Below are 70,614 nucleotides of genomic sequence, written 5' to 3' on the forward strand. Positions count from 1 at the left end.
TATTCCTAGTTTGCTAAGAATTTTCATTGTGAATAAATGTTGAATTTTTATCAAATGCTTTTCCACATCTATTGAAATCTGGCTTTGCTTCTTTATAAGTCTAATGTGGTGATTTGCATAATTGGTTTTCAAATGTGAAGCCAACCTCACATTCCTGAAATGAACTCAAATTTGTCATGATGTGTTATCATCTTTATATAACACTGGATTTGATTGCTATTATTTTGTTTAGGATTTATCTCTATGTTTTTACAGGAATTATTCTATAATTATCCTTTCTTTTAATATCGTAGTTCAGTTCTAATATCAAGGTTATGCTGCCCTCATCCAAAAAGTTAGGAAGTGTTCTTTTTCTCTCTCTTTCTATTCTCCGTATGAGTTTGTATAAAACTGGTGTTATTTCTTTCTTTAATGTTTGGAAGAATTCGTCAGTGAAGCCATCTGGACTTGAAATTTCCTTTGTGGGAAGATGTTTAATTACTGACAAATTTTTCTAATAGACATGGAACTGTTCTCTATATTGTCTTCTGTAAGATTTGCTAAGTTGTGTTTTTCAAGGAATTTGCTCATTTCATCAAAAACTTCAAATTTATTGGCAGAGAGTCATAATAATATCCTCATAATATTTTAATTGCCTGTAGGAATTATAGCAATGACATCTTTTTCATTTTCTTTTTTTTTTGTAAAGATTGGCACCTCAGCTAACATCTGTAGCCAATCTTTTTTTCTTCTTCTTCTCCCCAAAGCCCCCCAGTATACAGTCATATATTTTATTTTATCTTATTTTATTTATTTATTTTTTGAGGAAGACTAGCCCTGAGCTAACATCTGTGCCCATCTTCCTCTACTTTCTATGTGGGACGCCTACCATAGCATGGCTTGTCAAGCGATGCCATGTCTGCACCTGGGATCCGAACTGGTGAACCCTGGGCCACTGAAGCGGAACGTATACACTTAACTGCTGTACCACCGGGCCAGCCCCCCATAGTTGTACATTTTAGTTGTAGGTCCTTCTGGTTGTGTTATGTGGGATGCCACCTCAGCGTGGCTTGATGAACAGTGCCATGACCCCACCCAGGATCTGAACCAGCGAAACCCTGGGACACCCAAGCAGAGTGCACAACCTTAACCACTAGGCCACAGGGCCAGCCCGTCTTTTCCACTTCTGATGTTGGAAATTGGTGCCATTTCTTCATTCCTTCCTTCCTTCCTTCCTTCCTTCCTTCCTTCCTTCCTTCCCTCCTTTCTTGATCACTCTTGATCTTTATTATTTCTCCCTTATATTTTATTGGGTTTGTTTGGCTATGAGGTTTATTTTACTATTCTTTATAATTTTCAGGTTTTCTTTTCTAATGTATGTATATATGTTCATAAATTTCCCTCTAAGCACTGTTTCAGCTACATACCAATGTTTTAATATATTTCATTATAATTCATCTATTTTCTGATATCCAGTGTGATTTCTTCTTCAAACAATGGGTTATTTAGAAGGGTATTACTTAATGCTGAAACATTTGGAGATTTTCAAGTTATCCTTTTGTTACTTATTTCTAGCCTAATTCCATGGCTCTCAGAGAATACACTTTGTATGATGCATGATTTCCATTTTTTGACATTTCTCAAGGTTTGCTTTATGACACAGTATAAGGTCAGTTTCGGTAATTATTCCATGCGCATGGAAAGAATGTGCATTCTGAAGATGTTGGGTATGCTGGTGTGTATATATATATATATCAATAAGATCATATTGGTTTAAATTCTCTATATGCTGGAGCCAGCCCGGTGGCGCAGTGGTTAAGTTCACACGTTCCGCTTTGGCGGCCTGGGGGTCATTGGTTCAGATCCGGGGTGTAGACATGGCACCACTTGGCAAGCCATGCTGTGGTAGGCATCCCACATATAAAGTAGAGGAAGATGGGCATGGATGTTAGCTCAGGGCCAGTCTTCCTCAGCAAAAAAGAGGAGGATTGGCAGCAGATGTAACCTCAGGGCTAATCTTCCTCAAAAAAAATTCTCTATATGCTTACAGGTTTTTGTCTGCTTTTCCAACAAGTGCTGAGAGAGGAATCTCCCTTCTATTCCTAGTTTGCTGCAAGTATCTATCATGAATTGCTGTTGGATTTTGTCAAATGCTTTTTCTGCATCTATTGATACTATGTGTGATTTTTATTGTTTAGTCTGTTGATGTGATGGATTACATTAATTGATTTTTCAGTGTTGAACCAGCCTTGCTCACGTGCAATAAATCCCACTTTATCGTAGTGTATAATTCTTTTCATACATTGATACATTCTTGGATTTGATTTGCTAATATTTTGTTGAGGACTTTTGTATCTATGTACATGAGTGATATTGGTCTGTAGGGTTTTTTTTCTTGTAATGTCTTTGTCTGGCTTTGCTATTAGGTTAATGTTGGCCTCATAGAATGAGATAGAAAGTATTCCCTCTGCTTCTATCTTCTGGAAGAGGCTGTAGAGAATAAGTATAATTTCTTCCTTAAATTCTTAGTAGCTTCACCAGTGAACCCATCTGGGCCTGGTGCCTTTTGTTTGGGAAGGTTATTAGTTATCAGTGAAATTTGTTTCATAGATATAGGCCTATTCAAATAGTCTATTTTTCATTGTGTAAGTTTTGGCAGATTGTGTCTTTCAAAGAAGTAGTTTATTTAATCTAGGTTATCAAATTTGTGGGCACACAGTTGTTCATCATTTTCCTTTATTATCCTTTTAACGTACATCGAATCTATAGAGACGCTCCCTCTTTCATTTCTGATATTAGCAATTTGTGTCTTCTCTCTATTTTCTTAGTTAGCCTGGCTAGAAGTTTGTTTGATTTAATCAATCTTTTCAAAGAACTAGCTTTTGATTTTGTTGAATTTCTCTGTTGATTTCCTATTTTCCATTTTATTGATTTCTGCTCTAATTTTTTATTATTTAATTTATATTTTATTATTTAATAATTATTTTATTATAAATAATTTTTGTTATTTATAACATATTTATTATAGTAATTATTTCTTTTTTTATGAGGAAGATTGGCCCTGAGCTAACATCTGTTGCCAATCTTCCTCTTTTTACTTGAGGAAGATGGTCACTGAGCTAACATCTCTGCCAGTCTTCCTCTATTTTATGTGGGATGCTGCCACAGTGTGTCTTGATGAGCAGTGCTAGGTCTGCACCCAGGATCCGAACCTGTGAACCCCAGGCTGCCAAAGCAGAGCATGTGAACTTAACCACTATGCTACCGGGCCAGCCCCTTATTTCTTTTCTTTTGCTTACTTTGGAATTAATTTGTTCTTCTTTTTCTAGTTTCTTAAGGTGGAAGCTTAGATTACTGAATTTATAACCTTCTTCTTTTCTGATATATGCATTCAATGTTATAAACTTCCCTCTAAACACTGATTTCTCTGCATTCCACAAAGTCTTATAAGTTATGTTTCCATCTTCACTTAGTTTAAAATATTTTTTTAATTCTCTTGAGATTTCTTCTTTGACTCATGTGTTATTTAGAAGTATGTTATTTAGTTTGGGATTTTCCAGCTTTCTTTTTTTTTTCTGCTTTTTATCCCCAAATCTCCCCAGTACATAATCGTATATTTTAGTTGTGGGTCCTTCTAGTTGTGGGACGCCACCTCAGCATGGCCTGATGAGCAGTGCCACGTCCGCGCCCAGGATCCGAACCAGCGAAACCCTGGAACGCTGAAGTGAAGTGCACGAACTTAACCGCTCAGCCACGGGGCCAGCCCCTCCAGCTATCTTTGTGACTGATTTCTGACTTAGTTTCATTGTGATCTGAGAGCAGACGTTTTATGACTTCCGTTCTTTTAAATGTGTTAAGGTGTATTTTATCACCCAGAATGTGGTCTATCTTGATGAATGCTCCATGTGACCTTGAGAAGAATGTGTATTATGCTGTTATTGGATGAAGCAGTCTATAGATGTCAGTTGTATCCAGTGGATTGATATTGCTCTTGAATTCAGCTATGTCCTTGTTGCGTTTTTGCCTGCTGGATCTGTCCATTTCCTTTAGAGGGGTGTTGAAGTCTCCAACTATGATATAATATTATAGTGGCTACCCTAGTGTTTGCAATATGCATTTATAACTGATTTCAAATAACATTATACAACTTCATGAGTAGTGTAAGTATCTTATAATAACAAAATAATCCAAATTCCTCCCTCTAGTCCCTTGTGTTAATGCTGTCATTCATTTCACTTATACATAAGCATGTTTACAAGGTGTATATATATATACACACACACACATTAGCATGCATAATCAAATACATTACTGCTATTAGTATTTTAACAAAACGTCAGATCAATCAAGAATAAGAAAAATAAAAATTTTTTTTTGAGGGAGATTAGCCCTGAATTAACATCCATGCCCATCTTCCTCTACTTTAGGTGTGAGACGCCTGCCACAGCATGTCTTGAGCAGCAATGCTTAGGTCCACACCTGGGATCCGAACCAGCAAACCTCCAGCTGCCAAAGCAGATTGTGCGAACTTAACTACCGCGCCACTGGGCCAGCCTCCAAAAATAAAAGTTTTCATTTTATCTTCACTTATTCCTTCTCCAGCGCTCTTCCTTTCTTTATATAGATTTCAGTTTCTAAGCTATATAATTTTCCTTCTCTCTGAAGTACTTCTTTCAACATTTCTTGCAAGGCAGACCTACTGGCAATAAATTTCCTCAATTTTTGTTTGTCTGAGAAAGTCTTTATTTCCTGTGCACTTTTAAAGGATAATTTTGCAGGCTACAGAATTCTAGGTTGGTGAGGGTTTTTTCTCAACACTTTAAATATTTCACTGCACTCTTTTCTTTCTTGCATGGTTTCTGAGAAGTTAGATATAATTCTTAGCTTTGCTCCTCTACAGGCTAGGTGTTTTTTTCCTTTGACGTATTTCAAGATTTTCTCTTTATTTCTGATTTTCTGTAGTTTGAATATGATATGCCTAGGTGTATTTTTTCCTCTGGTATGTATTCTTCTTAGTGTTTTCTGAGCTTCCTGGATGGGTAACTTGGTGTCTGACATTAATGTAGGGAAATCCTCCATCATCATTGCTTCAAATATTTCTTCTGTTCCTTTCTCTCTTTCTTACCCTTCTAGTATTCCCACTACATGTATGTTAAACCCTTTGTAGTTGTCCTACAGTTCTGGGATATTCTATTCTAGGGGTTTTCTTTTCAATTTTCTTCTCTTGCTTTCTTATTTTGGAAGGTCCTAGTGACATCCTCAAGCTTAGAGATTCTTTCCTCAGCCGTGGCCAGCCTATTAATGAGATCATCAAAAAGGCATTCTTCATTTCTCTTTCAATGATTTTGATCTCTGGCATTTCTTTTTGATTCTCTCTTAGAATTTCCATCTCTCTGCTTATATTGTCCATCTGTTATTGCACGTGTCTACGTTATCCATTACAATCCTCAGCATATGTATTAGTCAGGCTTCTCTGCAGAAACAGAACCAGTAGGAAATATATAGATATATATATGAGGAGATCTATTATAGGTATTGGCTCACATGGTTATGGTGGCAGAGAAGTCCTACAGTCTTCTGTCTGCAAGGTGGAGAACCAGGAAGACTGGTGGTATAATTCCATTCAAGTTCGAAGTCTGGAGAACCTGGGGAGCCATTGCTATAACTTCCTGTCTGAGGCCCAAATCCTGAGAACTGGGGGGCCATTGGTGTGAGTCTTGCAGCCCAAAGGTCTGAGAACCAGGCCAGACAGAATTTTCCCTTCCTGCCCCTTTTTGTTCTGTTTGGTCCCTCAAAAGAGTGGCGGAAGCTTGCCTACATTGGTGAGGGCAAATCTCCTTTACACAGCCTACTGATCCAATGCTCATCTCTTCTAGAAACACCCTCAGACACACCACCAAATAATGTTTTACCAACTTTCTGGTCGACCCTTAGCCCAGTCAAGTTGACATAAAATTAACCATCACAGCATACTAATTATAGTTGTTTTAAATTCTCCTTCTGATCATTCTAAAATCCTGACCATAGCTGAGTCTGGTTCTGATGCTCGCTCTGTCTCTTCAAACTGTGCTTTCTGCCTTTTAGTTTGCCTTGGAATTTTGTCCTGATAGCTGGACGTGATGTACTGGGTAAAAGGAAGTGCAGTGAATGGACCTTCGGCAATGTGGTGGTGAGGAGTGGGGGAGGGGAAGCATTCTGTGGTCCGATGATTAGGTCTCAGCCTTTTCATGAGCCTGTCTCTGGACTGTGAACTCCACAAGTGCTTCTCAGTCCCCCCACTTAGGTGGGACAGGATGGCTAGAGCGGGCTGGAGTTAGGTACTTCCCTTCCTTAAGTCTGTTAAACTCTCAAAAAACTGTAATTGTTTAGGCTCTGGCAGAACAGTTTCTCATGAGGGCAGGTCTTGTTAAGAACAGAAAGCACCGGCCATTTCAAAATGATTACTTTTCTCTTCCCCCTGATGGAAGCATGAGGGGATTTTTCCCTGATATTTCCTGTGAGAACCTTGTGGAGCTCCTGGAAGTGAAATTCACAGAAGTGCGGGGGCGCCCCTCCATGACTGGGTCACCCTGAAGTTTTTACCTCTCAGGCTGTCCACCCTGGACCTCCCGAAACTCATCACTTACGGTTTAAATTCTCCTACCTCGGCACTGGTGCCCGCAGAGGTTTCTGCTCAGGTAAGTTGTGATTCTCTGCATCTGTCTGTCTGTCTGTCCGATTCTGGGGGCAGCAGGTTGCCCTGTGATTGATTCAAGAAGAGTCGTTGCTTCTTCAGCTTGCTCAGCTTTTTAGGTGTTGTTAGGGTAGAGCTATGACTTCCGAGCTTCTTATGTGCTAGAATGGAATCATCATTTTTTAAAAAATATTTTCACTTATTTGCCAGTTTGACAGTTATTTTACAGCACCTTAGATATGCCATTTCATTGTCTTCTGGTTTCCACCATATCTGTGGAAATATTAGATGTCAGTCGTCAGTCATATGTCTTAAAGATAGCAGATAATTGGGTCTTGCTTTTTTTAAAATCCAGTCTGATAATCTCTATCTTAGAGTATTTAGATCATTTACATTTGATGTAACGATGAGTACGGTTGGATCTAAGTGTACCATCTTTTTCTTTGGTTTCTATTGGTACCATGTGTTCTTTATTTCTTTTTTCCTCTTTTCTTGCCTTGTTTTGAATTAATTGACTGTTTTTAAATATTCCTGTTATCTCTATTAATGTCTCAATATCTATACTTCTTTTAAATATTTTTAGTGGTTGCTTTGGGGCAGGGGTCAGCATAGGGCCCATGGCCTGTTTTTTATGGCCCATGAAATTAGAAAAAAAAATTTAACAGCAAACTTTATTTCTTAGGACAGTTTTAAATTTACAGAAAATTGTAAGGCTAGTACAAAGTTTCATATATCTTATGCCCAGTTTTCCTATTTTTAGCATCTTATATTATAGTATGGTCCATTTGTTATGATTAATGAAACAACACTGATATATTATTATTGACTAAGGTCCTTACTTTATTGAGATGTCTTTAGTTTTTTAAAAAATTGTGGTAGTATATACATAGCATGAAATTTACCATCTTACCCATTTTTAAGTGTTCAGTTCAGTAGGATGAAGTATATTCACATCGCTGTGCAACTCATCTCCAGAACTCTTTTCATGTTGCAAAACTGAAACTTGGTACCCATTAAACAATTCCCCATTTTCCTTTCCCCCAGCCTCTGGTGGCCACATTTTACTTTCTGTTTGCATGAACTTGACTGCCCTAGAGAGCTCACGTAAGTGGAACAATATGGTATTTGCCTTTTTGTGACTGGTTTATTTCACTTAGAATAATGCCTTCCAGGTTCATCCATGTTATAGCATGCGTCAGAATGTCCTTTCTTTTTAAGGCTGAATAATATTCCATTGTATGTATATACTACATTTTGCTTATCCATCAATGGTCACTTAGGAGATTTCCTCAGTTTTTACCTAATGTCCTTTTTCTGTCCCGAGCTCCCATCCATGGTACCACATTACACTTCATCATCATGCTTCCTTGGGCTCCTCTGGGCTATGACCGTTTCTCAGGCTTTGCTTTTTTTTTTTTTTTTTAATGATCTTGACAATTTTGAGGAGTACTAGGCAGATATTTTGCATAATGTCCCTCTATTGGGATTTGCCTGATGTTTTCTGCATGCTTTGACTGAAGTTATGGGGTTTTTGAAGGAAGACCACACAGGTAAAGCACCAGTTTCATCACGTCATATCAAGAGTATATACTGTTAACATGACTTATCAGTGTTGATATTGACCTTGATCTCCTGGCTGAGGTAGTGACTGTCAGGTTTCTCTAAAGTTATCCTTTTCCTCCCTTCCCATATTGTTCTGTTCAGAAGGAAGTCACTATACCCAGCCCACACATAAGGAGTGTGGAGTTATGCTCCATCTCCTCAAGAGCAGAGAATCTACAGAAATCATCTGCGATTCTTCTGCCTGGGAGATTTGTTAAGAATGATTTTTACATTATTAAAGGGTTGAAAAAACTCAAGAAGAAGAATATTTTGAGAGATATGAAAATGGTTTGAAATTCAAATTTCAGAGTCTACAAATAAAGTTTTATTGGCACACAGCCGTGCTCACTCATTTGCACACGTCTATGGCTGCTTTCCTGCTACAACCGCAGAGTTGGTTCATTGCAATAGAGACTGTACGGCCCCCAACATCTGAAATATTTACTATCTGGCCCTCTACAGAAAAATGTTGCTGACCCTTGCTCTAAGGTTTATAATATGCATCTTTAACTTAGCACAGTTTTCCTTCAAGTAACATGATATCATTTTGTGTAAAAGTTAAAAACTTAAAATAGGGGCTGGCCCCTTGGCTGAGTGGTTAAGTTTGCACGCTCCACTGCAGGCGGCCCAGTGTTTCATTGGTTCGAATCCTGGGCACGGACATGGCACTGCTCATCAAACCACGCTGAGGCAGCGTCCCACATGCCACAACTAGAAGGACCCACCATATAACTATAACTATATAGAATATATATATTCTATATAGTTAGAATATATAACTATGTACTGGGGGGCTTTGGGGAGAAAAAGGAAAAAATAAAATCTTAAAAAAAAGACTTAAAATAGTATAGTTCCATCTTCCCCTTCAATACTTTGTGCCATCGTTGTCATACATTTTATTTCTACATATGTTATAAACCCGACAGTAGTTTGTTATTCTTTTGGCTTTAAAAGTCAGTTATCTTTTAAACAAATATATATATATTTTAAGGTATGCTTTTTTTTGATGAGGAGAATTGGCCCTGGGCTAATATCTGTTGCCAATCTTCCTCCTTTTTTCTTTCCTCCCCACAGCCCCCCAGTACATAGCTGTATATCCTAGTTGTAAGTCCTTCTAGTTCTCCTGTGTGGGATGCTGCTACAGCATGGCTTGATGAGCAGTGTGTAGGTTTGCAGCCAGGATCCAAACTGGCAAACGCCGGGCTGCCAAAGCAGAGCATGCAAACTTAATCACTAGGCAACAGGGCTGCCCCTGTCGCTTTATTTTCCCTGAGGAAGATTTGCCCTGAGCTAACATCTGTTGTCAATCTTACTCTATTTGGTATGTGGGTCACTGCCACAGCATGGCCACAGATGAGTAATGTAGGTCTGCACCTGGGAACCGACCCCAGGCTACTGTAGTAAAGCATGCTGAACTTAACCCCCAGGCCACCAGGCTGGCCCCTAAACATATTTCTAAATGAGAAAAAATATACTTTATATTTATCCATGTATTTTCCATGTCTAGCTCTATTCATTCCTTTGTGTAGATCCAAATTTCCATCTGGTATCATGTTCCTTCTGCCTGAAGAACTTTCTTTAACATTTTTTATGGTGCAGGTGGACTGATGATGAAGTCTCACTTTTTTGTGTTTGTGAAAGTCTTTCTTTCATCTTCATTTTTAAGATATTTTCACTGGGTTTAGAGATCTATGTTGATAGTACCTTTTTTTCCCCGTAACTTAAAAAATTCTACTCTATTGTCTTCTGGCTTGTACAGTCTCTGATGATAAGTCTATGATAATTTTATCTCTGTCTCTCTATATGTAATGTCCCTTTTTCCCTCTGGCTTCTTTTAAGATTTCTTCATTGTCACAGATTTTCAGCAACTTGATTATAATCGACCTCACCATCATTTTGTGTCTTTTATGGGTGGTGTTGAGATCCTTTGATCTTTGGGTTTCTAGTTTCTGTCAAATTTGGAAAAATTTGGCCATTTATCCATTTTCCCGTCTTTCTGCATTTCAGCTGCAAGCATGTTAGAGCATTCAATATCCTCTGATAGGTCACTGTGCTTCTCTTACATTTTCAGAGTGCTTCCCTTGTTTCTCTTCATGTTTCCTTCCAGAAACTTCCTGCTGATATGTCTTCATGTATCTTCAAGTTTACTGATCTCTTCCTCTGCAATATCTAACCTGCTCTTAATCCCATCCATTCAAAACACATTTAGATTTCGTACTTTGGAACTCTAGACTTTCTCTAGAACCTCAACTTGTCAGTCTTATGATTGTTTCTTTGAAGTGATGTGCCTTTACATTTTTTCTTTGTTTTTAATTTTCAGCAGTTTAACTACAATGTGCCTAAGTATGGTTTCTTTGTATTTACCCTGTTTAGCTTGATTCTTGGGTCAATTATAGAACAATTTTGGCCAGTAATATTGCTTCTGCCCCATTCTCTGTCTCCTCTCTTTTTTGGACCCCAGAAACCTGTATGTTAGAACTTTTCATTGTGTCTCATATAACATCAGTGCTATTTTCTGTGTTCTTTTTTTCTGTCTGTGCTTCAATCTAGGTATTTTCTACTGACCTATCTTCCAATTCACTAATCTTCTCTTTGGCTCCATCTAATCTGTCTTTAGATCTATGTAATAAATTCTTAATTTCAGTTATTGTATTTTTTCCATTCAAGGATTCCACCTGAGTTTTTATTTTTTATTAATCCCAATTCTCTCAAGAAACTCCCTAGTTTTTAAATCTGTTTTATTATACAGAGTAATCATGGTTATTTTTAAACTGTGTTAATGAAAATAGCCAAATATGAGCATCAGAAGACCTTCCAGTCTACTCAATTCATGATCTCTGTAGTTCTGAGAAGCAAATGTACAAAGTAATTTAGAATAATGAGGGCTTATGTCTGGTGTGTGAGTGTGTCTGTGGCTGTGTTTACAAAGGTGACAGTTGATAACTGAGGACTTGCTGATGCATGAATGAGATTGAAGGAGATATGTGTATATGAAATGCATTCAAGTTTCACTGGTGGTCCCAATGATGTCCTTCTAGCAAAAGGATCCAGTACAGAGTGAGGTGTCTCCAGTCTCTTTCAATATGGATCAGTTCTCCAGTGTTTTCTTAACTTTAACAACAATTTTGTAGATTATAGACCAATTATTTTGTAGACTGTCTCTTAATTTGGGCTTGTCCAATGATTCCTCATGTTGAGATTCAGGTTATGCATTTTGGCAGGAATATCAGAGGAGTGATGCTGTGTCTCTCCCATTGCATCCTGTCAGATGGTGCATGATTTTAATCTGTCCCATCACGGTTGATGTTCACTCTGATCACTTGATTAAGTCAGTGCCCGCCAGGTTTCTCCACTGTACCACTGTAAAGTTACTCTTTTCCCCTTCGCAATTAACAAGTATTTTGTGGAGAAGCACTTTGAGAATATGTGACGATCCAATTCCTCAACAAACTTTCCACTTTTCGTTTATTTATATTAGTGTGGAATCACGGGTTCCTATTTTATTCATTATGTTTAATTCATTAATATCATTATTTCCTTTGATGCTCAAATTATCCAGATCCAGCCAACAGAAGTCCCTTCCAACTGGCTTCTGTATACTTTTGACATGTCTCCGTAATTCTTTGAGTATTTTTTTTAAAAAATAGCTTTATTGAGGCATAATTTACACACCATACAATTAACCCATTTAAAGTATATGATTCAATGGTTTTTAGTACATTCACAGATACATGCCGCTATCATACAGTCAGTTTTAGAACATTTTCATCGTCTTAAAGTAAACTTTGTAACCCTTAGTTATCACCCCCTATCCTCCAATTCCCTCTTCAGCCCGAGGCAACCACTAATCTGCTTTCTGTCTCTACACATTTCCCAATTCTGTACTTTCATATGAACGGAGTTACATACAGTATATGGTCTTTTGTGACTTAGCATAGTGTTTTCAAGACTCATCCAAATTGTAGAGTGTATAATTACTTCATTCCTTTTTATGGCTGAGTATTACTCCACTGTATGGATGTACCACATTTTGTTTATCTGTTCATCAGTTGATAGCCACTTGGGTTGTTTCCACCTTTTGACTATTATGAATAACGTGGCTGTAAACATTCAGGTACAAGTTTTTGTGTGGACGTATGTTGTCATTTCTCTTGGGTATACTTAGGAACAGAATTGCTGGGTCATATGATAATTGTGTTTAATCACTTCTGAGCACTTCTTTACCTTCTGGCACAAGATGACCCAGGCTTATCTTGTATTTTCCCTGCCCTAGGCCTATCATCAGCCATTTCTCCAGGGAGCCCTGGTTCCTTCCAGTGGACAATGGTATTTAGAAGTCAAGATTTGGGTGCTAGCTATGTTCATCATTATTAAGATGTCACTGCTCCTAGGCCCTCTCAGTGGATGAAGCTGGATAAATGGACATACACTGACACATACATATGCAACATAAACACGTACATACACATCAACATTTATTTCTATATTTATTCTGAAAATCACGAGTTCTCACCAAGACCTCCAATTCCAATCCAACACCACAGGGTTCATTCTAGTTTTCTACCTTTCTTCCATAGTTATAACACCTTTCGCCAACAGTAAGAAATCTAGTTCATTTCCTTAACATATTTACTTATTAAATCAGTCCCACTGTGGGTAACCTATGTCCCATTGCCACTGCTCCCCACCACGTGCAGACCCCTCCTCAGCCCTCCTGGGCTCCAACACCCTGCCTCTGGCCACCGCTGCCACCCCTTCCCCCACATGAATGTGCTCTTCACCTCCACAGGCTCCGACATCCCACACCCTCTGGACACTGGGCCGCATCCCTTTAGGGGTGCCCTTCTCATCCCCCATGGACTCCACTTCCCGGGGCTTGGCCTGGTCAGATGCCCTCTTCACCCCTCACAGGGTCCAGTCTCCCTTGCTGAGCTGGCTCCCACGTGGACATCCTCCTTAGCTTGCTTGGGCTTCGACACCCCACGCCAGGCTGCCCTCCTACTTGGATGCCCTCTTTCTCTGCTCAAGCTCCGGCAGTCGATGTTCGGGCCAGGCCGTCTGCCTGTACAACTGAGCTTTGATGGACTCTCTCTCTCTCTGCTCTGGCTGGCCCCCACTGGAGATGCCCTCCTTACTTCACTTGAGCTCCAAAACCATGTGCTGGGCCACTGCATTTCCCCTCTACCCCTCCCCCTCCCTGGGGGTGCCTGCCTCGCTTGGCCCCATCTAAAGGCTTCCGGACTTAACTGTTCTTTAAGGGGAGGGAAGGGAACAGGAGAGAAAAAGAAAGAAGAGGAGGCGAAGGAAAGGAGGAGGAGGAAGAGAGCTGCCAGGCACTTTGTTATTAAAAGGTGGACGTCGGGTGTGCCAGGTTGCAGAGAATCTGGTTGGCATCGTCTTCTTCCACAGAGAATTTCGCTTCCTTCTGACAACCAGAGCACAGGTAAATCGTCCTGATGCGGCAAAGCTGGTGTAGTTCCAATTTGCCCTTATTCCTAAGTGTGGCTCTTCCCAGGGTCTCAGCTGTAAGCCAGAGTGGAGCAGGTGGAGGGGTGAATGGAAGCTGAGGCAGCCCTGTAGGAAGCCCGGCGGAAGGGGAAGAAGGAGCTGGGCAGGTGACTGGGGGCTCAGGACAGGCTGGCCAGAGACACTAGCGTGCGTTTGTGGAAGGAGCTCGTCAAGTGGGAGGTGTGGGCAGCACTGGGAGAACACGGGGGGGCGGTGGGGGGGGGCAGGGGCAGGAGACTGGGCCCCTGAGCCTGGGGAGGGCGGGCTTTGGACAAGAGGGGCCACCCCCTCACAGGTTGAGGAGAAGAAAGGCTCAGGCCCGCCAGGCGTGCGGGACTGCTGGGGGTTGGGGGGGACCCCGCCTGCCTCCCTGTGGGGCTGCTATTTCCTGCAGTGGCTGGAGATGAGGTCACTGCAGAGAGGAGCTGCCCACGGTGGGGAGAGGAGTGGAGAAAGAATGGGATGCAGTGGGGGGACTGCAGCTCAGTGAGGGGAGGGTGTCCAGTGGGGAGGAGGCTCAGTAAGGGGATGGGGGCTGGGTAGGGAAAGGAGCTTTACTAAGTGGAAGGGGGCTTAGAGGTTCCATCTCTTTGTCTAGACAGGGAGCACCCCAGAGCAATGACTTCGTGCCTTCCCTCTGACAATGGGCCCCAGCCCAGAGCCTGAGTAGGGAAATGAGGAGGCGGCCTCTTTGCTCATTCTTCTCCAGGGCTGGGGGTGGGGAGCCACAAGAGTGGTGCCCTAGACACTCTGCCTCATGGGTGTGGGCCCTCTCCTCCCCTCCCCAGCTAAGCCTTTTGCCCCTGGGGTCCTGGAGCAGCCAGGCATCCTGGGTGGAGGGTGGGAGTGGGGAAGGGAAGGGGCTGGGGGCTCCCTCTCCCCCTCCCTCCATCCATAGGGGCAAGAGGGATCCAGCAGCCCCAGGCCGGATTTGTTTCTCATTTCGCTCTTGGCTCTTCTGGTGGAAAAATCGAAGCGCTCCCCCTGGTACAGCTGAGGTGGAGAGGGTGAGCGTGGCTGGGAGCTGTCCTGGCGGGGAAGCTGAGGGGCAGGCGGGGCCTAGCCAGGAGAGACTGCCCCCCTTCAGCCCCCTCTGCTTCTACGTGGCTCTCCAGGCCCAGGACATAAGTCGATGGAGTCCGAGGTAGAGGGGCTGGGGCCTGGACCACTGGCTTGGGTTCAGCCTCAGGCCCATAGCACCCTCTCTCCCAGGCCTGACCCCAGAACAGCCTCCAAAGGGTGCTGGGAAGCCCCCCTGGAGTGCCAGGAGGAAGCTACAGCAGGAGAGACTTGAGTCAGACTGGCACAGCTTTCTCCCCACACCTGAGGACACGGGAAGCCTTTCTGTACGTAATCCACGCCACCTTCATGACCGCCCCAAGGTCACATGAGCCATCTCTATTTTCCAGGTGAGGAAACTGAGGCTCCAAGAAGTCAAGGGTCGCAGAGCCTCTAAGGGTCAGAGCCAGGATTAGAACCCAGTTGTGTCGGGCTCATCAGATGGTGCTCTTTCCCCAACATTGGAAACACGGGAAAGCCTCCCTCCCAGGGGCCCCGAGCCCCCTGAGCAGCTGCTGGTGGGCTTCCCGGTCAGGGAGCGAGCCTTGCGGGAATCCAGCAGGTCAGCAGCACAGCCCCACAGTCTCTCCCACTGTCCCTAGCCCCTCACTTGGCTGAGAGGTGTCTCGAGAGATCTCCCCCATTGTGGAGCTAGCGCCCGCCCACCCCCGACTCCATCTTTCCAGCCGCCCTGGTCCCTCACCCTGGCCCCCTCTCCAGCCTGATGGAAAGAGGAGCCCAGAGAGGAGCCCAACCACTTTCCCTCTGGAATCTGCTGCCTCGGCTTTCAGATGGAGAAACCATCTGGAGCGTATTATGGGCAGTGGAGAAAGCCGAGCGCAGGAAAATGTGAGTTGGCCCCGGCGGCAACCGTCTGTAGGAAGAGGGGGCTCAGTGCTCTTCAGGGGATGGACCAGCAGTTGCCCCCACCTCCCTAGTCCCTGGAAGGGGCAGAGAAGAGATGTGCCCAGGAAAGGGTGGCCCGAGGAAGGCAGGGCCCAGGTCTCCAGACACCTCTGCAGAGCACAGTTTGAAATTGCTTATCTTATCCACCCTCCCATTTCACAGATGACACCAAGGTCCAGAGAGGGACAGTGGCTTCCCCAGGGTCACACAGCAAGGCCTGAGGAACAAGATCAGAATTAGAACGCTTCCACATATATGCATATGCCAATGGACACTGGAAGTCCCCAGGGTCGGTGGGGGTGGGGGTGGGGGGCGGGCATAAGCTGGAGCAAGGGGGCTGGCTAGAGGCTGGATGATTTTTCTCTCCTTCAGCTTCAAACGAGTGAAGGAAAGGGCCAAAGACCAATGAGAACAGGAAGGAATAGGCTTCATTCTTTTTGGGTCTCCTTTCCTTGCCTCCCAATCCCACTCCTGCCCTACTTGCCACCCTTCCCTTGTGCCTGATCCCTGAGGACGGCTGAGTCCTGGGATGGGGGTTGCTAGGCTCTTCCTTTGGGTCCCAGGAGTCCCCTCCCCCAAGCGGGGCCCCAGCTCCAGACGTGGCAGGGCAAGCAGGAGTGAGGTTTCTCTGCTCCCTCGCTCCCTCCCAAGTGCTGCGCTGGCGGCTCCCGAAATAAAAATCAAATGTGGGCTTGGCAGAGGGAGCTGGGTGGGAGAAGCAGCCGGCCCCAGCAGCGCTGGGCCTTCATTCTTTCCATTGTAACTTCACCTCCTAACCTCTGGCATTTTAATTATTCTCCTACTGGCTTTGCTCTCCCTGGGCCAGAGGGTGAGCTCACCCTTTCCTCTAGCCTGGGAGGGGGCGGCCGCTGCCTGGACCCCCAGCCCCCAGCCTGCTCCCGGGAAAGCTTAGGGGAGCGGCAGGCTGGCAGTGCTGGCCTGGCTGCTCCCTCCTGCTTCTGCAGTCCCTGAAGGGCCCAGAGAGGGCTGGGCTCCCAGGCATGCAGCCTGGCACCTACGCTTCCATGTGTGAATCATTAAATCTTCACACCCACTGCTCCATTTAATGGTGGCCACCGTCTTAAGCCGAGGAATCGCTGGCTCACCACCCATTTTGTGGATAATGCAGCCATGTTCAGCGTGTGCAGAGCAGGGCCTAGGACCCAGATCTGTGGCTCCTGGTGCTGCCCTCTTTGCAAGCCCAGGAAGATGCAAGAACGGCTCAGCCCTGATCATTGGCCTCATCCCCCAGAGTGTCCATTTTTTTCCCAAGTGATAAGTGATTTAAAGCATTATCTTGATGTTAAGACATACAAGGACACAGTATAGGGTGGCAGGTAAAATGCCTATGAATTTTTAAGGTAGAAAACAAGTTCTCAAAGAAGATCTCCCTTTGGGGCTGTCCACAGACACCAAACAGCAGCATCTTCCCCCTGGGCCTGGCAGTGAACTGGGGTGAGATGCTGGGCATGTCTGTCTGTGGTCAGTTTGTCCAGACCCCAGGCTATCGCTGAAGGTGCTGGTGGGTGCTGGTGGGCAGAGGCCCGTCCTGGGATGCAGAGGCCTTCTCCCACCCCAGGCCTGGGCTGGAGCTCTCTGCTGCATCTCCCTGTCTCCTGAGGAGGTAACCTTCCTCAGGGCAAGCAGCACAGGCACTGACCCCTGGGCCAGCACCCCAAGTGAAGCCTCCTGCTCCACCCCCGGGCCCCGGAATCCCCACCCCCACCCCACCGCCTCAGAGGCCCAGTGCTGTCTTCTTCCTTCTCGCCCTGTAAGTCTCCCCCAAATGAATGTCCCACCAACAATGATTCCTGGGGGCCCACCCTGTCTGCGCCCAGCCTCGCAATGGGTGGTGATGGTCTCTGCTCTAGTGGAGCTTCCAGAAGGGGAGAGTGAAGAGGTCTTCGACACCATGAGTGCTATGATGGGGGAAATTAAGACTATGGCAGCCCCTGGAAGGGGACTCCTGACCCAAGCTCGGTGAGAAGAGCTTCAGGGAAGACTTCCCAGGGTAAGTGACAACCAGGAGGAGCCCAGAGGAAGAGTGTTGCAGGCCAAGGGAAAAGCACCCGCAAGGGCTCAGCAGTGAGAGAACCTAATGCAGAACTACGGGCTGGTAGAGGCCGCAGGGGAGCGGGCCAAGGCGTGGACTGCCGCAGGGGCACCTGGGGTGGAGGCGCGGCGGGATGACACGAACAAATTGGGGTTTAGGAAGATTTCTGGGTGAAGTGTGGAGGACTGGTTGGCGAGTGATCAGAATGGAGGTGGGGTGGCCCCTAGGAGGCAGCCACAGAGGTCCAGGTGGGAAGTGACAGTGGCCAGGCCCAGGCTGCTGGCAGTGGGGTGGAAAGAGGTGGCCAGACTGACAGAGATTTAGGAAGCAGAAGTCACAGGACTTGGTGACCGGTGGGCAGAGGGCAAGGGGTGGCTTCAGGTCTCTGGTCTGAACTTCTGCCTGGTGGTTTACCGTTGGACATGGTGACCTTGACATACCTGTATGGCATCCAAGTGGAGATGCCCACCAGGTGGCTGAACATGCGGAGGTCCCCTGAAGAAACTGTAGAGAAAAGAGGCCAGGCCCAGACCCAAGGGAACATGGAGGAGGCAGAGTCCGCAAAGGAGCTGGAGGCGGGCAGCCAGAGAGGAGGAGGGAACCCAGGAGAGTAAGAGGCCACAGAAGCCCCCAGAGGAGGAAGCGTGGCCAACACGCCATGGCTGCCGAGGTGAAGCGGGCTGAGGCTCAGGAAGGACGCATAGTCTGGGGCCCAGGAGGCCTTCGCCTCTCTCCAACCCTAGTCTGCCCTTCTCTCTGACTCCCAGCCTCGCCTGCTCTCTGCCTGTCCTCCTGCCTCCCCAGCCCTCAGCGCCCCCTCACTCTTCCCCATGTTCCCTCTTTCACCCACTCTTTCTCTCTGCATCCTCCTTTTCTTTCTGACCCAAAGGTTCAACATCTTTCTAAGGGAAACTTCATGCCACCTCCACCCCACTCAGGTCCTGGTTGTCCTCCCTGGCTCCTGAAATCATCCTCCCCCACACCACCCCAGCACATACACCTCTCACCAGAGAATCACCCAGAGTTCCCACAAGCTGGGGCAGGGAGGAGCACACACCACCATCCAGGCCCCTGGGTGGCTCAAAGCTTCCTCTGAGCCCCCATGGGGTGCCAGTCTCCAGGACAGCCCCAGGCAAGCTTGGCCCCCGGGGGCTTATGGATTAAAGGAGAGAGAAGCAATGCACCCCGGCAGCCCCGTGCAGAGAGAGAGGAGAGGCCCAGAGAACAAGCTCTGGGCGTTCAGAGCCAGCAGAGGGATCTAAATGGGCTTCATGGAGGAGGTGACTCTGCCTGGGGCCTTGAAGAACTAGCAAGATTTGGTCAAGTGGCGATGGGAGCAAAAGAAATTGCAGGAGGAAAGAATGTGGTGAGAAAGGGTGTGGAGCTGGAGCAGGGGCCCAACATTTGGGCAGCAGCCAACAGCTCAGGGTGGCTGGTGGCCCCAAGGTTGGGGGGAGTAGAGGGGGCAGGAGGCTGCAACGTGAGGGAGTCGGGTCATGTGGGCCTGGAATGCCACGGGAGAGGGCTTCAGACCGTCCACTGCTGCCTCTTGCCCTGGGACCTTCAGATCTGGTACTGTTTCCCCATCATTCATTCATTCATTCATTCACTCATTTATTCCTTTGGGAAATATTTATTGAGCTCCCACTCTGTGCCAGGCAAGCGCTGAAGATACTGTGAGGGACAGAATAAAGTCCCTGCCATGATGGAGTTGAAGTTCCAGGAAGAGACACAGACTATAAAGTCGTAAACAAATAAAGACTAAAAATTAAGATCATGATAGGGGTTGTGAAGAAAATAATCACTGGCCACTTGAAGTAGAGCCTGTGTCCTGTCTGCCCCTCAGTCCGTGGACTCCCTGAGGGCAGAGCCCTAGTCTCCTCCAGCAGACCGGGAGCCCCCCCTGCCCCGCACTTCGCACTCCGGGGAAGGACAGAGAACGGAGCATCTGGGAGCAAGAGATGAGGTGTCTCGGAAGGCTCCCAGGAATGGCTGCTTCCCCAGCCCGAGGACCCTCCAGCAGAGCCCTCTCTGCCTGCATGCTGCCCACTGTCCCCCTGCCCAGCTGTCATTACTTCCCGCATCCCCCAGTTGCTCCTGGTGCCTGGTGGTGCGAGGAGAGCTGGGACCCACGACCTGGAGCCCAGGCCTCGAAGGGGACTGCAAACTGCTGCCCGCTGCTGGGGAGGCAGGTCAGAGGGATCCGGGAGGGCCTCCCAGGAGGAACTCAGGGACGGAGGGTAGCGGGGATCTCAGAAAGGACCCCCCTTCCCAATCAGGCCCCAGTGGGAGGGCTTCCATCTCCCCCTCCCCGACAAACCCCCACCCCATTAAACCCTTAAATTAACTTGTGCCCCACCCGGAGCTGGAGAGAGTGCCCCAAAAATAAATCCTAAATTACATGCTGCCTGGGGGCAACCACAACTCTCCTTCCTCCCTCTCCAGCAAGCAGACCCGCCCTACCTAATGCTGCGGGGGGGGGGGGGGGGGGGGGGGGGGGGGGGGGGGTGGTGGGGGGGGGGGAGGCCTCTCCCCCAAATGGGCTATTTATACAGCTCCCCTCTTTGCTGTCTGGCCCTGTTGTCCTTGGGTGAGGCCCAACCAGGCTACAGGGCTCTCCTGGGAGGTGGAAGGGGGTGGGGAGGCTGTAAGGCTCTCCAGGGTCTGTCTGGGCCATGGGGACATAACTTATAGTCCACACCAGGATGCTCTGGGGTGCTGCTAAGAATACACCCAGGTGATAGCATAGATCTGGACTGTCCTGGGCATCTGGGCATCTGGTCACCCAGGAATGGGCCCAGACTCTAGCCTCCCCCAGGATGAGAGAGAGAGCGAGAGAGAGGGAGAGGGAGGCAGAGAGAGAGAGAGGAGAGAGAGATCTGCCTTCCTGCCCTGGGTGACAAGGGAGCAACCCTCCCCCCCTCATCCCGCTCCCCCTGCCCCAGGCAAAGTGGCTCTGGCTGCAAGGACCCCAGGCACAGAGGGGGCTGTGGGAGGGTCTGAACCACGGGGAACTGGACATGGTTATTTTGAGACCATGGGCTTAGGCCAAGGACCTCCCTGGACAAAGCCACCGTCCATTCCGGGAACCTGGCTCCAGACACTGGGTCTGCTCCCCTCAAAGAGTAAAGGGAGAGGAGGGGAGGGAAAAGGCAAGAGAGATGAGATTGGGAGATGGAGACATGCATACACACAGAGAAACAGAACTACGGAAAGAGACTGACACAGACACACAGAGAAGGATAATGACGGAGGGAGGGCGGGGGAAGGGAAGGACAGAGGCGGGTGCTTCCGGAGCCCCAGGCCTGGCAGCTCTCCATCTCTACGGCGTGGCACCCAGGGGCCTGGACACCTGCCCACCGGCCCCTCGGACCCCCTCCCCTGCTCTCCAGGAGGGTGGGTGAAGGGCCTCCAGCCTGCCCCGGTGGGAGACTCTCCTCCCGCTCCCCCATGCCTCAGCGCTGCCAAACGCCCCCTCCCCTCCGCCAGGAGCCTGCCCCTCAAGGTGGGGGGCTTCGGCGGCTGAGACTCCTCCTCCCTCTCGGTTGCCCTGTAGGGGGCAGCAGTGAGTCCAGAAGAAGGACAGAGAAATAAGTACCCCCTCTCGCTTAGACTCAGCCCCAGAGGAGGGGAGGGGAGAGGAGCTGAGAGGAAGCAGGGAGGGAAGGGAGACTGAGAGGAAGGGGGGGGAGGGGAGGGAGACGGGAGTGGAGAGACGGGGAGAGCCTGAGAAGGAGCTGGCTTCCAGCCAGAGTCCCAGGAGGAGGGAGCGATGTGGCCAAGGGATCAGGCGGGTGGTGGTATCATCGCTGTGTCTGGAGGACCATGTACACATCCAAGTTCATAGCTGATGCGGGCGATTTAGAGGATAGGCTCACCCTCTCTGGGCTGCACCCACGGATTGTGAAAGAGGGAACAGGACAGCACAAGATGAGTGGACAGGGTCCCAGCCACCACTGAGGGGATATATTCTGCAGGCACAAGGAAAGTGGGTGTGGAGGACTGTGCTGAAAACCTGGAGGAGTGGGCTGGTGTGTGTGTGTGTGTGTGTGTGTGTGTGTGTGTGTGTGTGTGTTGAGGGTAATAGAAGATGCCACCAGTGCTGCCTGAGAGAGGCGAGGACCCCTTCAGCTTGGGGTGGTGTGTGACTCACAAAAGCCCCCCGACTTGTTGTCTCCCCATTAAACTTCATAATCCATCCGCTCATGGGATCCCCATGACCCCCACCTGCTCAGAAAACCCTGTTGACGGGGCCTGGGGCATCAGACCTATCATTTAGCTGAAGGAGGCAACCCAAGCCACAGCCAGCCTTCAGTGGAGAAGCGGTGCCCAGCGCACGGCAGGCACCAGCCCAGACACTTAGTGCCCTGTTTACCCTGGCATGGGCGGCTGGCACAGGTGGGGCTCTCCAGGGAGCGGCCAGAGGCCCGGCCAGCAGACCCACCTGGAGGCCAGGACAGCAGCTCTGGCTGAGGCAGAGTGTGTGGAGAGGCGTTCGCCCGGCTGCACACCTGGTCCTCGCACTGCCGTGCACAGGGCACTAGCCCCCCAAAGCTCGGCGGCCTCTCAGCTGCCCTGCAAGAGGAGATCACACAGGCTGGGCCCCAGCAGGAAAAACTGCTAAGCTCCAAGGATTCTAGAAGCCCCCCCCAACCCAACCCCTGCCCAGGAAGTGGGGAGGCCTGAGGAGGTAGAGAAAGCCCAGGACTTTGGAGCCCTGGTCTGGCGTGCCTAGACGCCTCTTGACTCCCGGGGTCCAAGGGACCTGCCCTCAGCACCCAAAGACACATGTGGCTTCGCTTAAGCGTGGACCGTCACAGCCCCCTCCCCAAGAGCCAATCACTACACAGATGCTGTCTCCACATTCTTTCTCTATCATACAGACCACAGAGACCACACCCCACAACCCACCACACCCGACATGCACATATCTTCTAATAGCCAGCGCACAAACACACCTTATGCATGTCAGACACACGATGCTTGCCCTCAGATACCCCCCTCCCCACATATAACCTACACTCCAGCAACGGGGTCACACACGTACAAACACACACATATACAGCTTCAGTCCTGAGCTTCTCCCTGTCCTTCCCTGTCTTCGGCCCCCCTCCCGTCTCCTCTGCCCACCCCTCTCCCCACCTTCTGCCTCTCTCTCTCCAGTCTCTGGGCGACCTCCTAGCTGGGCCTCTTGCCCTGGGGCCTCATTCTCTCCTCTCCCCATCTGCACACGGTGGGAAATGAGGGCCGCACATTTGGGCAGCTCTCCGGCAGCTACCACTTCACCGGGCCCGCAGGCTTCAGGGGGCTGGGCTCCAGAGGAAGGGGAGCTGCAGCTGGCAGTTGCTTGGGGCCTCACTTCCCCCTGCTCACCATCCCCCTCCATGGACCGCCCACTCCTCCCCATTCCGGGCTGAGTCATCCTCACATCTGGAGCCTCTGCACATCTGGAAGAGCTGAAGCCTGTGCAGGCAGCTCCACGTGGACACCCCCTCCCCTCCCCCATACTCCATCTCACTCTCATCCCTACTAGCAGCTGGGGTCCAACCCCTCAACCCCGACCTGGGCCAGGCCCCTGGTCACCTAGCAGGCAGGTGGGTGCCCCAGTGCCAACCTCCATGACAGGACATCCATTGCCCCAGGGCCTCTCCCTGGTAGTAGTAACCACTGCCATTCGGTGCCCACCCCAATGGGTGGGCAGAGCAGCGCTGGCCTTGGGGAAGGCAGGCTCCAGGCTGAGGAAGGCAGTTGAGCCGAGCGCTGGGGCGGCAGTGGTTTGGCCTGGCAGGCAGAGGGAGTTTATCCTGGCGCTGGGCCCTGAAGCCAAACATCCTTCACTAACCTCGCAGACACATCAAAGCCGCCAGGAAGGGGCCCTTCAGCAGAGGAAACCTGCAGTCCTCGCAGCCTGACAGCCTGGCTCCGGATCCGGGCGCAGGACCACCCTGTCCCGCCCGGCAGCCCAGACTCAGGTGGGGCGCAGCTGTCCTGGAATGGGTAGGCGGAAGAGGACACTTGTACCTCCATCCTCCCTCCACCCCTCAGTGCTGTAGAGAGAGTGGCGATTTGCCCTCTTGAGGCTGGCGCGGCTGGCACCATGAATTAGCTTTGGCCCCTAGTCCAGGGCTCCCTCCCAAACTTGCCCTCTCCCACCCTCTAGGCAGGAGAGGCTGATTTGGGGGGGCTGGCTTTGTGCCCCAGCCTGGAAGAGGAGTGTGTGCTAAACTGGAGGGTCACCAACCTCATCCCCCAAGCTCCCCCGTTAAGGAAAGGACGTGTCCTTGTGGACGAGGGAGGATGCGGAGGTTAGGGGGCTTAGGGGTTGCGAGAAGAAGGAAGCTTTGGAAAATGAGAAGCTGAAGTGGAGTCGAAAGACAAGAGCTGGGCTGCAAGCCATGGGGCCTCTCTCTGGGGACAGCAGGGGCCGGAGGAAGAGAGGGGCTGTGAGGCGCTAACAAGAGAGGGAGGAGGTGCTAACAGAGCCACTGGGGTGAGGGGATCCTACAGTCAGCCCCCTATAGGCTGGCCTGGTGATAAGGAAGCTGGGGCGGGGGGGGGGGGCTGAGTGGGGGCTGCCACATCAGCAGAGGAGGCGGGGTGGTGTGCATACATGCATGCACATATATGTATACACATACAGACACACTGCACACGCCCACACATGCGTGCGTGCACACAACTGCAGCCAAGTCGGCTGGGGGCCAGATGATGTGGCGGCTTAGAGGAGCTATGATTTGCAGAAGAATGTGGTTTCTGCCGGCCTCGCTTCCGGTCCCTCTGCTCGCACTCCTTCCTTGCCTACAGATTCCCAGGTCCCTAGATGGTGATCAGCTTCAGGGATGTCCCAAGCTGTACCTTCTCTGCACTTTAGTCTGAGCCCCCAGACCCTTTAGAGGCGCTCCCCTCAATACGCCCAGCCCACAGAGGGGGCTACCTTCTCCACTGGCTGGCCTCAACCCCCAGCTTCTTTGGGACTGGGAAGTCCTTCTGAAGTCTAACCACAATCCCCTGTAACATTTGGATCTGAGCAGAGGAACGTACAAGCCAGTGTGGTAGAACCCTCTTTCAAGGGGCCAATAGGAGCAGAGCTATAAAGTAGGGCCCTGGGGGCTCCCGAACCCCTTTCTTCTCTCTGACTACAGTGTCTTATCTCAAAGAGTCAACAGCAAGGGTGGGGCTGCGGAGAGGGGGAGGGGCAGGAAAGCCTTGGGGAGAGGGAGCCACGGAGGGAGGGTGCCAGGGTCAGGGGTGGGGGGAGGGTGCGGGGGTGGGGGTGGCGCTCTCAAGACCTTTAACCTGGTTTTGGCTCAGCTCCTCCCGCCAGAGTCTTAGTGGCTCTGCTCATCGGCCACCCTGCCACCCCAGCCAGCCAAGGCTTGTGAGCTCAGCCTTCGCCTCACTCCTCACCCCGCCTCCTGGAGGTGTTTCCATCCCTGGCTGTGCCCCGGAAACCTACTCTTTAGAAGGATAATGGCTCCAAATGCCGTTTTTGTCTCTCTAAGCCTTGGGGAAGGTGAGCATTAGCTGAGCTCCTCTACCCGCTCATTAGGATAATAAGCTCCTTATACCGTTAATTGTCAGGTGGCACACCTCCCTCCACCCTCTTGGCCCACAGGTTGGCAGCTCAGAGCTGGGGTCAACTCTGGAAGTCATTTCCCCACTCCCACACCCATCACCCTAAGAATGGTGAGAGGCAGTGGGCTTCAATTTCCAAAAGAATGCTGGGAAGGAGACTCAGACCCTGGTCCTCTGGCCAAGAATTCCTACTGGCAACCCAACATGCATCCTGCCTCCTCCTGGAAGGTGGACAGTGAGCCCAGCATTCCTTGTGGCACACCACGTAGGAGTCGCTCGGTCCCTAGGGAGCCATCTTACTCACTTGGGGAGTATGCGTACCCTCGGGGAGGGAGCAGAAAGCAGAAGAGGTGGCCTCCCCAAAACACACAGCCAGTGGAGATGGGGAGTCCAGTCAGTCTGGAACAATACCCCCAACCGAGAGCCCCCCACCAAGGACTTTGGAAATTCATTCCCTATCCCCTCTGAGAAATCTGGTCCATGACCTTGGGAGGCCCCCAACCAACTTCAGTTCAGTGACAACAGAGCCAGTGTTTACTTGGAACAAAGCGCCATGGGGAAATGAAAGCTGAATCAGAACTGGGCCAGCCCCCGCAGCCTGGTGGGAACATTAGGACATGTACACACATCTTCAAGGGAGAGTAGCCAAGGGCGTCAGAGAGGCCCAGAGGAAAGGCCACGGTGGGTGAGCAGGGAGGGGACAATCACTTCTTGTGGGAAGATCTAAGTCCAGGAAGGCTTTCTGGAGGAGGTGGTATTTGAGCCGAGCCTTGAAAGATGGGTGGGACTTTGTTACGGTTCAGGGAGTGGTTGGCGACAGGTGTTCTCAGTGGAGAGGAAAGGAGGGAAGCCGAAAGGGTGGTCAGGTGAGGGGCTGGAGAACAGGTGGGCAGGAGAAGGAGAGCACACTGCACGGGCAGGTGGGAGCGGTTATGAAGGACCCTGGAGGTCTCTTTGAGATGGGACTTAATTCAGGCAGAAGTGGGGGTCCTCTGGAAGACAGGGAGCAAGTGGGTGGCACGCCCCAACAGGGGTAATGGGAGACCAGGCTGGAGGCCTTGTTGAAGACAGTTGTGGTGGCCCTAGGGAGCCACACTGCATGGGTGCAGAGGGGACACCTGTGACCGGCACAGTCTCCGTCCCCCGAGCTCTCAGCCTGAGGGAGGAGTGAGCACCCACCGCGAGGCCCATCCAGCCTTAGTGGGCAGTGGGGGAGCAGAAGAGGAGGACAAACCAGGAGGAGAGGGAACTGCTCAAACCTTGGGGCCCACACTGCCACATCCCGTCCTCTGTGGCCCTCCAGGAGGAGGGGGTCGTTATCAAGTCGTCCTCTGAAGTTGGCCACTGGCCCTGCCTCTCTGACCTGGCCCTTGGGAGGGGCCCAGAGCACTGAATGGACAGCAGAGGGGGCTAGTAAGCAGGGCATTCTGGGGAACTGGAGCTGGAGTCTGTGGCCCATCCAGAGGGGCCCAGAGCGGTGCTCAGAGGGAAGCAAGACTCTTAAGTCCTTGGCACCTCATTCTGCATGAAATGGAGAGAGGAACTTTGGGCCCCTCTCCTCTGCCAGGAACAAAACACTTACTGCTTATTATTATTAAGCTAACATTTATTTACCATTACTGAGTGCCAGACACGGATGGCTTATTACTTCATCCTCGCAATGACCCTATTTGATACGGGAGGTGCTGTTATCCAATGCCTTGCTTCACAGATGAGTTTAGAGAGGCACAGAGAAGTTTAGTTTCTTGACTCAGGTCACACAGCACACTATAGCAATGTGGTGGTGGCACAATTCCTAACACAACACAATACTGTCCCTGCAGGCAGAGCCGGGCTAGAGCAGATGTCCCGGAGGCTTTGGAAGGAAAGATCTCAGCCCAGTGCCATAAGCCATTATGGGTATTGGTGTCCCCACAGTATGGCAGGGAGGGGGGCTGAGAGGAACAGAGCTCAGCCTGGCTCTTCTCCCCCACCCAGGGCCTGGCTCCGCAGGCTGGGCTGAGCCAGGCCTGACAAGGCCTCCTACCTCAACCTTCAGTGGGGGGTTCCTCCATCTGGAGCAGCAGCTCCCCAGGCCTGACGTGTGTGCTGCCTCTGAGGCTGCCTCTGGCTGTGGGGTCTCCAGACCTGCGTGATTCTGGTCCTGACTCAGCCCCAGTGGCCCGTGTGACTTGGCCTTCCTGCCCCTCTGGGCTCCAGCTGGCTTCTCTGAGAAGGGAGCGAGTGGCCCAGCTGACCTCCGGGGCCCTTCCAGCTGGGTCCTTGTAGGACGCACAGACAATCAGCTCCTTCTTCAGCGAATGGGCTGGGGAGGCGGCAAGCGAGCGAGTATGAAGACATTTCAACTTTGCCGCTTTTGGGAAACCACAGATGGAATTTGGCATGGAATCTAGGGGGACCCACTGACGGCATGAGGTCTCTGGACCTCCCCGCCCAGGTCCCTGCAAGCCTGAGCATGCACGTGCACGCGCACGCGCGCACACACTTCCCTCCCATGGCCAGATTAAGTGTTGCACAGAAGATGTTGCCCTTATCCAGGACTCTCCTGCCTCTAGACACGAACAGCTCCCTGTCTGGTCAGTCTGGGGCCCCTCTGTGCCCCCACCCCCACCTGACCTCACCCACCAAGAATGCTGGGGCCCCAGGAGCCATGATGGATGCTGACAACAGGGCTTAGTGTTCTTGGCCTGAGCTGGGACCACCCACCTCTAGGCCCTGCACCCCGTCCCCCTATACAGGAAGGAGCATAGAAGATTAGTTTGGTGTCATGGAAAACACTGGGGACCCAAGGCAGGTTCCAGAAGACCTCTGGACTCTGCCCCGCAAGCCTCATTTTCCCATTGGGAAGATGTGGGGCACCAGGTGGAGGAGCCATTCTCCAATGTCTGTTCCTATGACATTTTAAGGACATGGGTAGAGTTGCCAGATTTAACGAATAAAAATACAGGACACTCAGTTAAATTTGAATTTCAGGTAAACAACGAATAAATTTTATTTGGGACATACTTATACCAAAACTTAGTTGTTCATCTGAAACTCAAACTTAACTGGGCATCCTGTGTTTTTTGGTGGTTTTTTTTTTAGATAGATAAATAAATTTTATCTATTTAAACATTTTTTAATTTAATTTTTATTGAGTTAATGATAGGTTACAATCTTGTGAAATTTCAGTTGTACATTATTGTTTGTCAGTCGTGTTGTAGGTGCACCACTTCACCCTTTGTGCCCACCCCTCATTCCCCTTTCCCCTGGTAGCCACTAATCTGTTCTCTTTGTCTGCATTTTTAAATTCCTCATATGAGTGGAGTCATACAGAGATTGTCCTTCTCTATCTGGCTTATTTCATTTAACATAATTCCCTCAAGGTCCATCCATGTTGTTGCAAATGGAATGATTTTGTTCTGTTTTGCAGCTGAGTAGTATTCCATTGTATATATGTACCATATCTTCTTTATCCATTCATCTGTTGATGGGCAGTTAGGTTGCTTCCACGTCTTGGCTATTGTAAATAATGCTGCAATGAACATTGGGGTGCACGGGACTTTTGGGATTGCTGACTTCAAGCTCTTTGGATAGATACCCAGTAGTAGGATAGCTGGGTCGTATGGTAGTTCTATTTTTAATTTTTTGAGGAATCTCCATACTGTTTTCCATAGTGGCTGCTCCAGTTTGCATTCCCACCAGCAGAGTATGAGGGTTCCTTTTTCTCCGCAACCTCTCCAACATTTGTTACTATTTGTTTTGGTTATTTTTGTCATTCTAATGGGTGTAAGGTGATATCTTAGTGTAGTTTTGATTTGTATTTCCCTGATCAGCGATGATGAACATCTTTTCATGCGCCTGTTGGCCATCCATATATCTTCTTTAGAGAAATGTCTGTTCATGTCTCCTTAGGCATCCTGTTTTTTGTCTGGCAACCATAAATCTGTGTCAGGTGGAAGCAGAGAGCCAGAGGAGGTAATGCCAGTCTCTGCCCTCCTCCAGCCCCTCCTTGGGGCACTGGTGCCTGCCTGGTCCCTGCCCCTCTCAAGCCCTCCCAGACTCCCAAGCCTACCCCTCAGGCCTCCCCACGCCCTTCTTGGCACCCTCATTTCACTCCCCAGGACACTCGCCTCCCCTAAGCTCACCCATCTTCCCCTCCCCTAAGGGCCACATCTCTGTAGGGCCCCAGGCCTGGGCAGAGTGGCAGGGGGTGTGGGAGAGATACCCCAGGCCTCGGGTGTTGTTCCAGTGGGGCCAGGGCAGAGGCAGGACAGCCCTGGAAGCCCAAGTCAGCAAGGACCTCACTAAGGAGGCAGCAGTGTGGGTGCTGCTGGGAGAAGGCTCCAGCGCTCTCTGGACTAGGTCCTCCTTGGCAGAGGGGCAGGCTGGGTCCAGAGCCAACTCCAGGGGAACGAGGGAAGAGGTGTGTCTTTATTCCCTTCTTCAAGCTCAGAGTCACCAGCAACTGCAAATAGAGAGGGCATTCTCTGGGGCCAGACCCCAATGCCACTTGGATCAGAAGAATGGAAGATTCTGTCCTCCGGGGCCGAAAAGGGCCAAGAGATAATGAGAAACAGAGACAGGGAAAGAGGGGAAGAGCAGAGGGATCAGAGAGAGATATACTGGGAGAGAGAGACTAGGAGAGTCAGTGAGAAACAGACAAAGAGACAGGAAGACACAGGACCAAACCAGGGACAAGGTAAATGGAAAGACAGAGACACACAGATTCTCCCGCCCAGACAAAGCGAGATCCAGGCAGAGAGAACAGAGATGGGAAAACAGAACACACAGGAACGCAGAGAAGCCACATGGAGCCAGAGAGGCAAGAAACTGAAACAGGAAGACAGATTGACAGAAACGGGGAGGGACGAAGAGAGGTTAAATACAAGACAGATACAACTGGGAGAGATGACAACCAGAGTTAAAGAGAAAGCGGTCACAGGAGGACGGCTGTCCTTTCCTAAGTTCAGGACATTTTTCACTAGCAAAGTCAGAACTGAGACAGCAGGAGACATCTAAAGACCTAAGAACAGAGCCTTTCCCGGAGCCCCCTCCCCCTTTCCTCGGGTCAGGGAGCAGCACCCCACCCACCATCTCCACTTCGCCCCCTCCCCAGGCGTCCTGGCTCCATCTCTCCAACTCCCGCACGATCTCCACAAGTTTCATCCCTGTTTGGGCGTCTGGCTCTCAGCCTGCGCCTATCACCCTCGGAGACGGCCTCCCACCCCGCCCACCAGCCGGCTCTCCTAGGAGGGAGCTCAGGGAACCGCAGCCCCAGGTCCCGGCCCCGCGCCTCCCGCTCCCGGGGAATCCCGCGTTGGGCGATGCTGCCACCTGTCGGCCGAATCGGGAAGCACGGCGCCCCGAGCGCTGGGGCGCAGCCGCCGATGGTCGGAATCCGGCCCCTCCCCGCTGATACCGCCTCCGCGGGGTCTTTCCAGGAATGCGGATGGGCCCGCTCTCCGGGCTGCCGCTCTGCCCCAGCTGCGGCCCCGGGGGGCAAGTCTCTGAATCCCGGGGCCTTAATTTCCCCTGTAGTCAAATGGAGGAAGCGTACCAACACCTCCTCCCAGGATTTCAAGGGAGGTGGGGAGGGAGTGAATGTACCAGTGCCGTGTCCTGAATCTTCCCCAGAAATCAGCCAGGCCGCCCCTCCCTCCCTTCTTGGCCAAAAAATCAAGATGACACCTCCCCCATACAATCCCCTCAATCCACTCCAGAGCCTTCGCCTCCCCTTTCTCTTAACCTCTGGCCCCCAGAAGTCCAAGTGGGAAGGGACTTCCAGTGTTCTTGCTCCCTCTGCCTGCACCCCCTCTCCCCTTGCCAGGCACAGCACTCCCGCCCTTAAGCCTGGGACCACGTAGGGGTGGAGGAGTTGGGGGTTAGGAAGGAGTAGCTCAGCAGTCGTGAACTGACCCTACAATCTTCTTTTATCTGTTAAAATCTCTTCAACCTCCCAATTCCTAAAACCCAACCCAGACCTCTTCCTCTCCCCTCCCCGCCCCAAGTCCAGCCCGTCCCTGGGCATAGGCTCCTCCCCCACCCGAGGCGGGGCCCCATAGGTGGAGAGAAGTGGGAGAGGTCGCGGCCCCGCCTCTGCCCTCCTCCCCCTACACACGGAAGCTCAGTGGCCCCCATGCCAGGATGTCCGACGCCTGGGTCTCCGGCCTCGTATTCTCCCTGCTGCTCAGCCTCCTGGCCGGCCTCCAACAGGTGAGCGCTTGGGAGGTGAAGCTGTTGAACCTTCCGGGCCTACCCTTGTGGCACAGGGGCCTGCTTCTGAAGTCCGGTCACCACCTTCCATTGTCAGGATTTCCTCGTGACCACACGCAATTAAGCAATTTCCTTTCTCTTTTTTTGCTGGGGAAGTGAAGGTGGGGGCAGTGGAGGGAGGCCCTGAGAGGACCTGAGTTCCCTCACCTGGGGCGGCTGTGTAGTGGGACCTGGCCCCTGCCTACCACCATTGACACCCAGCGTCTCTCTCTGAGTGGGGACTTTGCCCTCGTATTAGCCTTGGCTCGTCCTTCCCGCTCGTTCCTGCTGCGTCAGAAAGCGGGCACTAGCTGGGACGGAGGTCTGGACGCCTGGCCAGCCTGTCTCCCCAGCTCTGTCCTTCCAGTGCTGTGTCACCTTGGGGAAGTCCTGGCCCTCTCTGGGACTGTGTTTGTCTGCTTGTGCCCTAGGGGAGAGGAGGCTCCCTTGTCCCCTTCTAGGAGAGGGGCTAGTATTCCAGCCCGTGGTAGGATTTGATTTGGCTGCCTGACCCAAGGCTGGGGTGACCTCTGTCATCTGTGATTCTGAGCGTGAGACAGGGTAGGGGAAGTCTATCCAGTTTTGTGATGGGAGATTATCCTGGAAACTGACATGGGTCTAGAACACGGATTTCTAGCCTACTTCTGTGTAAGAATCCGCGGGAAATCCCTGGCCGCTCCCCAGAACATTCACACAGCTGTGCCGACTTTCAGGGCGGCTCTGCCCCTGAAGGCCTGGTCTGCCTGCTCCATCACTAGTGATCAGTTTGTGCCAGCGCTGGGCTGAGCATCCTCTTGATTCCTGCCAACAGCTGCAGAGCGCAGGTGCGTTAATGCCCCAGTTCACGGGTAAGCAAGCTGAGGTTGCCCAAGGTCACCTCAACACTTGATCAAACTCAGGCTCTGAACCACCTCAGACAAGACCACCCCCTGGTTAAAATGGGAGAAGAGAACCTGGGACATTGCCTCCGCCTCCCAAACAGGAACTCGGGATTAATGTATTAAACCTGTTCATTATCTGTCCTTAACTGGAAGCCAGGAAAGGGAGGAGGGGCAGGCTGGGATCTGACGGGGAAGGGGTGCCGCTCAGTCCCCGGACCCCTTGGTCTGCCCCAACTCTGCAGTCACCCCAGTGTGCTATGTGGCGCTCACCTTCTCTGTCCCCACCAGCCAAGGCTCACAGGGGACTGAGCTCCGAAAAGGGGAATCAGCCCAACTATTATTGGCTGTCACTGGTATTCTTAGCCAAACTGTTGTTGTCATTAGCAACTGAAATGTTATTATTTCAAGTAAAGCTATAAAGATAAGGTGGTCTCCTGAAAGTCCGCTTCTTATTGTAGTTGGTTGTCCCCAGAGGCTGGGGTGGGGTGACATAACCACCCATTCCTGGTGTTCCTGTACCTGCATTCCTCCCTCGCAGTCTGGGGGGCAGTCTGGGAGCCACCAGGATGGAATGAAACCAGGTGACAATGAATGCTCCTTCATTCATTCTGCCAATATTGTGACTGCTGGCTTTTCAACAGTGATGAATAGACAAACATCCCTGCCCTCATGGAGGTTCCATTCTACTGAGGGGACAGACAATTAGCAAGATAAAATATACAGATGTTGATAAGAGCCATGCAGAAAAATTAAGCACAGTGAGGGGCAGCGGAGTGCTTTGGGGGAGTAGATGTAATTTTAAGTGAGATGGTCAGAGAGGGGGCTGCCGGAGCCAGCCTCGTGGATATCTGGGGGAAGAATGTTCTGAGGAGGGCTTATACACCAAACTGCTATTAATCGGGTTAAATTTTGTAACAGTACCCTGGTTGTCCTGCAGAACTAGTGCAGGAGAGGAAGGGAAGGAGGGAGGAGCTGGGTCCGGAGAGGAGGGTCTGGCGGGCTTTGCAGAGCAAGGACCCGCCCCCCCCCCCCCCCCCCAGGCAGGGATCGGAAGGATGAATGGAGGTTCCGCACACCATGAGGCTGGGGGAAGAGGGCCTGCCCCTGCACGCAAGTGTAAAACAGCCAGGCGTGTGCAGGGAACTTCCAGTGGGTGTGCAGGCCAGCGGGCCCAGGGGGAGCAGGGCTAAGGCTGATGGCTGGGGGTCTGGGCCCCAGGGAACCCCTGAAGGGAGCTTCCAGCAAGGTGGCAGGTGATGAGATTTGTGGGATAGGAACTTGCCCACAGTATCAGGAGTGACTCGGGTTGCAGGAGGAGAGTTGCTGGCGTCCTGGACCATCGAGGGCATGGAAAGGAGATGGATTGAGGTGGCCAGAAGGTGTAAACTTACAGACCTGTGGATGAGCGAATGTGGTGTGGGGTGTGCTGAGCATGGGAAGGAGAGCTGGGGCCGCCAGGTGGCAGCTGGGGCTCCAGTCAGTGACCTGGGGAACTTGTGGAGTGAGGTGGAAAGCAGACTTGGGGGAAGATATGGATCCATTGGGGACCTGCTGGCTGTCAGGCACCTGGGCAGTGTCTGGGGGGAGACCCCACCTCCAGTTTATGACCCCTAACCTCTGCCTCTTTTCTTCCACAGGCTGCAGCCAAATGTGGCATCTTCTTGTAAGTCTGGGATTTGGGCTATAACTTCCAGTCTGGAAAGGAGACACCCCAAATCCTGCCCTGTCTGCCTTCATGGGGAGGGGGTACCATCCTCACCGGCTCCCCTTCCAGCCAGAAGAAACCATCCTCCCCCTCATCTCCCCAACCCAGAGAAGGAGGGAGAGGGTGACAGCGCCCCCTTCCTTCCTCCCCCAGCCTACCCCGGGGCAGTTCCACAGGGGGTGGAATGCTCACCCTCGCTGCAGTCTCAGGCCCTCCCCCCTCCGAGGGTACCCCTGGGAAGGGGGACAAAAGTCGGTGCCAACCTTAATACATACATGCCAAGAAGCCTGTGCACAATGAGGAGGGACCGAGCAGTGGTCTCGGGCAGAAAAGCGTTTCTATCAAGTCAGCACTGGATGTTCTAGGAGCACCTCTCCTTCCTGCTTCCTACTCCATGGGCCCCAGCAGGGGCTCGCTCCTCCTCCAGTTAGCTCCTGGACACTCCCCGCTGCCCCTCTCTCTCCATCTCCTTAGAGTGATGCTGTAGCCACTACAACTCTCAATCCCCACACCTGCCCAGTGAGGTCGACAGGACATCCATTACCCCCATTTTATAGATGAGGCACGTGAGGTCCAGCAAGGAGCATAGCTTTACACAAGTGCACAAGGCTGGTGGTGAGATGAGCCAGGAACCCAGGTCCTGATCCTACCCCCAGGTTCCTCCCACTGAGCCGAAGGGGGCCCATAACCCCCACCCCGCTGGGGCGTGGCTCATGCCCCGAGTATATGGGTGAGTGTTGGAGAGGCTGGGATCCTTCTGCCTCCCCACCTTGGTACCAGCACCTTCTCTCTGCTCCCTGCCAGCACCTGCCCCCAGGGATTCAAATGCTGTGGTGACAGCTGCTGCCAAGAGTATGAGATCTTCTCCGGCCCCTTGAGGTGAGTCCAGGGCCAGCTCCTCTGGGCTCCGTCCTCCGAGGGGCCTGGTCCACATAGGGTAGGCTGGACTTCCTGCCGAGGGGCTGGGTGTAGGTCGTGGGAGGGAGGGAGGGAGGGAAGCAGGGGGCGCTCAATGTCCCCCTGGGTGACGGTGGTGGTTCCTCACCCCAGGATCTTTGTCATCATCTTCCTGATCATCCTCCCTCTCCTGTGCATCTGTGGCCTGGTCAAGCGCTTCTGTCAGAACTGCAGAGAGCCGGAGCAGGACAGCCCAGTGGATCGTGAGAGGCTTCCAGAGCGGCCCCACATTGCCTCCCCAGAGAGGGTCAGGGCGTCCGCCTCAGAGCCCCCACCCCCCTACAGCGAGGTGGGTGTCTGTTCCAATCCCTTCTCTGCTCCTCAGCCGTCCATACCTCCCTATTGTCCATATATTTAGAGCAGCAGGGGCAGGGGAGGCCTCTGGACTCTAGAGAGGGCTCTGCAATAAGCATCAGGTCACCCTCTCCCTGGTAAACATGCCACCACCAGCACGGTGAGTGGCAATGGCCTGCAACAGGCCCTAAGAAGAATGTGTGTCCCCTCTCTTCCCTGCAGATTATTCTGAAACCTGTCCTGAGCCTGCCCCCCATGGAGCCACCCCCTCCCTACAGCTTCAGGCCTGAAGAGAATGCTGGGACACTCAGGGGCGTCGACAACCCAGCCTTCTGATCCACCTCCTGCCTGGAATCCTGCCGTCAGCCACCTCCTCCGCCACGCCTCCTGGAGCAAGCCAGAGACGCCTGGGACCCCTGGAATGCCCACTGCCCATCCTGCCACATCTCTGGCCATTCTTGGATTTAACTTATTCTTTTTCCTGCCCCTGCTCCATCCCGGCTGCCTCTCTTGTCCCGAGGGCTGGGCTGGAGCAACAGTGTCCACCCTGTGCCTCCAGCCCAATTTAGAGGCTGCCAGGAGGAAAATGTCAACAGTTAGAGGTGCTCGACAGTGGAGTGGGCCACTCCGAGGAGTGGAGAGAGCCCCATTTCTGGAAGTGTACGAATCTGGACTGGACAGCCAGCTGTGAGATATTATGGAGGGCGTTTCTGCGCCCGTGGGAGATGGGACCGGATGAGCTCTGAGCCACCTTGCACTTCTATCTGAATGAAGACCCCATTGTACTGCTCCCCCCAACATGTGTACTCACTAAATTTTAGCTGGTTGTTGCTGAGAGTCTGCCTCTGGGTGCGGCGGGAGGTGAGCCCAGGCTCTGCTGGGGGACTGCGTGCAAAATCCCACCATGCGTGAGTCCTCCCTGGCTGGGTTGATGATGAGCCTGGGAGGACAGTAGGTCCAGGGCCACCCTCCGGGAAAGGCTCTTTGCACATGCTTTGACTGCTGGTTTCTTGAGGTCTCTGGGTGCTAAGGAGCCTGGACAGGGAGCTGGGGATGGGGTGTGAGGGACCGTTGTGTGCTTCCCCATCCAATCCTCCCACTGCTTTCCCAAGGAGACAGAGCTCAGCTCCCTGACTCCATGGGGCTGAGAAGGGGGCAAAGGAGAGGAGTCAGGGAGGCGGGCCATCTGTGGGGTAGGGCCTCCAGACTCCTTGATCAGCGCCCCCCTGGAATCTCCTGGAGCGAGGAGAGGAGAGGGCAGACCCACTCTTCTCTTCCACCTTGTGTGGTTCTGGGCACCGCCACCTCAGCCCCATCTGTGAGGTTAACCCTTAAGAGGAAAGAGTCATTCACCATTGCAGCGTGCGAGAGTCTTTGAGGGGCACTGGTCCCTGTGGGGGTCTGCAGCAAAGTGTGGAGCTAGGAGGCTGGCACAGGGCATGCAGAGTGAGAGGGACCCCCGTGCCAGTGTCTTGGGGCTCAGGCAGGGCTGGGCTCCTCCCCCCTGACCCTGCCTTTGCGCTGCTCCCCTGTAGCCCATGAATGCCAGCCTTCCTCCCCAGGTGGAGGGCATAGCAGCAAAGCTGGCCAGAGCTTCTGGGAGGATTGGAGGTAGAGCTGGGCCTGGTGTGCTGGCAGGGATGCATCCTCCATGGCTCTCCCAATAATACCCATCCTTGGGGCATCAGGACCCAGGTACGGGGCAGGGAGATTGTTCAGCCTTCCCCAAAGATGCTAGGAACATGGGCTGTCTGGCTGGGGTTCCTGCTGGAGACAGGGCCCCAGAGGGGAGAACAGTAGTTACTGAGGACATAGTGCCAGAATTGGCAGTAGGAGAAGGAGCCCAGCCATAGGAAGTTTCCCTTCAGTTTCAGGGGCTGATGGGGTGCGAGGGGTGGGGGGAGCAGAAGGAGGATATGTGAGTGCTTTGTGTAAGTGTAACCAGCTCCAATTAGTGAAGCCCCAGGGCTGATGTTGCCCTCACTGTGGTAAACACACCCCAGTGGGAAGATGTTGACAATGGGCTTTGCAGACCCAGAGGAGGAGGTCACCCTCAGCCTGCACGCTTCCTTTCTTTCATCAAAGATGGCATTGGGCCTTTAAATCCTCCCCCGCAGCAGCAGAGTGGCCTGGAGGAAAGTGGTCATCCTGAAGCCCAGCGTTCCTGGGAACTAGTGGCAGAAATGGCGAGTTCTGTGACTCTCTGTTCACTGTTGGTGAGGGTGAAAATGGTGTGATCTTCCTGGAGGGAAATCTACCAGTATCCATTCATGCCACAGACATTTACAAAGCTCCTACCATGTGTCGGGCACTATGCCTGGCACTGAGTATCCATTAAAAGTTAAAATGCACATCACTCTAGGATTGATCTTCCAGAAATGCTCCTACAAAAGGGCTCAAAGACATGTCCATCACAGCATTGTAGCTGAAAACACCCTCAATGTCCATTGACAGGAGCCTGTTAAATAAACCAGGTACATCCTTATTATGAATGCTATGCAGCCTTTACAAAGACTGAAGTGAATCTGAAGAACCCACATGGCACGATGTTCATCATTTATTGTTACAGAGAAAAGGCAAGTCGCAGATCTCAATTTGTACATATATACTCCATCATACATATTATATATATATATATATATATTTCCTCTTTGCAAATGTATAGAAAAAATCTAGAATGATATGAACCAAAACCTTATAGTGGTGGTTGGCACTGTGGGATGGTGGGAGCCAACTGGCGGGAGATTTTTTACTATGTATGCTTTGTCATTGTATTTTTTGCAAAGAGCAAGCCCGGCTCTTGTAAATTTAAAAGAGCTTTCCTTAATGGAAAAAATATAGGCAGCTTTAGAAGTGAATAAAAACTTACATTGTGAACTTTGATCAATAGCAATTTATGATCAGCTCTGCTATGAGGAAGAGGCTAGAAAGACTCAGACATGTGGCACACACATGACATAGGCAACCCAGGGAACAGATAAGCAATGGACATAGGAAAGCCTGGACAGCTGCCAGACGTGTGAGGAACACGTGATGCCCGTATGACACACCCGCGCAGGACTGTGGTGGGTGCTCAGTATATATGGAATGAGAAACAATGGGTTGTGTCTGGCTGCTTGGTTGGTTGGATGAGCGGTTTCGCAATGGACCCTTATCATTATCATCTGTCCATAAATATGCCTCAGCAGCCATCTTAGAGACACCTCCCTCGATGCTCTCGTTCCCTCTTGGCTCTGCTGTTCCACTTCCTCCTGCCATGCCCATTCCATCCTGCTCCAAGCAGCCCTCCGTCGCCACCATTACATGAAACGGCTCTTGTCCACATCACCAGGGACCTACATCGTGCTGAAGCCAAAGGACAATTCTGTAGCCTCATTTATTCAGTCTCTTGGTGGCATTTGACATACTTGGCCACTTCCTCCTTCTGAGAATCTTCCTTTTCTGGACCTCTCTGGCACCACCTTCCCTGGTTTTCCTCTTACTCACCAGCTGCCCCTTCTCAGGCTCCTTCACTTTCCCCTCCGCCTCCACCATCTCTAGATGACAGTTGACCTGGAGGTTCGTCTCGGGCTCTCTTGTCTTTATCTCCGTTCACTCCCATAGCGGGTCTCATCTAGTTCTGTGGCTTCAGAGACCATCTGTTACCTGGTGAATCCCAAATCTTTCTCTCTGGCCAAGACGTCTCCCTTGAACTCCAGGTTTTTATATTTAACTACCTAGCACCTCCACTTGGACGCCCAATGAGCATTTCACAGCCCAGACTAGGCTCTAGTGTCCCTCCGCCCCACCCCAAATCCAGTCCTTCCGGGATTGTCCCATCAGAAATAAAAGTCGTGCCACCAGCCAGCCATCTATTCAGGTGGAAAAACCGAGTTATTCTGATTTCTCTCTTTCCCTCACGCTCTCATCCTGCCTCCAAAATAGACCCATGTCCACTTTTCACCGTTTCACTTTTCCAGCCCTAAACCAAGCCATGGTCAAGTCCAGCCTAGGTTTTTTCTTCTTTTTTTGAGGAAGATTAGCCCTGAGCTAACATCTGCTGCCAATCCTCCTCTTTTTGCTGAGGAAGACTGGCCCTGAGCTAACATCCATGCCCATCTTCCTCTACTTTCTATGTGGGACATCTACCACAGCACGGCTTGCCAAGCGGCGCCATGTCTGCACCCGGGATCCGAACCAGCGAACCTCGGGCCGCCGAAGCAGAACGTGTGCACTCAACCGCTGTACCACCAGGCCAGCCCCCAGCCTAGGCTATCTTAATGACTTCCTAGCTGGTTTCCTGCCACCACTCCTGTCTCCATATTGTCCCCTGCAGTTTATGCTGCACACTGCACTCGGGCAGATCTTTCTAAAGCATAAGTAAGACCTGTCAATCCCTTGCTGGAAAGCCTCTGATGGTTGCCCATTGCACTCGGAATAAGCTCCAAACCCCCGACTGTGGCCTGTCAGACTTGCAAGGTATGGCCCCTCCTGTCCTCTCTGACATCATCTCTTGCTTCTCCCCTCCTTTCTCACTGCATTCCAGCCACGGTGGCCTCTCTGAGCCTTGACTGTCCCAAATTAGCCTGGCTCAGGGCCTTTGATAGCTTTTCCGCTTGGAACCCCCGCCCCCGCCCCAGCTTCTCCGTCAGTCTTCACACGGCTGCCATCTTTTCGTCATTCTGGGTCCAGTTCAGCTGTCGTCTCCTCAAAGAAGCCTTTCCTGACCACCCTGCATAAAGCAGCCCCTCCAGTCCCTCTCTATCACGCTATCGTATGTTATTTTCTTCACAGCACATCCCAGTACCGGAAATCACCTTATTTATTTACATGCTCCTGTGTTTACAGTCTGTTTCCCCTCTTGGGACCCAACCTCCTCAGGGACAAGGATCTGCCGTGTTCTCTGTTGGGTCCAGAGTCTAGAACGTGCTTTGGGTCTGGTAGGCGTCATTCTTTGTTGACTGACTCACTATCTGTGGCCACAGTGGCCATGGCTACCTCGAGAGCAAAGCTCAAAAGGTCCTGCAGGCAGAGCACCCAGGAAAGGCCTACTTGATTCCACATAAAACCTGTTTTCCTTCTCATAATCCCTGTGGAATTTTGAGACCCTGTCATCCTGTGGAACCAGCTCTGGTGATCTAATGGTTAAGATCTGGCGCTCTCACTGCCGCGGCCCAGGTTCATTTTCTGGTCAGGGAAGCACACCACCCGTCTGTCAGTTGTCACACTGTGGCGGCTGCGTGTTGCTGTGGTGCTGGAAGCTCTGCCACTGGTATTTCACGTACCAGCAGGGTCACCCATGGTGGACAGGTTTCAGCGGCGCTTCCAGACTAAGACAGACTAGGAAGAAGGACCTGGCCACCCACTTGCGAAAAATTTTGCCATGAAAACTGTATAGATAGCAGCAGAGCATTGTCTGACACAGCGCCGGAAGGGGAAGAGGATGGAGCAAAAAGCCCGGGCAGGGTTCCGCTCTGCTGCCCACAGGCTCGCTGGCAGTCGGAATCCACCCGACGGCGCTAATACCAGAAAATCATCCTGTGGAAATCTGAGAGAAATGCTGAGGGAGTCCAACCTTGTGTTATTATAGATAAGACCATCAAAGTCCAGAAAAGAGAGGGGACTCAGCCAAGGTCACACAGCTGTCAGGGTCAAAGGTTGGATTTAAAACTCAGTCTAGGGAGTGCCAGCCGTTAGGGATGCCGTGGGGGAGGAAGTGGGTTTGACTCTCAAGGGGTGGCAGGAGGGACATCTTTGTGGTGATGGAACAGTTCTGCATCTTGATTGTGGTGGTGATTACAAAAATCTAGACAGGTGCAAAAATGACATGGAACCACACACACATCGTACAGTGTCAATTTCCTGATTTCGATACTGAACGCAAGATGGAACCACTGGGAGAAACTGGGCAAAGGGAACTTGAGACCTCTTTGTACTTTCTTGGCAACTTCCTGAGAATCTATATTGATTTCAAAATAAAAGGATTTTAAAAATCAGTCTCCTGCCTCCAGGTTCAAGAGCTTTTTACGTCGTTAAAGTTCATTAGGTCAAATTTAGTTTGATCTAATGTTTAGTTTGATCTAAGTTTATGTGCCCAGGGCCCAATATAAAACACATTTTGTGCACTTTTTTTTTTTTATGAGGAAGAGTGGCCCTGAGCTAACATCCATGCCAATCTTCCTCTTTTTTGTATGTGGGATGCTGCCACAGCATGGCTTGATGAGCAGTGTGTAGGTTCACATCTGGGATCCAAACCCATGAACCTCGAGCCACCCAAGTGTAACATGTGACCTTAACCACCACACCACCAGAAAGCCCCCGTTTTGTGCTTTCTATAGTTTGCAGTTTGTTTAAACTGTGGTAATTTGGGTGTAGAGGGGCTGTAATTTGCAGGCACCCACTGCAGTGGTGAATGCAAAGTTGGATGGATCTTCTCCCTCCTTCCCACCTGACCGTGACTTTCCTGTAGCCAAGAGTGTGGCTCCTGCTCACATAGAGATGCAGAGACAGGGAGGAGGCCCTTGGTCTGAGAGATGAGAGTTTCTTAGTCATCTAGACGGACCTCCATCGGGCAGGATTATATATATATACACACACACACAAAATGTAAACTTTATTTAAAAAACAGGCAACTGGCGGGGCCGGCCCCATGGCCGAGTGGTTAAGTTCACATGCTCTGCTTCAGCAGCCCAGGGTTTCACTGGTTTGGATCCTGGGTGCGGACATGACACCGCTCACAAGCCACGCTGAGGCGGCGTCCCAGGTGCCACACCTAGAAGGACCCACAGCTAAGAATAAACAACTATGTCCCTGGGGGCTTTGGGAAGAAAAAAGAAAAAAGAAAATCTTTAAAAACAGGCTGCATTTGGCTCATGCACCATTGTTTGCTGGCTTCTGAACTAAAACATTGAAACAGGTTTTGTTTCCCCACCTCTTATCCCCTCCTCAGCTTGCTTGTGCAGTTGGCTCTTTTAGTTGTCGTTCTGTTTTGTTTTTCCAACTTTTTTACACCATTCTTTTTATTGTGGTAAAATACACAGCACATAAAATTTACCACCTTAATCATTTTTAAGTGTACAGTTCAGAGGTACCAAACACATTTATGATGCTGTGCAACCATTGCCACCACCCATCTCTATAACTCCTGTCATCTTGTAAAACTGTACCCATTAAATAACCACTCTGCATTCTCTCTCTCTTCCCCCCAGCCTCTGGCAACCACCATTCTGCTTCCTGTCTCCGTGATTTTGACTACTCTAGGTGCTTCATATAAGTGGAATCACACAGTATTTGTCTTTTGGGTCTGGCTTATTTCACTTAGCCTAATATCCTCAAGGTTCTTCCATGTTGTAGCATGTGTTAGAATTTCCCCCCGTTTTATTTTTTTTATTTTTATTTTTTATGTTTTGAGGAAGATTAGCCCTGAGCTAACTGCTGCCAATCCTCCTCTTTTTGCTGAGGAAGACTGGCCCTGAGCTAACATCCATGCCCATCTTCCTCTACTTTCTGTCTATTTATGTCTTCTTTAATTTCTCTCAGCAAGGTTTTGTAATTTTCATTGCACAAGTCTTTCACCTCCTTGGTTAATTTCTAAGTATTACATTCTTTTTGATACTACCATAAATGGAATTGTTTTTATCCTTTCCTTTTCAGATTGCTCATTGCTAGTGTGTAGAAATGCCACTGCTTTTTGCATGTTGACTTTATATCCTGCTACTTTACTGGATTCATTTATTAGTTCAAACATTTTTTTGTGTGGAATCTTTAGGGTTTTCTACATATAAGATCATATCACCTGTGAACAGAGATAATGTTACTTCTTCTTTTCTAGTTTGGGTGTCTTTTCTTTCTTTTTCTTTCCTAACTGCTCTGGCTAGGATTTGCATTACTACATGGAATAGAAGCAGCAAAAGCAGGCAGCTTTGTCTTGTTCCTGCTCTTTTTTTTTTATCGTGTTTTTATCATGAGAAGGTGTTGAATTTTGTCAAATTATTTTTCTGCATCAATGGAGATAATCGTTTCCTTCTTCCTATTAGTGCGATGTGTTACAGATCGATTCATCTGTTGAAGTGTCCTTGCTTTCCAGGAATAAATCCCACTCGACCGTGGTGTATAATCCTTTTAATATACTGTTCAGTTGCATTTGCTAGTATTTTGTTGAGGATTTTTGCATCAATGTCCATAAGGGCTGCTGGTCTGTAGTTTTCTTGTAGTGTCTTTGTCCGGCTTTGGTATTAGGGTATTGCTGGCTTCATAGAATAACTTAGGAAGTCTTCCCTCCTCTTCAGGTTTTTGGAAAGTTTTGAGAAGGATTAGTCTTAGCTCTTCTTTAAATAGCTGGTAGAATTCACCAGGGAAGCCATCAGGTCCAGGGCTTTACTTTGTTGGAAGATTTTTGATCACTGAGTCAATCTCCTTACTAGTCATAGATCTATTCAAATTTTCTATTTCTTCATGATTTAGTCTTGGTAGGTGTTGTGTTCCCAGGACGGGGGGAAGGAGGGTGACAACCGTGGCTGCCCTCCTCTGTGTCTGCATCTCTGAGATGAGAAGCAGCAGTCACCAAAGAGAGCATAGATCCCTGATATTTGAAGGACAGAGTCCTTTTTGCCCACTCTGGTTCTTGCAAGCTGTGTGCAAGCTGCTCCAGGCACACGTGCACGGCTGCCTGCCACCTGGCTGGGGGTGGGGGATGGGTCCCTGCTACTGTGCTAAGAGCTGAAATTGACTGAAATTAACTGCAATTTACTGTCCAAGTCTTCCCCTGGAAGTTGCAAACCTTTGATAGGCTCCAGAGTTCCAAAATAGTTACATCAGACAGATTCTGCCTGTGCAGCTGTTGTCTAGGTGGGGAGACAGATTCCTGGTGCTTCCTACTCCACCATCTTCCCAGAAGCCTCTCAGCGGGATTATATTTTAATTGTATCCATTTGAGAAAATTCAACTGTGTGAGCTGAGATTTGACCAATAATTTATTCAAAACTTGCTTTCATTTCTTGCGAACATTTTCTCAGAACAAAGGATATTAAGAACTTTTATCAGAGGCTCAAGAAGACAATTTCTTGATTTGACACAGCAATAGCAGAATCTTCATCACCAATCAAACTCCGAATTTGTTATACCGCACATTTTTTTCCATATGTCCAGCCCCCTGGATTTTCCTGGACTTGTCTCTACCTGCCCCCTACCCCATTCACATAATGACAGGACTAGGGAGCAGCCATTTGTCACAGAGTGGCTCTGCCTCTCTGGCCACAGTTGACCGGTCCAAGGGTGGGCACGGATGCAATCGGGGCCCATCAGAGCCTTTCCACGAAGATTTTGGATTTGGAAATCAGTGAGTCTGTCTAATCTCTAGATTGCTCAGGTAGCAAAGCTGTTAGGTGGAGAACCTGGAGCCAGTGGGGCCCCTGTTAGCCACTGTGTGAAGAAACCCAGTTGAGTGAGTAAGAAAGAAGTCAGCAATCAGAGGAAAGTGGAGACAGGAGACAGAAAGTCCTGATAACCGTCAAATGTCTGGTTCCGTTTGTTGCTGAGGCCCAGCTGTCTTCCCATAGCCTGGCTACTCCACCCTTCTTTGGCAACCAGAAGCTAATAAATCTCCCATTTGCTCAAGCTAGTGTGAGTTGGTTTATAGTCGCTTGTAACCCAAAGAGCCCAGTGTGGTCTACTTGACCAACTCCCTCACTTTACAGATGACGAAACAGATTCTGAGAAAGGCTATGACTTCCCTAAGGCTGCAAGGTTAGTGAGTGGCGAGGTTAGAATTAAATCTCAAGTTTCCTGATTGTAGCTCCCACATATTCCTGCACAGCTGCTGCTACTGCAGTGCCACGTGACATTTCCAAAGCCTGTTGGAGAATTCCAAAGTCCTCAGCTGGAGGGAAATGCATCTGTACCTCCTCCTATCTATAAACAAAGGGGAAAAAATAAAAATAGAAGACCATCGAAACACAACTGGAGACCTGGAACCCAGGGGATGGCACAGGAAATTGAGAATGGAAAGAACAAAGTCAGACTTGGTAGAGGTGAAAACTCAAAGGACCCCACACTATTCGTGGCTGAGCTCTCGCATCAGGAAGACAGGATCAAAGGAGCCCTTCGCCACTTTGCAAAACTCTCGTGCAGGATTCAGATTAAACTGAGCTGATAAATATCCTCCTAACCAAGGCTGAAGGGAGATCAGACACCCACTCAAGTGTCGGCTGCCCGTGGGTCCCCAAGCCTGCCAGCCTTCTGAGGTCACCCTTACCTTCAATATAAAATAAGATGGCTTGGAGGGGCCAGATGCCCTTCTGGCGTTGTTGCCTCCTGATCCCCCGCCCTGTCCTAGACACAGCCTCCCCGCCTGCTCCCACCTCCCAGGTACCACCAACCAAGTTGTGTGTCTCTGACTTTCGTCGTAGGTTTGGGGTAACAGAGAGGGGTGGTGGGGCCTGGCAGGTCTGCAGGAGTTGTGGTTCCTCCCGCGCCCCGTGGTGTAAGAGGGTAACAGAGTGGGCCTGCCTCAGGCTGATCGCAGGGAAATCGACGACTTCACCGCCTGGACTGAAATGTGCGGCAAGGCGGTGCCCGTAGCCATGTAGGAACTTGTCCAGAACCACAGTGTTGGTTAGATTCCAGGGACCTGCCTGGTTCAAAGCAGGTTTTACAAGCCCGTGAGGCAATTATGCCGGGGTTTCGGGAAGACGTGGCTGGGGGACAAGAGCCTCGGGGAGCTGCCACTTAGAGCTACCTGGACGTGGCAGATCTTCACCCAGGACGGGCAGAAGCCACCACCCCAGGAACCCAGTGTGGGGGCATGGACCCGAGTAGCCACAAGCGCTGACATCTCCCAGCTCATCCTCCTCTGGTACCCTCTGAGCCTCCCACAGTCAGAGGGCACTTCACCGGGTTCCCAGTGCAGAGGGCAACTTCTAGGCGGCCCCGGAGCCCACCCTCTGCAGAACCTGTGCAGAGGGTCACATGTCAAACACGTTAATACACGGTGTGTACGCATCATGCCTGACCTTAGGACAGCAGCCCCCTCCTCAGGAACACCTCACCTGGGGCTTCCCTGGGCCCTGCCTGCAGCGGGGTTTCTCTTCCTCTCCGTGTATTCCCAAAAGAACCCCAAGCTCCATCCTGCAGTCCACTCTGAAGAGCATTTTAACGCTTTTTATCTAAGGCTTCCCATTCCTCTGAGGTCTTGCCTTCCACCAACAAACATATTTATTAAGGTGCTTTTCCCAATCCTAGAGCGTGTCTCTCAGGGCAATGCTGCCCGATTCTGGACCAAAAGATGCGATTCACAAGCCCCAGCAAAAGCTTTCAAATAGCAAAAACTGTCCCCCCATCTCCCAAACATTAGCCTGATCCATGTGTATTGTTTCTCCACTTACCATACGCAACAGTGGGACATACTTTCTGATAATGGCACAGAATCTTTACGGTCAGAACTACCCTGGAAAATCCAGGAAGGACTGTCGTTGTTTCTGTTTCCCATATGTCTACCGCTCACACCTGAAATGGAAATGGAGCCATTCCTTGGCTCTCCTTTACCTGGGAAACATCAGGGCTCCCCAGGTGGCTTCTCAGGGTCTCCGTCACAGGAGAAAGCTTTGAGGAGCCTTCAAAATCCAGAGAATAAGCCGCGAGAATCAGATAGGTTTAAATTTCAAAAGTTCTTAGCAGACTTTCGAAATTCCTCAATGACAATTGTCTGTTCCAACCAGCTTCCTCAGAGCCCGCCGGACACAACCTGCGTCACTGACCACATTCCTCTTTGCGGCTTCCCCTCCTTCTCAGCTCCAATTTGGTGCTAGATTCACCAGACCCTCTGGACTAGACCCACAAGCCTCAGGGAGGACTCCAGCTCACTCTGCGTTTGGGGGCCCTTTGCAATCCTGGCCACGAAGGGCAGGACTCCCGACGCTGGCTCCGGCCTCCTGCAGTGAGCAGCGTCCACACAGCCTGCGAGCAGGTGCAGAATGCCTGCCTGGTGAGGAAGACCTTCTGTTTCTTCCTCCTTCCAGACTCCATCAAAATGGAGCCTAGCCAGTCTGCGGTTCTTCTTCACTAAGATTTAAACATTTACCTCCTTGATGGAAAAGAGTCTTAAAGCTGAATTTCTGTAGCCGGGATGGACGGTTTTCATAAGCTGCCTACAGTTCTGTAGCGAGGCTGGAGGGCAGGTTGGAAGCGTGAGCTCCGTGGACCCCGATAGTTTCCTGGATAGAATTCAGGGAGTGTGTGAACTGAAAGGGGAAAGGCATTTCATCTTGATTTTCACAAACCTCCAAGTGAAATTTGGCCTTTCCTTCATCACGAAGGTAGGCATCAAGCCGTGGCAATATTATCAGAGCAGGAGCTGGGGATCTGTCACATGGAAGCCACAGATGGTGTATGTCACCTACAGTAGGTGCAGGTCTCTGGAAATGTCATTCACACTCAGAACGACTTTAAAATTAGGTTACATATTAGACTCATTGCTAGATCTCATGATTTAGTGTTTTTACAAAGAAGCACATGCATCATGTTATCACAATTTTTCCAAATATTTTGATTATTGCCTTTTAATACAATTTCTTCCCTTTGTTCTGATGTCTTTTATTTTATACCTTTAAAGTGCATCTTATGCATTATTCCAAGAAGAGGTCCGTAGACTCCACCAGCTTGCCAAAGGATCCCAGGGCAAAATAAATAAATAAATAAAATTAGGTACTTCTGAACTCTGGGTAGATGGTCCAGGCATATGGATGTTTTTGGGAAAGATTCTGCTTTTTATAGGGAAAGCAAAAGTGGCTTGTCTGGGAGGGGCATCTGTTTACGCGTTGTTCCCGTGCGTTGTCAGGAGGAAGGCCCATGAGGTCCCGCAGCAGCACTCCCGCGGGGTTGTGAGGAGCCTCTTTCCATGCGCCTGTCACCTGTACTCCCTGATCTGTCACGCGTCCCTCTCTGCACTCAGCCCGCGCGTCACATTCTCGTCACACATCTGTTACACCCAGTCACTTAGTTTACGTGTCTGCACGTGCATTGCACGTTCCCGTCAAGGCTCTGTCACGTTTGGTCCAGTGCCTGCTGTGGTGGGTCCCCCACATGCCAGTTGTATGTCCACAGATGAATTTCACATGTAAGTCACTTGTCCATTGGGTAATATTTCCCTCATAGGTCCAGCAGGTGTTTGACATGTAACTATCAAGGTAACTCATGTATTCATTCATTCATTCATTCATGAATTCCTACCATGTGGCAGTCACTATTTTAGGCTCAGTGGATGTAACAGTGAACAAACAAAAAGCCCTGCCTTTGCAGAGGCAAGACAATAAATGTAACAATGGTAACTCAATATTCAACTGAAAATTATTATTATTCAACGTAATGATAAGAACAACAACACAGTAAGCACACCAATAAATCAATAAGCATAACACAGTAAATCACACCATATGCCAGAAGTGATGAGTCTTACGGGAAAAACAGGGCGAGGTGAGGGGATCAGGGCTGTGGGGCAGGGTGGATACAACTGTAAATAAGGAGGTCACGTAGGCCCTTGAAGAGTCCTTTGAGCAAAGACTTGAAGGAGGCAATTAAAGGAGCTTTGACGGTATCAAGGAACCGCGTTCTAGGCAGAGGGAACAGCAGGTGGCGAAGCCCAGAGCAGGAACACATCAGGAGGAATGTCGAGGAGGCCAGTGTGGCTGGAGTGGAGGAAATGGTCAGAGGACAGCAGGACTGCTCCAATTTCTCTCAGGCTCGATGAATTCAGAGTTTACTTGCTACCCTAAACCTTTGACATGGTTTAGCACACACTCATTGGTGACACAGTCTGAGGCCTGAACATCCGTCCCGGAAACCGTTGCCTGTTGTGTCCCGGCTCACTTTAAAACACTCTGATGAGTTTAATCTCAGGGGGAAGGAGCCCTTCTCTCTGCAAAGCAGGGTATGGCAGCTGGGCCAGAAAATGAAAATCGTGTCACCCACAGGTGGCATTGGAAAGGTCCCAGTCTGCCACTTAGCAAGCTGGGGGACAGTGGTCACTGTGCCAGCCTCGCTGAATCTGTTTCCACGTATGTGTAACGGGGCACTAACCCCTGGATCGTATGGCTAGAATGCAGAAACAAACCTCCGGTCTCCAGCCTGAGCCTGGCACTCAGGCCGGCCCAGCGCGGTCACCTGCTTTGCCTGGCCGCCAGTGCCCGTGTGTCTCTCCTTGGACCTCACTTGCCCTGCGACTCAGAACTGACTTCAGGACCTGAGGCTCTGCTCATGTGTGAGTAAGATCTCGGCATGGTTTCTGCTCTATTCTTAATCCTGAATTCTCCCATGTAGTAAAATTCTTCAAATCTTCTTGGAGTAAAAAAAAGCTGGAGCCTAAATCCTAAAAAAATAAAAACCTGAGGTTGCTGGCACAGCTTGTCTTGTAACCCTTTGAAAGGACATGAAAAAAGTGGTTACAAGTGCCCACTCGTCACCTTCAGTTGGCAGGAGGCTGCCCTCTGAGACTCCTTGTCCTCTGCTGCCATCACCTGGAGAGAAGAGGGACTGCGGGACACGCCGGCACAGAGACCACAGAGGAGGGAGACCAGGGGCTGAGACCCTTCCCGCTGACTAGGAGACACCGGGCCTACCCCAGAGAGGCCAGCAGCGCACCTCAAATGAAAAGGCAGGTGGCGTGACTTGAAAAGCTGTCAGGGCCCAGAGAGGGCTCAATGTCAAAGGAGGGAGTTCTGAGAATGACAGGTCTAGTCTCACCTCTTACAAAAGAGGAAACCAAGACCAAGGCAGTTGTATCTTCTTTCCCAAGGCTGAACTACACCTTAGAGACAGTCAACATTTGAACTCAGAGCCCTGAGCTCGAAATCCAGGCTTGCTTTAGAGCCTGGCTGCTCAGGGTGTAGTCCTTGGATCAGCAGCCTAGGAGTCCCTTAGAGGCTCGTTAGAAATGCAGGACCTCAGGCTCACCGGAAACTGACTGGATGGGGACCAGCATTTGAATAGAGCCCCAGGAAAGCGGTATGCAGGAGAGCCACGGAGCCCTGCTTTCCAACCCACTGCCTTCCAGCTTTCCTAGCAGGGTGCATTAAGATGATTTTATTTCCCCAAATGGAAATCGTGACATTGTTCTTTCCTGCTTGTATAGGTTCTAAATGTTCACTGTAAAGAAATTCAGATGATAGAGGACAATTTAAAGCAGAAAGCAATAAACATTGTGGTATATAAATAGCCTTCTAAACATTTTCTAGGTGCGCGCACGCACCCGCACACACACTTTTACGAACATCAGATTGTATTTTCCATACTCTCTTGCAGCCTTTGCTTTTTACTAAAGATACTTAAGGATGATTTTTCTTTTGAAATAGTAGTTGCTCAACGAATATTTGCTAAATGAAAAAATTGAATAAACCAATAATCATGGGTGTATTAGTTATCTATTGCTGCGTGAAAATTACCCCCACACTTAGCAGTTTAAAATAACAAGTATTTCTTGTCTCACACTGTTTCTGAGGGTCAGCCCCTGGGAGTGGCTTAGGAGGGTGATTGTGGCTCAGAGTCCCTCACGGACATCGCAGTCAACTCGTTGATGGGTGCAGTCATCTGAAGACGGTGTCACCTCTACTCCAAAGCCATCACCGTCTCACCTGACCTCATACGACAGCCATTTGTCCTATCAGGTATCCGCATATCTGCCCTTACCCCCTCTCAACTATTGGCCCATGTACCAGCCAGAGCGAGCTTGGAACAAGGCAGACCCCACCTAGTTGCCCCCTGCTTAAAATCCATCTGTGGTTTCCCATGGCTTATAGAATAAAATATAAACAATGCCAATGGCCCCCTCTCACCTCCTGCCCTTGTCCCCTCGCTCTCTGTGGTCCATCCCTCTCTCAGCCTCTCCTACGTGCCAAGCTCTGCCCGCCTTGGAGTTTCCCAGATACGGTTCCCTCTGACTGGAACTCTACCCAGACACACTCGCCGCACGCATTCGCCATGCGCGTTTGCTGCAAGCATTACGTGAGTGCCCTGCGAATGGTAGGCACTCAGTAAATATTTGTTGAACATACTATCTTTTATCCTTCATATTAGCGGCAAATATTTTCCCCAGATTGTGGTTTGCTTCTAACTTTGTTTATTGTTTCTTTAACCTTCAGAAGTTTTACACTTTGATGTAGTCAAGGCAGTCAGTCTCTCTATGGGGATTTCTCTGTTGCTTTATGCACAGAAAGTTCCAGAGGTTTTATAAGAAGAGCAAGTGCCTAAGCAAGGGCCCAAGTTTGAGGAATTCAGATTAGAAGGAAGAGGAAGCAGACGTCCTTGTTGGAAACTGACGGAGGGAGTCACGGGTGTGATCAAGGCCAGGCGCAACAGCAGCACAGGGTGAGGATGTCCCGGGCATGGTTCCCTTGGCCTGCCATTGTCCTCATGGTGCTGCCATGGTATTAATGGTATTCATACCTTCCTAGTGGGTTGGGAAAGTATTACTACCTTAGGACATGTCAAAGGAAAGCAGGTCAGAGCCATTTGCCAGGCACTGACTTTCAAGGTAAGAATTGAAGGATGGGGTAGTAGTTTATCAGGTCCAGGCTGTGGGTACGTGTGTGTGTGTGTGTGTGTGTGTGAGCATGCGTAAATGTGGCTGGGAGAGGTTTCAGATAGAGGGAACAGTATCTGTGAAGAGCCCCAGATGGGATGTTTTCAGGTGGTCTTCATTAAATGCCTACTCTGTCTTCCAAAACCCATCAACGGGGCAAGGAGAGGATGTTGCCGACCACGATGAGGAGCTGTGTTCTTGAGGGTCTCAGCCCAGCCTCAATTTCCATGGAGGACAGGACCAGCCAGCTCTGGTCCTACCACGCTTCTCCACCCCCTGCCACAAGAATTAGGTGCAAAGCCATGACTACAGCACAGAAGTTGTCCCAGGTGAAGCCCCTGTCCCCAGGCAGCCTTGGTTCCTGGCTGGCTGTCCCGCCTTTGGCTGTGAGAAGGGGTGGTCCTTTGACTTTCAGAAAAACACGTGTAAGCTGCAGCCGTTCAGGGCGGGGTACAGTGTTGAACCTCTTGGGGTGGGAAGGTCAATAAAGATGCCACTCAGGCCTGCCCAGCCTTCAGCCCAGCAAGGTGACACCGGGAGGGGAGTGTCTCACCTTCTGTCTGCTGGGTGCCAGGCAGAATATAATGGCGATTCTGTGACTCCCGGTTGCGGGCAGGAGCCAGGCCCTGTGCTGAGAAAGGCTTTCCTCAGTACAACCTTAGGTGGTAGGTGTGACTCTTATCCCCACCTTACAGATAAGGTATCTGTGCTTTGTTCCAGGTCGCTCAGCTATACCTGGCAAGATCCAGATGAGGACCCAGGTGGCCCGGCTCTAGAGCCCCTGAAGGGAACCGGGACGCCCTGCGGTCTCCCAGCCCCTGGTGGAGGGAGGGTGTCCATGGGCTGGGCGTGGGCACGTGTGAGGCAGGGCTGGGACCTCCACGTCTGGTACCCGGGGGAGGAGCCTGAGCCAGGGATTCTGATTCCAACAAGGAAGGACTTCATGGGGTGTGGAGATGCTGCTGCCCAGAACTTTCTCATAAGGCAAGTCCCTCCTCTGCCCTGTTGCAGGGCTGGAAGAGGACAATTTTAGTAGCAGCAGATCTGCGTGGGCCCCAGATGAATGGCAGGGGGCCAGCTCACCAAGTACGGACAGAGCTGGGGAAACACTGAAACAGAGGCTGTTAGAACATAACCTTACATGCAAGGAAGGCTGAGGTGGTTTGGGTTATGTGACATTTGTCAGCATGAGGCCATCCCCCAGGAGGACGAAGGACAAGGTGCCAATCCAGGCTTCGAGAGGCACAGGCATGCTGACAAAGAACAGAGAGGGGCTGCCTCCCCTTGCAGCAGGACCCTAGTGGCCTACCTGGAGGAGGGGGCCCTGGAATGTGGAGTGGAGACAAGTGGGGAAAGGAGTGGGGTGAAGCAACTCAGGGAGAGATATGGGACCAGCAGCAAGTGACCCGGGCTTACTCACTGGTGGACTGCCGGATTCCAGGAAGCATTTGTGAGCCTGAGTGTCTGCGTGTTTTTATAAACTTCCCCACTTCCAACTTGGGATCAAGACTTATTTGGCAAAGAATGTTGCCTTGGGGAAGGAGGCTGACTGCCTGGAGACGGGAACGAGTAGGTGAATTCGTTCCTCAGAGGTCTAAATATGGCTTATTTCTCCAGGGCTCTGGTATTTTTCTAAGATAAATAATTGAATTGCTGAAACTGTGAAAGTGAGCCCTTGTGCAAACTCTGGAAGATTCTTAGTGTGTAAGTCTGGGAGTCTGTGTCAGTTAAAGCTTATGTATGTATAACTGATTTTTTTTTTTTGAGGAAGATTAGCCCTGAGCTAACATCTGCTGCCAATCCTCCTCTTTTTGCTGAGGAAGACTGGCCCTGAGCTAACATCTGTGCCCATCTTCCTCTACTTTATACATGAGACACCTACCACAGCATGGCTTGACAAATGGTGCCATGTCTGCACCCGGGATCTGAGCCGGCGAACTCTGGGCCACCGAGAAGTGGAACGTGCGCACTTAACTGCTGCGCCACCAGGCGGGCCACCCATATAACGGATTTTAATCATGATAAAATTGGGGCTTGTGTTATTTTTTCTGTGTGTTGAATGGTTTTCTTTGCAAAAAATGCACTCATGCACTATGATTTTTAATCGGAAGAGATTAGAAATATGACCTTGTATTGATAGATTTGTCTGTTTTAATTAATAGACTATATGTTTTAGAGCAGTTGCAGATTTATGAAACATTGAACAGAAAGTACAGGGCGTTTCCACGAACCCTCCTTACCCCCCATACCCACGGTTTCCCTGTTATTAATATCTCGCATTAGTGTGGTATCTTTTCTAAAACTGAGTCAATATTGATGCATTATTATTAACTAAAGTCCACGTTTACATTCGGGTTCACTCTTCCTGTGGCACATTGGATGGGTTTTGACAAACGGATGATGATGTGGAGCCACCCTTACAGTATCCCACAGAATAGTTCCCCTGCCCTATAAATCCCTGTGCTCTGCCCAGTATTAATAATTTTTTAAAAGGAAGATTTTAGATTTAAGTGATTTTCCCCTCCACTTACTTCTAGAAAGTACAAGTTATACTGTGTCCCTTCCACCCATGTCTACCCCTCCCCCTTCCAGGAAGCCGGTCAAAATGCTTCCTCAGTGACCAAAGGGATGGCCAGCACATGTTCAGTACCTCCATTCCACGTGGCAATGTGAGGGGCCCCTGAGGACCAGAGAGGATGTTGACATGATGGCCCCCTAACATTGTGATGGGAGATGGTTACCCACAGTCTCAGCTCAGGGGGTCCTGGACGGATTCCATTCAGCCCAGCCACATGCCGGTGTCGCTTTCGGTTGGAAGCAACAGAAACCCAGCTCAAACTAACTTAAGCAGCAGAAGGAGTTCAAATACCACAAGGACGGGTCTCAGGTCTGGTCCTGCACCAGGTAAACTCTCACTGGTGTCGCTGCTTGGGGATCCGTCTCCAAAGGGCGCCTCCATCTTGCCGAGGTGATAGTGCCTTTCATCTTTCATTGTCTGGAGGTTTTGTCTCAATCCAGGAGGGGTACACATCTCCGCAGCCAGGTTTGCTGCCAGGTACACAAACACGCAGTCAGGTTCTCACGTGCCCTCCCTCCATTTTATCTCTTCTGGTTAAAGGTGTGGCTCCCTGACCGAATCTCCGTTAAACAGCAGCTGCGTTGTCTTGCAGGGTGGACCTGGCTGGGCTGGCTCCAGTCTGCTATCTCCAAGGGCACCGTGGGTTTTGACCAAAGGGCCTCACACGTGCTGCAGAGATATATTTAACTGCTCCTGTTCACAGAACAGCAGGACGCCTCAGGAACAATCTTTCCAAAGCAGCCTTCCTGTGGTTTCCCTCTGCCTTTCAGTCCCACCAGCCTGGTTCCTCCCACCTGGGCTGAAAACCCAGGCAGGCTTCCTGGCAACTCTGGTCATCCTTTCTCCAGTCCCTCCAAGTGACAAACAGTGTGACATTAGTCACTAAAAGGCCTAATTCTGCAAAATGGTAGAAACATCCATCTTCCTGTCAAGGAGACTTCTCCCCAAGCTGGGGCCCATGCTGGGGAGAGCCTGCGTCTGGAGAGAGGTGGGACCATTGGCTCCTGCTTTCTTCAAGCAAGGACTTGCTGGGAGCAGAGTTGGCCTCCTTTCCAAGCGCTGCCTCGCCAGGAGCACGCCCCACGTCCCATGACCCCCGGAGGCTGGGGCTGAAGGGCTGGCCGCAGGCCCACTGAGAGACAGCCCACCTCACTGGCCCCTCTGCCCACCCTTGGGCTCCCACTTCCCTTGTTCGGCTGTCCTTCCCTGAGAAAGTTCCCTAAGAAATACCCTGCAGGCCAAATTCCACCTCAGCATTTGAGAGGCCCTCCCTGCCTCTCCCTTTCTGCTGGCGGAGGTTGCAGCCACGTCCAGGGGTGGAGCTCAAGGACGCAGATGGAAGGCAGGGAGCCCCAAAGCCCTCGTTTCACTGATGCTGTCACGCTGACCCAGCCTCTGCGCCCTCTGCACCTGGGATGTCCCTCGAGATGACCCTCTCCACCCTCTTGCCAGCACTTACAAGGACGCCTCGGGGTGGGGCTCAACCCCCTCCCCATCTAGGGGGATCTCCCATCTTAGTGTCAAAGGCTGGCTCCCCAAACATTACCAACACAACCTGTTTTGTATTTATTGCTCACTGCAGGCACCAGGTCACCACCTCAGTCACCAGGTCACCATGACCAGGGCACCACCTCACAAAGCTTGGCAGTGTCTCAGAGAAGGAAAGGTAAGGTCAGAAGGCATTGAGAGTTGTGAGCTTGGTCTAAAGCAGAGCTGGGGGCTTGACTAGGACTGGGCAGGAATCGTGGTACAACAGTCCCAGATGGATGGAGACAGCAAGGCCAGGATTCTGAGCCGTGGCATTCAAAGAATCTTAGGGCACAAATGGTGGGTGCTTCCCACTGAAGAGCTGACAGGTCTTTCTGGAAGTTCCTATAGTGAACAGTCAAATTATTGCCTGGGCAGGACAGTCCCAGAAGAGCTGAGAAATGCTAATGAAGGCAGCAGAGAGTCACGTCCTGTGAATGCAGAAGGCAATGCACAGTTTCCCTTCTCGGTGGAGTCTGAGTTTGGAGGTGACAGCTTGGGTTCTAGTTAGTTCCCTCAACAGAGCCATGCATCTCCATCCCGGCCCTGGGGCTCTGGCTTCACCCCTCACCTCGCTCTGCCGAGGTGTTTACCCCTCCAGGAGGTCCTCCTGGACTGGATTTCAGTGACTCCTCAGCACTTCCATCCTGTCTACAGGAAACATTCACTGTTCCTATTAACTCCAAGCGTCAACCAGAACCTCTCTTTAACATCTTTTTAATGGCATCAAGACCTCCTGCCTAAATGACACTAAACTCCTACCAACCTTTTTACTCCCGGTGTTTTTGTGTTTTTTTTTCCTTTGGAGAGGAAGATTGGCCATGAGCTAACATCTGTTGCCAATCTTCCTCTTTTTGCTTGAGGAAGATTGTTGCTGAGCTAACATTTGTGCCAATCTTCCTCTGTTTTATGTGGGATGCCGCCACAGCATGGCTTGACAAGTGGTGCTAGGTCTGCGCTCACGATCCGAAACTGTGAACCCCAGGCCGCCAAAGCAAAGCACGTGGACTTAACTACTACGCCAGCAGGCCAGCCCCCTCTGGGTGTTTTTGAAGGTCTCTCAGCCCAGTGATGGCAACACCTGCTCTCAGCCCTCCCTCACCCAGATATACCCTCAAAGAACCACCAGAAGCAGCGTCTACAAGATATATTCATAATGTCCAACATTTTTAAGCATTTACTGTGTGCAAGGCACGCCAAGCATTTTATATGGACCATTTCAAATAGTCCTCATAGCAACCCTCTGAGAGAAGTGCTGTTATTATTTCTATTTTACAGAAAAGGAAAGAGGAAACCCAAAGAAGTTAAGTAACCTGCCTAGGGTCACACAGCCAGCAAGCAGGCGGTTAGGATAGGAGGCAGGCCCCTGGGATCAGAGTAGATATGCTCCTAGCATTCCTTCCCCTCTTCTTCCAGCCCCAGCCCCTATTTTCATCTGGGGCTCTATCCCTCCTCCACTGTCAGCCCACATAGTCCTTGGGGGGAACTGCTGCCAGCCCTAGGGGAGGAGCCCGCGACCAGCACAGTGCACGCCCCCGACTCCAGTCATTGGTTCAGCACACACATATGTCCGGGGCCATAGATCAGAGCACGGCGGGGGATGCTGGACAAGATCACTTAGTGGTTTCGGTGGAATTTAAAGTTGCAATATAGAATTAGCCCCCCCGAGGGAAGGAGGTGCCTGAGAACATGGTTAGCACAGAAGAGAGAAGCCTAGCAATGGGAAGAGGGGCGCTGGTCTTCAGCAAAACCCCGGAGCACTTGTGCCCAGCTCCACCTACTCTAGTCAGGCTCTGAGCCCACACTCTCCTTTTCCACCTAAACCCAACTGAGTGAAGTTTTCTCCTATTAAGCGCACAGGAAGAATCCCGGGGCCTTAACAACGGGCCAGTGCTCTTAATCCCATTGCCATACTGGGCGTTTGCCTGGCCTGCCCTGAGGGAGAGAGTGAGGCTCCAGTCACGTTAAAGTCACTGCTGGGATTTGAAGGGTCCCAGTAAATTACACACCATGACCCGCCCTCCTCCAGTTCTAAACCAAATGAGAGCCGGCAAAGGAGTTAAGCAGATGGCGATCAAAACAGTAGCTTTATTACTGTGGCAGCTGAGGGAGAGCATGGTTTAGATAAGCAATGACGACAGATTTCCTCACAGTGTACCCGGAATCAGGCCGACTCACCCCCAGTCGCAGGCAGTGCTGGACATGGTCCTCCCCAGCCAGGGGCAGAGCCTGACACGTTAGTGTAGGGTCTGGGGGAACTAAGCAGATGGTGGGCTTCCCGTGGGTGCTGGCTCCCAAGAAGAAGAGAAGGAGCTGAGGAAGCCTTGCAATCAGGGAGGAGGGGAGAGCCCAGGAGCACCAGGAACAAAGCTTCTTTCACAAGGAAGCAAGAAGGAAGACCTGGGGAACAATCCCACTACCTCCCAGGAATAAATAAAAACCCCAAGGAGAGATTAAGTCTAACGTCCAAAATGGTATCACGTTAACTCAGAGCTTTTCAACCTCAGCACTACTGACATTTTGGACCAGATAATTCTTTGTTGTCGGGGGCTGTCCTGTGCATCGGAGGAAATTTATTTACAGTATCCCTAGCACCTCATTACCCCCACCTCCAATCATGACAAACAAAAGTGTCTCCAGACTTTGCCAAATGTCCCCCGGGGGTGACATCGCCCCGGGTTAAGAACCGCTGTATTAACTGTTCAGAAAGTCAAGGAAAAACTACTATGCTAGATACTCCAGTCTCAAGTGCTAGGGGGATACACCGAAACTGGAAAGGAAAGGACCAGAGGTGGCAAGAAAGAGTGAGGATGTCTATCCATAGACGTCTGCGGTGGTGGGGAGCTGGAGGTGACGTAGGAGTCCACCATGGCGTGAGCAGAGGAACCAATGTGGTGAGTACACGCTGATCAGTCAGGACACCGATCCTACAGCGTGGCTGAGGGCAGTTCAATGATGGAGGAATGTACAAGGCATGGGCAGTGTCTAGAGATACCAATAAGGGACAGCGGAGCACCTGCGGACTAGCATCCACAGAGAGCGGTTACCTCCCATGTGCCTGAAGGGGCAGGGACTCCAGACACAGCTGCAGCTTGTTGCCGTTGGTAAAGGAATGCAGCCGCTGCTCCCCTAGTCCATCAGATGAGATAAACATCCCAGCCTCACCCTCTGCCTACCCTCTGACGGTGCCTCCCAAAGGCCAACCCCAACAGGAAGCCGGAAGAAAAGGGAACCCGGCAGATACAGTCAAGTGGAGAGTGCCCAGCACACACACTGCAGAGAAATTTGCAGAGCTAGAAGAATGGTTTAGACACACGCACAGCCACATGGACAGATCTCAGAAACATAGCGCTGGATGAGACAAAAAAGAATCAGAATAAGATACGTAACTCAACACCACTTGTGAACATTTAAAATGTAGGCATACAAATACATTTTTAAAATACAAAACACCAAGACTCTTTTTACAAGAATACCTGCAAACAAAAGATGCACTCACTAGAATATTTGCCCACGGCAGGGGAGGCAGTACAGAATGACAAAGGGGAATGTGGATAAAAGAGAATAAATAAATCATTACAAACGAGAAGCACCATGCGTGGATAACAGAGTGCCATGAACTCTGCATATGATTAAATCAATTTTCTGCACTTGAGGCTTAAAAACAGGGGGAAAACAAAAGCAAAGGAGGGAGGAAAGAGAGAAGAAAGCTTGTCCAGGAAGGGGATGCGTGACTGCCCCAGAGTCCCCAGGCCCTGGTCCAGAGGGGCCCCAGGCCAGATGGGGTAGGAGACATGTCAGGGGGCCTCTCAGAAGCTCCTTCACATTTTTATGAAAATGGGAGACATGTCGAGAGATTGCATAAGGTCCTCATTTCCAAAAAGGATTCCAGAATTTTAAGGCCACTAAGCTTGACACCTTTGATTTTGGAAAGAATTCCAGTCCAGAGACCCAGATCGAGCCCCGATGTTGCGTCCAGCCAGTGTGAATCATCCAACAGATGGTGGGTGCACATTTAGAAACCAGCCCGGTGAGACCTCGGAGCTTGAGAGGCTCCTAAGGAGAGCGCTGCCAAGCTAAGCTGCCGTCCTGTTCTGAGAGGAGCTGAGCGACCAGGCGATGTGTGGGTTCCACCCTTTCTGGGTGCAGGGAGCAGTTGTAACTCCGCAAATTCAAGTAATTTGGGGCGGGGGGCAGTAAGTGGCAGCTGTCAGATTAAGAAAGCACACACTGGGGTCCAGCTCAGCTTCTCCTCCCCTTCCGGGTCTCTCACAGCTTTCCCAAGCACCTTCTTTTTGTCTCTCTGCTTCTCATCTTTGACCTTCCTAAGGAGAGAGGGTTTCATTGGATAGTTCTGTCACCATCCAACATGGAGACTCCGGATTGGGTAGGTTTTGGCTCAGCTGTTGTTAGCTCATCCAGGCAGACTGGTTCTTTCCAAGCAGTGGTTGTTTTCCCATGTGGGGCAGGCAGGCACTGGGGTTTTGTGGTGTGCCCAGGAGACATGTGACAGATATAGGGGGTCTTTATTAGGCATCACTCTGCATTAGTCCTGTGCCAGATGCTGGGACACTGCTTAACTGATATTGCCCAGGCCACTCCTGGGAGCTCCAGTTAGTAGGAGATAAACATAAGCTCCTTGCTCATGGTGCTGCCCCACCAAGACCGCCACGGCCATCGCCACCTGCCTCTGGCCAAGTCTCAGAGGGGAAGGCTCACAAATGCATCTTCCTCCTGGTCCCTATTTGGGGTCGGTTTAGTGGGCAGACCCCTCCACTTTAATGCCCTCTAGACTGAACCAGACTGTTCCATCTAATGTTTCATGTCAGTAAATGCTCAGGCTTTATTGATTCCCCCTGACCCCAGTATTGTCCTCTAAGCCCCCAAGGGAAGGAGAAAAGCAGACTAAGACAAAGATGACGGAATCAGTGGAGGTGAGAATTTTGCCCAACAATGTCCAGAATAACTTGGCAACTGGGGACCTTCCACCTGGTCTCCCTGGTGGGTGCAAGCATAGAAACAAAAGGCAGACCCTCCGCAGAGGGGCGTGGGGCTTGATGAGGTTTTCCAACCCTGCCAACTGGGTCACCCTCCTAAGGACAAGGGATAGGACTTCCAGAACCATGTTCCAGAAACATGGAAGTGAAAATGTCCCCTTTAAATACGGTGTTGGCTATGTTTCAAAGCGATGAGTTTTAGGATGTTAAGGAAGGAGCCTTCTGTTCTATTTTGTGGGTGTTAGAAGTTACTGCATCAGTGTCAGCTGTCCTTCTACACAATCTCTGTTGTTGCCCATGCCAATCTTGTATCTCTGGCATTAGTGAGCAACGTGGATTTTATTTCATAGAGAAAGCCGAGCAGGAGGTTTTTATATCACTCGCTCCATAGCAAACTCTTCAGATTCTTCTCCTGCCTTGTCTTCTTCCCAGTCTCTCATCAGCGGGGCCCCGGGAATCTCTTCTGATCCTCCCCAGGCAGGCCCTGGCAGTGCTCACCCCGCAATCCTGCTTCCTTGGTCCTGCCTCTCCCCCTGGACCTCCTTCCATGGCTCCCTTCTTTTGTGGAATGGTTTGCTTTCTCTCTGGGCTTCTCACCACAATCCTGCATACTCCCCTTTCCGTCACATTGCTCAGGAAACCCCACTTACCAAGACGAGCCCTTAGACCCAGCCCTTAGGCCTTCAGAGGGAAGGGCTCTGATTGGCCAGTATTTTTCACACGTCCACCTCTTGGAACAATTACAGGGTCCAAGAACGTGTACCACTAAGTTAGACCTGGCCTGAGTCACATGCCCACCCAGGTTGTAGAAGCAGGATGGGCACAGTGATTGCCACCAGGACTACAGGGAGTTGGGTGCATTTGCTCCAAAACAAAGAGGTGTTATTCGCAGGAGAAGGGGCCCACAAAACCAATAGTTATCCCAGCCCTCGAGGGTCCCCTCATAAGTGAGAATAAGATACGGAGGAGGGGAGGAAGAATTCTCCTTCCTACTTTATAACAAAACAAACATTTTTGGTTATTTTAATCCCCTACTATCCTCCATGCTGGATTTCTGTCACTTGCAATCAAAAGAACCTTGACTGTTATAGAAGCGTTGCAAAAAAAAAAAAAAAATCATTTTTGCGTTTATTTTTAATATCCATGTGCTTTGCTAAAAATGTTTTTAAGAATTTTAAGGTTTATTTGTTTTGACATTTTGCAGGTTAGTTCTCAATTGGACCTGCCCTTAAAGATTCCTGTGCAGTGGTTTATCATCTTTGATCTCTTCCACATAAAACGTTTGAATGACTTATTGGTAAATGTGACTTGTTTAAAAAGTTAATTTAGTGGTTGTTCAGGAAGTGGATGAAGCATGATAGCCTCACAACAGAAATATTGGCCACCTGAAGAATTTAGGGCCTTGCCACTGTGACAAACATGTCCTGCCCCAATTCCCACAAGGAAACTTCTGGCTTCATCTGATGACCTTGCTTCTATAGTTTCATTGTAGCTTTAAGTACTTGTCTGAGCAAGGCTGTTTGTTCGTGGATGGCTGACGACACTTTATGAAGAGGTCCTCTTCACAAGACTAAGTAACAGAAAGCACTGTGTCAAAATGAATGTAATTAAAATCACACTGTATGTCCCGTTGGTCACTGAAGCAGGCATTAAGAAAGTCTTATCTTCAATAGTACATTGAGAATGCCTGTCACAGAAAATTATCTTTAAGTGATAGCTCAGAAAACCAATATAAAAAGTGCTCGTGCCATTTATTATTAATGTGATTTATGTTAAGTCTCTCAGTGGAATGCTGAAAATGTGCCAGTAAATTAGTTCACGAAATGATGCAAAATTAAATATTAATGAAGTGCTCAAACAGGCACCAATTATACTGCAGTATAAGCTTGTAAATATTTCTGTAAGTGATTCCTGCTCCATATTCAGGTTGCGCTACAACCCAAAGAAAAAGAATTATCATTAATTTATACAGAAACTTTTTTTTTACTAAGAAATTTTCCAATTCACAGATGTAATCTCAGCTTCTGATTTTTAAAATGGCAATAAGCTGTTGCTGTTTGTGTTTGGTTTCCTAGATTGTGGATGTCTTCATTTTGCAAGTGAGAAAGCCCGACTCACATGGCTTAAACAAAAAGAATTTGCTTGCATGCTTAACTGAAAAGTACAAACAAAATGTGGCTTCGGGCAAGGTTTCATCCAGCAGCTCAAAGGACGTCATCAAGAAATTGGTATCCTTCTGCCTCTCTGCCTTCTGCTGTATTATCCTCTTCCTCAAGGTAGTGGATACTGAGAGCACTTCCCCTCTGTCGCCTCAGGACCACAGCACTCATTTCCCCGGCTGTCACGAGGATTGGCTGTTGATGCTCGCAGCTGAGTCCTCTAGGCGTTGTTTCATATTAGTAAATTCTCAGGCTGTATTTATTCCCATCCAAATACTATCCTCTACCTCGCCTAAGGTTCTGTGGCTGCCCAATGGCTGGTCAGTGCAGGGGTACAAAGGCCAAGTCCTTTTGTCTAAATTTGAGACAACTCTGAAGAGCCAGCTCTGCTCCAGAGCTCCCTGTAGGACCAGTTGCTGCCTCTGCAACAACTGCATCACAGTTCAGCTTCCTCTCCTCGATCCTGCTTCATTTACCTTCTTGTCATTTTCTGAGACCACTCTCATTTCTGAGATCACTCCCAAGTAAGTTTCTGGCATGTGGATCTCCACCACAGAATCTGTTTCCATGGACCCAGTGCTATGACAGTTGGGGCTAAGAGTGGTTTTAGGGAGCAGACTCTAAAAATAGGAGTTTGGAGCTGGAAGGTGGTGCACCAATGGCCCCTGGCATGCTGAAGTGGTCCAACTGTTGAAACTTTCTCTGGGGATGTATTGGGATGGGAAACTGGTGGAAGGGAAGGCACTGGTGGAGGCAGATTCCCAGGCTTTTGGGAAGCTCAGGGAAGTAGTAATTTAAGGACTGTGGAATCACATGTCTGAAGGCTCTCAATGCTTAAAGAAAGACAATGACGGTTGGGGGTGCTTCATCATCAGTTTAAGGCAAAGCGTGAAAATCTCCTTGGCAGCATGTGCAGACAGACTCTTACCTTCTGCAGCTGGAGGGCAGAAAAAGCTGAGTATGCAGTCTGGAACTTCACTATAAGAGTAATGGAGTGACTGCCACTGCCACTGCTGCCAGACCAAGATGGCGGCAACAGTGACCCTCCTCGTGCACCCCTCCAGTACTCACCACCTTCCTCAAGAAGGCCTGGGCCAAGGAGCCACTGCTGGTTATGTCCTTTTACCATTGGAGGCCTTGCTATAATTCTGTCCCCACTCAGCCCCTACACCAAGTAGCCATCGTGATCAACCAGGCCACACCTTACAACTACCCAGTGCCCCTCTGAGATGATGGGAACATGTCTGACATGCCCAGCCACCCCCAGAACCCTCAGGGCCCAAGCTTGGAGTGGCCAAAGAAACTGTGAGCACCTCTGTTGACAGGGAGGACGTCCCCTCTGTGGCCTCCAATAAAAATGTGGAAACCGACTCCAGGAAAAAGAAAAAGTAATGGAGCTGCAGATAAGGTCAAATTCTCAACCAAGACAAGGCTGTTCTGCCAAGGTCATGCCCCAGGAGAGAGGGATCGGCACTCAGAGACTTGAGATGGGAACATGGGGGTCAACGCACTCGGAAATCTTGAGTCTCCTGATTCCACTGAACCTCTGGACCTACAGAAGGGCCCCCTCCTCCCTGTTAAGAGATAAAGCTCCCTCTTCCTTGAAGATGATGCAGGGACCTCTGCTTTGCAAGGTGGTAAGCATTCCTCTTCCTGGCCACCAGACAAAGAACTAGAGTCAAGCAAAACCCAGCCCGGTAAGAGCTACAAGCCCTTGCCAACGTGCACCAGCATGTACCCTTGGTGAGGACCAAGGGGGTAGGACATACAGTTTGACTAGAGAGAATTGATTAATATGGGAGCCCTCGCTCTCCTGTGATACAGGATTTCACCCCTTGGCAAGGACCCCAGGAGAAGGTGTTAGGATGGCTCTTAGAAGCCTGGAAATAGCAATGGCCCAAACTAAGTGGAGTAGAAAAGCCCAGATTTCCATGGCAGGTGGCAGAAGAAGGGATCGAACAGCTCAAGGAGGGACTGCTCAACTGGATTATCCTATGGCTGGAAGGCGCGCAAACCCCCCAGCTGACCGTGTTCTCCGGGAGATCGCGTAGGACACTCTTACCAAAGCTGGTAGAACAAGCACCAGCATCACTGAGAAGTTCGCTGCTGGCTATATCCTCCATAGGCCAGGGCTGAGGGTGGGAGATACTATTATAATATAATATAATATAATATAATATAATATAATATAATATAATATGATATGTAATATATGGGGCCCCTGAGAGTAATGGGGATAAGAGGAGCCTAGAATAACAGAAGCTAGATGGTAGCACTTAACTGTCGGAAGATGCCACAATTCTCATAATGAGCAGCAAGGTCAGAGAGGCAGCCAGAGGTCCTGACTTTGGTAGGAGAAAGGACTGTTTGACTGATACAAGTTTCACTCAGAGGGAACTAAAACCGTCTCCTTCACATGCAAACCTCTTCCACTTCCATTGAGAGAAGAACCAGAAAGAACCATTTGGCTGAGAGCCTGGAATGGGGAAGCAAACGGATAAAATGACCAGGGACTGTTTGGGGGTTGGGGGGGGTGGGATGGGGAAGAGGAAGAGAATAAGGAGGAACCAGAGAGGGAATTCTCAGATGTCCACTGATTTGGGCTCAGTGGAAAAAGGAGTAAGTTTTCTATACCATTCTTGACTGTAGGGTTGATTGTCTAATGATAAGGTTTTACCTTCCCACCCTTTCAAATCTGAAGGGTCATACTTACCTTGAGCTTAAACCAGTACTAATTAGCTCTGGGTATCACCCAAAGATGTCTTGGTTGAGCCAGATGAAGAGAAGGCCAGCACGGCAGTTGTCTGGGGTGGACCCTTGGCGTTAATCAGAAAGGTGGCGCCAGTGAACCAGGTTTCCACAAGCGACTCCTTACATAAGAGGCAAGATGTAAATTATTCCCACTCCTCCCAGAGCGGGCAATGCCCTTAGGTGCAAATTTTAAAATACTGTTCATCAGTCCCAAACAATTTCTTTGAGTATTTCTACCAACATGTAAATTACAAGGTGCAGCCACGGGCCTGGCACCAAACCGAAAACCAGCCAGCAACTTTGCTATGCTTCCCTGAAGATTGCGGCTGCAGTCCGCTGAAATTATGAAACCAAATCACACAAGGAGAAGACTGTGTACCCAGAAGGAGAGATTTATTTTATTGTCTAATATTTAAACAGTTTTATATGCCTCCCAATAAATTGTCTGAATGGTTCAGAAAAAAAGCATGTAACAAATATATGCAATAAATCCCTCTTTTTCAACATAAAGGACTATATGTGCAGATTTTATTAACAGGGCATCTGTTTCTCTCCATCTCAACCACATCTCTCAGTCCCCCTGGCCTCAATAGCCTGTGGGTACAAATGAGGCCACATTATCATTACTCCCCAAACTACAAAAGCTCTTTGCTCTGGCCTGCAGCACCTCAGATGCTCAGCCACCCCCTCCCCAGTATCGCTGAATGAGGGGCCTCTCTGTGCCCAAGGAGAGCCTCCCTGTCTGAGCCTCCTCCCCAGCCAGCCATTGCCCACATGCCTCAAATAGGAACCCTGTACTGCTGCTGCTTCTGGAGCCCTGCAGCGACCAAGACGTCTCCTGACGCTGCGCTGCTGGGCAGGCTGGTCGTTGCTGGTGGCACCCAGTGCCCTGAGGCCATGAAAGCTGCCGAGGTCTGTGGAGATGTGGAGGTGGAGGAGCGGAGGGAGAATGGCCCCTCCACAGCTCCACACCACGTCTTGTCACCTGGACTTCAAAGGGGCAGAGGGGTGTTCAGAGTCTCCTCGCACCCTTCAGCTTCTGGCCCTGACCTGTCTCTATCAAGGTTCTAAACCAGTTTCTCAGGCAGGGCCAGGAGACACAGGCCACTCCCTTCCCTCCCTTCTCCTCCCTCACTTCCTCCCTGTCCTGGATTCTCTTCCACGCTAGCCTGCATGTGTGTGCATGCGCACATATGCATAGACATACAAACGTAAGCTCCATGAGGGCAGGGATTTTTTAAAAAATTACTTTATTGAGGTCATATTGGTTTATAACATTGTGTAATTTCAGGTGTACATTATTATATATCAGCTTCTGTATACAAAGCATCTTGCTTACCCCCAATAGTCTAGTTTTTGTCTGACACCATACATATGTGCCCCATTCGCCCTGCCCTCTACCCCTTTCCCCTCTGGTAACCACTAAACTGTTCTCCTAACGCATGTGTTTATCTTCCACATATGAGTGAAATCATATGGTGTTTGTCTTTCTCTGTCTGCCTTATTTCGCTTAACACAATGCCCTCAGGTTTCATCCATGTTGTTGCAAATGGGATGATTTTGCCTTTTTGTGGCTGAGTAATATTCCATTATATATATATATCACATCTTCTTTCTCCATTCATCAGTTGATGGGCACTTGGGTTGCTTGCACGTCTTGGCTATTGTGAATAATGCTGCAGTGAACATAGGGGTGCATAGATCTCTTTGGATTGTTGATTTCATGTTCTTTGGATAAATACCCAGTAGTGAGATAGGTGGATTGTATGGTATTTCTATTTTTAATTTTTTGAGGAATCTCCATACTGTTTTCCACAGTGGCTGCACCACTTTGACTCCCACCAGCAGTGTATGAGGGTTCCCTTTCCTCCACATCTTCTCCAACATTTGTTATTTCTTGTCTTGTTAATTGTAGTCGTTCTAACCAGTATAAGGTGATATCTCGTTGTAGTTGTGATTTAAATTTCCCTAATAATTAGTGAGGTTGAACATCTTTTCATGTGCCTGTTGGCCATCTGTGTGTCTTTGGGAAAAGGACTGTTCACATGAGGGCAGGGATTTTTGCCCATTTTAGTCACCATTATGTCTTCAGTGCCAAAAACAGTGCTAGCACATAATAGATGCTCAAGAAACCTTGTAGAATGAATGGGGAAAAAAAGTGAATCCAAGAAACCCTCCTACCTCCTCCTTCATGACAAAAGTCCAGGCACCTATGTGTATCATTACACAAAGAGAGCCCACAGGGTCCCCAGTCCACCATTTTACCGCTCAGCTAGGCTCAGCCAGGATGAGGATGCAGCTGTCATAGTCATGTTGTCAGCATGCCCTGGCCTCAGCAGCCTGGGCCTACAAAATGGGCACAAGTCACAGAGGCTCCAGTTCCCATCTCACTCAACTATAGGAAGTCTGGCCCTCCTGAGTACTCCTGGGGTCCCTGGGGGAATGCTGGGACCACCCTGTGCCCCTGCTGCCTCACCCAGCCTTCTGCCCCTACCACTGCTCCGCTCTCTCCATCCACCCAGTGCCTGCTCTGTTGCAGCCCGTCCCCAGCCTCCCTCAAGCTGATCCTCCTTATCCCCCAGCACTGGCCCAGACCCTTCTGGGAGTTCAACACAAGAGTAGGAGCTACGTTCCAACTGCTAAAGACTTGACTGAAAGTTTGAGGGAAGAGAAAGAAAGCAGAAAACAGAGAGACACTTCCCACTGCCTCTCGATGCCCCGGGGCCCATCCCCCAGGGCCTCTAACATCTCTTTGACCACCTGGCCAGCTTCTGGGAGCAGGGCCACTGCCCTGAGTACATGATCTGGCCTGGGCCATCACTCCTATCTCATTTCCTCCCACTCCCCCTTGCTCGTCAACCTGCAGCCCCTGGAGCCTTCTTTCTATTCCAGGAACACGCCCAGCTCACTTCCACTGCAGGACCTTCACCTGGCTGGCTTCATCTGGCCTTTACTTCCTCTCCTGATGTTGCCCCAGGAGGCCTTCTCTGAGTATACCATCTACAATAGCCACCCGGCCCCTCGCTGTCACCTCTGCCTGTTGTATGGTCCTCATAGCATCTATCACTATCCGAATTACTCTTATCCCACAGGGATATCCATTTATTTTTGCTTGTGTATCGTCTATCTCTCTTGGGGAGACTGTAAGCCCCATGTGAGCAAGGACTTTGTTCCACTCACCACCGCATCCTGATGCTTAGAATGGTGCCTGGCACACAGTAGGCGCTCGATTAAAACCTACTGGATGTTGAATGTTGACTATCCTCCCTGCTTGGACTCCTGGTCCAACAACCACCAGCCCAGAGAGAAGAAGGGTTTCCCTCCTCTCAGCGTTAGGCCTACCCCCGAGGCTCTGATATCTCATGATGGGATCTAGCTCATCCCAGCGTGCCTGACGGGGGAACTGTTGACTCTCCTCAGGGGAGATCCCACCACAGCCCTTAGCCCCAATCAACCCAGACAAAATTCCCCAACATCCGGACATTTCCTAGTGATGGTCATTTAGGGCTGAGGACCAACATGTGGAGGGCATCAGCGGTCTGGGGAGAGTGAAGCCCTGCCAAATCCAGGCCAGTTCCTTTAGTCAGTCAGAGGCAGGCAGGGTCAGGCCTGCGGGAGCCCCCTCACAGCTTTGGCGCCCCTGTCTGTGAGCATGGGAACAACACACACATCACCGGGCACAGACCCTTGAATCCATTCTCAGAGACCGAGGCCCAGCTCCACACAAACACGCACACTGCAGACACTGGGAAGCAGACCGCTTACTTCGTCTCCAGGCACGGTATGGTCAGTGACTCAAGGGTCCTCCCCAGGAAGGACAAGTGGGAACTTGCTGGTCATCCAGGTAACTCCTGTCTCCTCCTAAGGTTTTGCCCAGAATAAGAATCAGCCTTGGTGCAAAGGTGATGTCAAACCGCCGCCACACGGGCTTCCACTTCTCAGAAGGCAATTTTCTCAGATCCAGCATCAAGGTTTCAAAAGGTCTCCATCCCCTCCATGCACCCCATCACAGCCAGGACCTGGGCCCTTCCTGTTTCCATCTGCACTATCCCTTCTGGTGCACAAACAAGGCAGGGCGGGGGGCTTGATTAACTCGGAATGGCTTTAGCTGTTTCAGCCTCTCTCTGATAATTCTTAAAATGCTAAAAGCACAGAAGATGACTCTTTAAGTGTTTTCACAATCAGAAACCAAAGGGGAGGAGCAAACCTTTTAAAATCAGAATAGACTGAGAGTGGAACATGTTCTGACAAATGCATGAGTGCACACTGATGGGAGGTGGGCGAGCGCACAGGGAGCCGGGGGCGGGGAGGGGGGCACACGTGGTCACTTCTGCCTGCAGAGAGGGGAGGGCCCAGGAAGAGGGGGCCTGAAGGGGGAATTTAAGCTGCGTTTAAAAGACGAGGTGACATACCAGGCAACAGCTGTCAAGGGGTCCGGGGGCCATCCAGGCCTGTGTCTCTTCCGTCTGACACTATTTCCATGCAGAAGCCCCTGTCTTTATTGCCTTTATCACCAGAAAATCATATCACAGTAATTGGGAACATGAATCCCAAAAACCTGGAATGTAGAATGGTAAGAGTAGGAAAACATTGTTTTCTCGTTTTCAAATGATGAAGTAGACATAAGAAT

General features: G+C 50.1%; 1 protein-coding gene, 1 long non-coding RNA gene and 1 other non-coding gene across 3 annotated transcripts; all 3 read left to right on the top strand.

Annotated features, from left to right (window-relative positions):
• Positions 1–11,029: 11,029 nt before the first annotated feature.
• LOC111775785 (small nucleolar RNA U2-19) lies at positions 11,030–11,105 on the top strand. Its single transcript, XR_002811765.1, has one exon. It is a non-coding gene; the product is annotated as a small nucleolar RNA U2-19 (small nucleolar RNA).
• A 12,494-nt stretch (positions 11,106–23,599) lies between these two features.
• Positions 23,600–36,263, top strand: TMEM92 (transmembrane protein 92). The gene is made up of 7 exons (XM_023652711.2): positions 23,600–23,752; positions 29,250–29,312; positions 31,317–31,550; positions 34,108–34,133; positions 34,980–35,054; positions 35,226–35,421; positions 35,649–36,263. The coding sequence occupies exons 3-7, from the start codon at positions 31,482–31,484 to the stop codon at positions 35,760–35,762; spliced, it is 480 nt and encodes a 159-aa protein (XP_023508479.1). The 5' UTR covers positions 23,600–23,752; positions 29,250–29,312; positions 31,317–31,481; the 3' UTR covers positions 35,763–36,263.
• A 15,396-nt stretch (positions 36,264–51,659) lies between these two features.
• On the top strand, positions 51,660–54,017 carry LOC111775664 (uncharacterized). Its single transcript, XR_002811510.2, has 3 exons — positions 51,660–51,924; positions 52,134–52,301; positions 52,693–54,017. It is a non-coding gene; the product is annotated as an uncharacterized lncRNA (long non-coding RNA).
• The last annotated feature ends 16,597 nt before the right edge of the window (positions 54,018–70,614 follow it).

The sequence above is a fragment of the Equus caballus genome, chromosome 11 (genome assembly GCF_041296265.1).
Source record: "Equus caballus isolate H_3958 breed thoroughbred chromosome 11, TB-T2T, whole genome shotgun sequence".
In the NCBI taxonomy this organism is placed as follows: Eukaryota; Metazoa; Chordata; class Mammalia; order Perissodactyla; family Equidae; genus Equus; species Equus caballus.

Bases quoted from the DNA above. Each gene is read 5' to 3' on its own strand.
- TMEM92 (XM_023652711.2), top strand. From the start codon at position 31,482: ATGTCCGACGCCTGGGTCTCCGGCCTCGTATTCTCCCTGCTGCTCAGC. The intron at 34,134-34,979 runs GTAAGTCTGGGA...GCTCCCTGCCAG, and splicing joins GCCAAATGTGGCATCTTCTT to CACCTGCCCCCAGGGATTCA. The intron at 35,055-35,225 runs GTGAGTCCAGGG...TCCTCACCCCAG, and splicing joins ATCTTCTCCGGCCCCTTGAG to GATCTTTGTCATCATCTTCC.